General features: G+C 37.7%; 3 protein-coding genes and 1 long non-coding RNA gene across 7 annotated transcripts; all 4 read right to left on the bottom strand.

Moving 5' to 3' along the window:
- Positions 1 to 21,188: 21,188 nt before the first annotated feature.
- On the bottom strand, positions 21,189 to 24,359 carry LOC126702531 (thioredoxin-like fold domain-containing protein MRL7L, chloroplastic). Its single transcript, XM_050401252.1, has 6 exons — positions 24,123 to 24,359; positions 23,676 to 23,889; positions 23,037 to 23,578; positions 21,846 to 21,927; positions 21,645 to 21,756; positions 21,189 to 21,561 (listed from the first exon to the last, which is right to left on the bottom strand). Exons 2-6 carry the CDS (start codon positions 23,868 to 23,870, stop codon positions 21,425 to 21,427), a joined length of 1,068 nt encoding a protein of 355 aa, XP_050257209.1. The 5' UTR covers positions 23,871 to 23,889; positions 24,123 to 24,359; the 3' UTR covers positions 21,189 to 21,424.
- Positions 24,360 to 26,050: 1,691 nt separating this feature from the next.
- LOC126702327 (poly(ADP-ribose) glycohydrolase 1) lies at positions 26,051 to 34,668 on the bottom strand. 2 transcript variants are annotated; one of them, XM_050400999.1, is made up of 12 exons: positions 34,280 to 34,668; positions 33,683 to 33,871; positions 33,025 to 33,093; positions 32,793 to 32,896; positions 31,823 to 32,027; positions 31,607 to 31,711; positions 31,286 to 31,404; positions 30,203 to 30,346; positions 28,798 to 28,942; positions 28,369 to 28,572; positions 27,048 to 27,110; positions 26,051 to 26,331 (listed from the first exon to the last, which is right to left on the bottom strand). In XM_050400999.1, the coding sequence occupies exons 1-12, from the start codon at positions 34,526 to 34,528 to the stop codon at positions 26,158 to 26,160; spliced, it is 1,770 nt and encodes a 589-aa protein (XP_050256956.1). In that variant the 5' UTR covers positions 34,529 to 34,668; the 3' UTR covers positions 26,051 to 26,157. The 2 variants fall into 2 exon arrangements, with proteins under 2 accessions (XP_050256956.1, XP_050256957.1); XM_050401000.1 differs by lacking the exon at positions 33,025 to 33,093 and having other exon boundaries at positions 34,280 to 34,667.
- A 1,192-nt stretch (positions 34,669 to 35,860) lies between these two features.
- Positions 35,861 to 43,844, bottom strand: LOC126701475 (4-hydroxy-tetrahydrodipicolinate reductase 2, chloroplastic-like). Of its 3 annotated transcripts, none has more exons than XM_050399591.1 (9): positions 43,655 to 43,844; positions 43,148 to 43,385; positions 42,187 to 42,424; positions 41,192 to 41,325; positions 41,028 to 41,102; positions 38,388 to 38,489; positions 36,699 to 36,808; positions 36,504 to 36,591; positions 35,861 to 36,143 (listed from the first exon to the last, which is right to left on the bottom strand). In XM_050399591.1, exons 2-9 carry the CDS (start codon positions 43,337 to 43,339, stop codon positions 36,075 to 36,077), a joined length of 1,008 nt encoding a protein of 335 aa, XP_050255548.1. In that variant the 5' UTR covers positions 43,340 to 43,385; positions 43,655 to 43,844; the 3' UTR covers positions 35,861 to 36,074. The 3 variants fall into 3 exon arrangements, with proteins under 3 accessions (XP_050255548.1, XP_050255549.1, XP_050255550.1); XM_050399592.1 differs by having other exon boundaries at positions 43,148 to 43,342; XM_050399593.1 differs by lacking the exon at positions 43,655 to 43,844 and adding an exon at positions 42,966 to 43,067 and having other exon boundaries at positions 43,148 to 43,295.
- A 1,482-nt stretch (positions 43,845 to 45,326) lies between these two features.
- On the bottom strand, positions 45,327 to 48,608 carry LOC126702467 (uncharacterized). Its single transcript, XR_007647759.1, has 3 exons — positions 48,429 to 48,608; positions 45,719 to 45,787; positions 45,327 to 45,596 (listed from the first exon to the last, which is right to left on the bottom strand). It is a non-coding gene; the product is annotated as an uncharacterized LOC126702467 (long non-coding RNA).
- Positions 48,609 to 59,634: the final 11,026 nt, after the last annotated feature.

Below are 59,634 nucleotides of genomic sequence, written 5' to 3'. Positions count from 1 at the left end.
TTCATTTTAGTAAAATCACCTACAATATTTAACTTTAATAAATAAATAAAACTATAGCAAGACACACAAAAACAAAAATCACTATATTCATAATAAACAATATAATTTATAAGGCAAAAGGCTAAGTAAAGAAACAAAAAAATTAATATATATATATATATCCATACATACATAAATACATACATATATACATATATATATATATATATATATATATATATATATATATATAATATAACACAGTGAGAGTGGGATTTAAAAGAGAGAGAGAGAGAGAGAGAGAGAGAGAGAGAGAGAGAGAGTCGGACCTATCCATGCCGAGAGAGAGAGAGATCGGAAGGGACAGAGGGCACTAGCGATTGTCTATGGATTTTGTCGACTCGCTGATCGGCCCAATCTAGTACTGGCGAGGGATAAAGGGCAGCGGGCACAAGCTTTTTGTTCTCACTTCTCGCCGATCAGTTTCTTCTCACTTCTCACTTCTTTATTTTAGGATATATCACAAAATCAACGGTAATGATTTGTCCATTTGTCAAAATCTGTGAATTTTTTTTTTCACTGATGGCGTGTCCACGCCGTGTTGGAGCCGTGTCAGAGAAGCGAAAAAAATAAAATAAAAGACACCACTCAGACACCAGAATCCGATGAGTTTACTCGTATCAGTGTTCGACATATGTCGGACATCGATACTTTGTCAAAAATGGCTTGTCGGTGCAACCTAGCATGTAAGTCTAAGAAACAATTAATACTCACCAAGTAAATTAAAGGTGTTTGAGGGGCAAACAATGAAAGAAATAAAAAGAGAGGAATTAATAATTACTGCATGCAATATATCATGAACGTGTTCGTTGATGGTCATCTAACCATAATGTCATAATAATATTGCTCATATATATATGCATCTGATTAGAAGACCATCAAGGAACATATCCATGCCTGCACAACACACGTACGTTACCACTTCAACTTGAGAGCTTCAGCAAAAACATGTTCATTTTGTTTCAGATATGGCTATCTGCAGCTTTTTGTGTTGAATAGAACATCTACACTGTAGAGAAAAAGAGTATATCCTTGGGTATCATTCCCTTTAAAACGTATATACTTTGAGAATAAACCCTCTCTTCTTAGTTCTTATTGGTTGGTAGCAAAAATAAGGTTGGTATAGAGACTATAGACATGGGAATGTTGAATGGTGGTTGCCTTTGAACTTGAAAGTTGAAACCCCACGGCAAGAGAAAGAGAGTGTTGACTGAAAGATACGTTGCACGGGTCACGAAGCTAACATAGTACAGTACTGTTTAATTCCAGTTTCAGCAATGCCAAAGCCCAATGTCTCAAACCAAAGTCAGCCCAAGTTTCTACTGTATCCATTTTCCAACCACAACAAATACAATAAAACCATGCTACACAATTGTTTTCCCCACCTTTTCAACAATTGCTAAGATAGTTGTTTGAAAAGGAATGTATTATGTATATGCTTTTCTTTAAATTAAAATTAATATGAAAATAATTTATTTTGAATGCTTATTACTATCCAAAATATAATAATAATTGGTTTGAAATATGGCATTCTTTCTTATGTGTGGTGTTTTTTTTTTTTTTTTTTTTTTTTTTTTTTTTAACAAAATATAAATTCTACTATAGCCTAATCTAAGTATATAGGTGTAGAGACACGTTTTGCGTCAAACCGCAGTAGAGTTGGGTTCGCACATAAATGGGCCCATACAATATCATTTGTAGAGAGTGGGATCGAAAGGCTAAGTCGTGTTTACCCGGCGGTGGTTTTGATAAGGAGCTCATACATGGTTCAGGTGTATTCACCTCTGGAACCTCTCCTCTTTTCCCAGTGGGACTGGAGCCCCTTCTTTAGGTTACATATTTTTTCTTTTATACTAGCATGCATTCAATTTCCTTCGTCCACGTATAGGGTCGACATTTCCAAGACTGATACTTGTCCCATCTGTCCCAGACCTAAGTCGTTGGGAGTAGCTGATAAAGCTAAAAAGCATAGCTCTGTTAGGTGCAAAGTTCAGTCTGGGAAAGGCAGTAAGGGCAGCCTGTCCTAGATATTTCAGATTTTCTTTTAAGATTGTCCCTATGCCACTTTTGCCCCTTTTTCTTGGTGGAGCTTTGGACCAAGCCGAGGGCTGCACCGTCCTCGGCTGCCTCTCTGGGCCCATGTGTGCTTTACGCTAATGAGCTTGGACTACCATCTTCTTCGGACTGGGCCTTAAAGCTTCCATGAACAAATGGGCCTGGCCCATATATTGTTGGGCCCCACAATAGCCCCTAAAAACCCTGCTGTCCGACCTCTTGGTTGGAAAGGGGGGTTTTGGTAACTCCGAGCCTTCATTACGGCTCATTTAATTCGACCCTTCCCTGGCGTTGGCAATTCTCTAAATGCCCAGGAAACGCTCCAATCTACGAGATATCCTTCTTGATTTAGCCTTGATACATTCTGTCCGTTTGGCTACCCGAAGTAGGTCTTTAATGTTTTCCCTTCACAAGACCTCTCAAATTCAATGGCTGCTGATAACGTGGGGGAGCGGAACAGGCGCATTCTCGCTGGCAGATTTCCTTGAAGGTCTGAACACATTAATGCCATCCTTTTCGTCCCTTATTTAAAGAGGGTGGACATGAGTTGTTTCTTCCACATGTGAATCCCTTAATCCCCCAGAAAACTGAAGTCCTTAGATTCCTCCCAGAATTTACACTTACCCTCTGATTATACCTCGACTCGTAGTACGTTCGCCACAGTTATAGGTGATGAAGAAACCTTCTCCGTCCCAAAAATACCTTGTTCTGGCTAAGCTCGAGATGGCTCGATCGGGGCAAGGGTGGCGGAGACTCAAGATTTGTCTCGCCTACCTTTCAGCCAAAATCCGAAGCAGGAACTCGTCACGTTGCACCTTCGACGTGACTGAGCCGAGAACACACAGCATCATCACCACCCGCTCTCTCATGAGCATATCTAATGTGGTACCGGTGTGCTAGGAGTCAGGACTGGGGCAGGGACTAAATGCCCCTGCTTCTTCCTCTCTTTGTTCACTGGTGCCACCTTCTACTTTTCTTTCTTCTTCTTTCCACTACCAGCTCCATCCTGGGGCTTTTCCTTCTCTCTCTTTTGCTCCTTTCTATTTTCTTCATCTCTTCCCTCTTCTTCTCCTCCTTCTCTTACTCATGTCCTCCATCTTCCTCATTCATCTCCTCCATCTTCTGCTCATGTCCTCCATCTTCTTCTTCCTCGGCACTCTTCGGTGACAAGAGCTTGCTGAAGTGCTTCCATGTGTTCCAATTCTTCTTCCTTCTCCTTTATCTTTTTCTAAAAAGGTTCGTCTCCTGATACGAGTAGCATTGAGGCAGAGATTGGAAAAGCTTTGAAGGCGAGTTTAGAAGGCAGCTGATTATTTACTTATCTGTACTGCGGATGCTAGTGTTACTTTGACAGTTCATTTTTTGTATAGGCTTATTTAAGCCCTTCTTTGTACGTTGTAATAACTTTTCACAATAATAAGAGTTGTTGTTACCTTATTTCGTATGTTATGTTTTATGTTTTTACAAGTTTACCAACGCTGTTCGGCACCGTAATATAGCATTTGAATCAATGATCACTAAGGCTAAAATGTTTGTTAATAAAAAAGGTGTCACCATAACTTTAATAAAATTATTTAACATGGCAAAGCCGACCAGTGAGGAACGAAACTCACCTTGGAATTAGCCAGGATGAAGACCAAGTGTTCGATATATTGTAGGAAATAACTATCCGAGGACATTTCACTCGCCAAATGGACAGTTTCCTTAGGTTAGTGAAAGTTGGGTCGTTTCGCCACCTTCTTAACACACTGGCTTTAACCTTTTATAGTACTTGAGCCGAGAACCTTCCCCATTCGAGTAGTTGATTTCCCAAAAAGCTTGAGTCCGAGGACTTCGTAACGCCTGGGTTCTGTCTAAGACTTAGATTTGTTCTTGATGGAACACAAATTCGTCAGTGAGTGAGCAGATGGAATCACTCGTGGAATGTGAAGGTTTGCTCGACGAGGGACACCGGTGTGGCGCCTGCCACAAAGTCTCCGATGCCAAAGTTAGGATCACAATTAAACACAATAAAGGAATAAAAGATAGTTTCAGAGTATTTTTGCATGTATCTTCTTCTGTTGGTTGTGTGAAAGTTTTATACCTGAGGCCTTAAGGGCTAGCCGTTGAGGCTGTTAATGCTTTCTTTTGTAATGCACCTGGTCAGTAATGAGACTTTTAAGAGGCCCTCCAACGGTCTTCTTGGTCGATTTGGTAACTGCTCGGATCATTGATTGATCGCATTGAATAACTCTCTGCCTTCGTCAGTGATGATGGCTTCCTTCGTTGTTTCTGATTACCTCGTCATGGATGATTCTCCCTTCAGTAATGTTATCTTCGTCAGCGGGATGTAGAGTCGTCATTCCCGTCAGTTGCCCCCCAGGTTCTGGGGTCGTCGGTGACCCGTCATGACGATCACAGAAGATGAAAAGTTTTTCTTGTGACTCTTGGGGTTCTGTTCCGCCTTTAATGCTTAGTGGCGACGCTACACGCAATCATGGCCACGTGGCGCTTGATAGTCTGTGGAATTAATGGCATGACCATTGGGTTTCCCGCTGGTTTTTCAATCGTTTTTGGCCCACATTTAAAACTTCTCCTTTTCAACTTTTCGTTTATTTCTCAGAGAGCAAAAGCAAACCAATTTTTTAGTGATACTCTGAATATTTTGAGACTTCCTTTCTTCTCCGATTTGCCTTGCGCTGCGCTTCTGCCGTTCCGCCATTGGAGGTACGTTCTTCTTTTCCTTTTTCTTTCTTCTTTTTCTTCTTTTACTGTATAATTTCTGATTTGCTATTCCCTTTTCGCTTCTATTCTGGTGTTGGCTTTTGTTTTTCTTTTGGGGTTTCAGTTTCGTACCTTGTTTTCCTTTCGATTTCTGTATTTTCCATGGTTGATAGCTTAGAGGTTAGGATAGCTTGCCCTTCGATCTCCTTCCTTTTTGCGCGTCTAGGGGGGTCTTTGGGTACTTACCCTTTTTTAGAAAATTTTGTGTACGAAGGCAATAGTCTGAGCGTCGTTTTGAGTGAATTGTTGCCGTTGCTCCGTCAATCGCTAAATTGATTTGAGGGTTTAGGAGGGAGAAGATTAATGTCTGAGGTTAGGTCTAGTGACCTCGAGACTGGGCTATCGTCCAGTGGTGGCCCGGCTGAAGGAGATATAGCCGTCTCTGGTTCTCGAGAGGTTAGGGCTTTTTATGCCCTTAGGGAGATTTGTGGTCTGGATGACGAGACCGTGAATTGATTTAAGGATAGATTTCAATTTCCGTCTAGGGTTCGTGTTCGTCGTCCTAGGGAAGAAGATAGGGCTTGTCACTTCTTTCCAGGCGAAATATGCTTTTACGAGTCAGCCTTCACCTGTGGGCTTAGGTTCCCCGTCCACCCGTTCCTGATGGAACTTTTAGATCATTTTGGTATAGCCCCTGGACAGCTCATGCCAAACTCGTGGAGGATCGTCATCAACTGTATGCAAATATGGTTGGCCTCCAACGGGGATATGATCAGGATAGGTGAGCTCGCCTACCTGTATCGTTTGAAAGAGTCTAAAGAGTGGGGGTATTACGAATTAGTCCCTTGGGAGAGAAAGATTAGGATCGTCAAGGGATTGCCCTCGTCATTCAGGTATTGGAAGTCGCGCTTTTTCTTTGTGTCTGGGGACGACTTCGAGACCCAATCTAGCAGTGATTGGGGTGATATCCCGAGGTTGCTCCGTCGGTGGGGAACCCCGACCTTAGGTGCGTCAGTATTTCTCCCCGTTGTTTCAATCTTGCCAATTTTGAAGCTCTGGTCTTGCTGACTTCTTTGTTTCTTTGTTTGGTATAGTTAAAAGACGGCCTGGGCTGAAGAGACGATATAAGGAACGAATAGAGACCGCCATCGGGTACGCTGAGACGATTGAGAGCTGGGACGAACTGGTTGACCCTTGATCTCTTGCGTTTTACAACCTTGGTCCTGACCCATCTCCTTTCGTTCTTCGTCAGCTTGGCATTGAAGGCAAAAAGAGTAAGTTTTAACTTCGTCAATGCTGATTCCCCTTATGTATAACTTCGTCAATGCTGATTCCCCTTATGTATACTTAAGCAATTTTTTGACATACTTTCTTCTTGCAGAGATGACGACAAAATTCAACAAGGACATGTATGCAAAGATGAGGTCAAAGAAGGACGAACCCCTGTCCAATCTGGGAAAGAAGACTGTGCGAGTCACCGGGAAGGGTCCTGCCTCCATCCCGCTCAGCATCGTTCCTTCCATAGCTTCTGAGACGACGAGGACTGCCTCCCCGACCGTTTCAATAGAAGAGATTCCTACTCCCGGCTCCAAAAGGCCGCGTGTGTCTGGCAAAGGGAAGGAGAAGACGGGTACTCGTTCATCCACAATATGGGATGACGAGTCTCTGGCCGTAGAAAGAGCTCACGAGGTCGTTACTTCATCGGACTTGAAGGCTCTTTCTGACCTATCCTTAAACGATGTGGCCTCTCGTCACGTCCACAAACTTGTCCAGGTGTGGGGTTCTTCTCTCTTTATCATCATTTTTTTTTTTTTTTTTTTTAGATGACTTCATAATTCCCTCCAGGTGTTGGGAGAGAGTCTCCATATCACTGCTGAGTATCTCACTCAAGGGGCCAAGGTGGCGTCTTTGGCAACTCGGATGGAGGCTTTGGAGAAGGAGAACTCTGACCTGAGGACGAACCTGATCACTTCCATGGACGAGGCAACGACGTTGAAGGAGAAGGTCAAGGTGTTGGAGGACGACCTCAGAGTTGAGCGCGGGTTGACTCTCGAGAAGGACGAGCAGCTTCTGGCAGCCAAGGAGAAACTGGTGACCATCGCTGCTCGATCTGTGGAGGCTTTCCAGACCACTGACGAGTACAACACCGTGCTCTTCAGTTAGTATTTTAAAGGTTTTGAGCTTCTCCGGAGGTACATGATCAAGCATCCTTTTGGAGTCAACCTGGAGAGCCTGGATTTGGAGGAAGTGGACAAGGAGATGGCTCTGGAGGAGGCGGCTTCGTCTTCTGCTCCTGGTGATGATGCTCCCGATGATGCTCCCGAGCCTGTTGCTGACGTGCCGGCCAGTGAAGGCACAGCTGATGCTTGACTCTTCATACTTAGAAGAATTTTTTGTTTTGTTGTGGGTACCCGTCTTGTTTTGGGCCTTTCTTTATGTAAATTTAATTTCAAAACAATTTACTTTATTTTGAAAACAATGATATTGGCCCAGTGTTTATGGGCTGGAATGAAGCGTACTTACTTTTCTTCTTGATGTTCTGGCTGGTTTACATCCGTCCGTACTTTTTGTGCTTTGTTAATTAGTTGTTGATTTAATGCACTGTGCTCTTCCGTGAACTGACTTCTGCCATTTGACTTACGTCCGTCCAGGCGGACTCTTGTCACTTGGTCTTTTAACCTCATTATTAGGGTCGTCAGTAACTTACATCCGTCAAGGCGGAATCTTATTACTTAGTCTTTTAACCATAGTATTATGGTCGTCGGTAACTTACATCCGTCAAGGCGGAATCTTGTTACTTAGTCTTTTAACCATAGTATTATGGTCGTCGGTAACTTACATCCGTCAAGGCGGAATCTTGTTACTTAGTCTTTTAACCATAGTATTATGGTCGTCGGTAACTTACATCCGTCAAGGCGGAATCTTGTTACTTAGTCTTTTAACCATAGTATTATGGTCGTCGGTAACTTACATCCGTCAAGACGGAATCTTGTTACTTAGTCTTTTAACCATAGTATTATGGTCATCGGTAACTTACATCCGTCAAGGCGGAATCTTGTTACTTAGTGATTTATAGGCCTCATGGTCGACCTGTACTGCCTGCGCAAAAACATTGAAGGAATAATACTTTTATTAACTTCAGTAACGAGTGCATTCGTGTGTTACATTTACTCATGGTATTTCTTTAAATGCTCAATGTTCCAAGGACGAAGGAGCTTTCGTCCGTCCATAGTTTCCAGATGGTAACTCCCTTGCCTAGAGTAGTGAACGACGCGATATGGCCCTTCCCATGTAGGGCCCAGCTTCCCTTGAGTAGGGTCTTTAGTAGCTATAGTGACTTTGCGAAGGACGAGGTCCCCTATGGCCAGACGCCTGAGTTTGACCCTCTTATTGTAATACTCGGCCATTTTCTTTTGATACTTTGTCATTCTACTGGACGCGTTGTCTCTTACTTCATCCAAGCAATCCAGGTTGAACCGCAGTCCCTCGTCATTGAGTCCCTCTCTGAAAGCTCCTCGCCTGATGCTTGTTACTCCAACTTCTACTGGGATCACTGCTTCTGAGCCGTAGGTAAGCCTGAAGGGTGTCTCTCCTGTCGGGGTTCTGGCTGTAGTCCTGTATGCCCACAAGACACTAGGCAGTTCTTCTGGCCAGGCACCTTTTGCTTCGTCCAGCTTGGTTTTGATTATCTTGAGCAACGTCTTGTTTGTTACTTCCGTTTGTCCATTTGCCTGGGGGTGTCCCGGGGATGAGAACTGATTCTTGATCCCGAGGTCCGAGCAGAACTCTCTGAAGCCTTGACTGTCGAACTGCTTCCCATTATCAGATATGATCGTCAAAGGGATCCCGAACCTGCAGATAATGTTTTTCCACACGAAGCTCCGGATCTGAGCCTCAGTGATGGTTGCTAGGGCCTCTGCTTCAACCCATTTTGTGAAATAGTCAATAGCAACTAGAAGGAATTTTACCTGACCTTTACCTTGGGGCAGAGGACCGACGATGTCGATTCCCCATTGCGCGAATGGCCATGGGGAGGATATGGTCGTCATCTTCTCTGCTGGAAGCCGTTGTACATTCCCGTACCGCTGGCATCTGTCGCATTTTCTGACGAGGTCAGCAGCATCCCCCTGCATGGTTGGCCAAAAGTACCCCGCTCTTATCACCTTGTTTACTAGGGATCTGGGGCCGGCATGGTCGCCACAGACTCCTCCGTGTACTTCTTCTAGGATGTATTTGGCCTCGTCCTCGTCGACGCACTTCAGGTAAGGCATAGAGAAGCCTCTCTTGTACAAGACGTCATTTAGGATCGTGAACCTGGCCGCTCTCTTTTTGACCTTTCTGGCTTCGTCAGTATTCTGAGGTAAGTGTCCGTCTCGGAGGAAGGATATTAAGGGCGTCATCCAGGTGTTTGTGCTCTGGGTGGTGAGCACTGCCACCTCTTCAATACTTGGGTATTTCTGAATTTCTATTGCCACGTCTGTGCTCGTCATTCCTGCTTCTGACGACGCTAGTTTCGACACTTCGTCAGCTTCAATATTCTGGTTTCTTGGTATCTGGACGAAATCCACTGTGTCGAACTCCTGAGTTAATTGCCTCGTCAGTTTAAGGTATTTCTGCATCCTTTCCTCCTTTGCCTCGTACTCTCCACTGATCTGTCCGATTACCAGCTTTGAATCACTCTGGACCAGCAAATTTTTGGCACCAAGAGCTTTTCCAAGCCTCAAGCCCGTCAATATTCCTTCATATTCGGCTTCATTATTGGTGGCTGGGAATTCCAGTTGAACTCCATATTTCATCACTTCTCCGTCGGGGGTAGTTATGACGACCCCTACTCCCCCCTCTTTTGGGCCGACGAACCATCTGTCTGTATTGTCCATTTATCAACTTCGTCTGTAGTTCCTTCTTCGTCTGGAAGAGTGAATTCAACGATGAAGTCAGCCAGAGCTTGTGCCTTGATGGCTGCTCTTGGATGGTACTCGATGTCAAATTGGCTGAGTTTGATTGCCCATTGGACCATTCTCCCTGCTGCTTCTGGTCTGTTCATTGATTTCTTAATTGGTTGATCCGTCATCACAAAGATAGGATTTGACTGGAAATACGGCCTGAGCTTGCGCGAGGCTACTATAAGCGCGAACGCAATCTTTTCAATCCTTGGGTATCTGAACTCAGCTCCTTGAAAGGCCTGACTGACGTAGTACACCGGGAGTTGCTTTTTGCCTTCTTCTCTAATCAAGGCTGCGCTGACTGCCGAGGCTGACACCGCCAGGTACAAGTATAGGTTCTCCCCTCCTTTAGACGGGCTCAGGAGAGGTGGACTGCTCAGATATCGCTTCAGCTCTTGGAACGCTGCTTCGCATTCGTCGGTCCAAACGAAAGCTTGCTTGAGGGTTTTGAAAAAGGGCAGGCATTTGTCTGTGGCCCTAGAGACGAACCTATTTAGAGTTGCTATCCTTCCTGTAAGTTTTTGTACATCCTTGACGGTCTTGGGTGGGGCCATGTCAATGATAGCTTGTACTTTTTCTGGATTGGCTTCTATTCCTCTCTGGGACACCATGAATCCCAAGAATTTTCCCGAGGCTACCCCAAAAACACATTTGTTTGGATTCAACTTCATCTGGTGTTTTCTCAGGGTTGCGAAAGTCTCCTCCAGGTCGTCCAGATGTGCAAGCTCTTCCTTACTCTTGACGAGCATATCGTCTACGTATACCTCCATGTTTCTGCCAATTTGTTGGTGGAACATTTTGTTTACCATCCTCTGATATGTAGCTCCAGCATTTTTCAACCCAAAAGGCATCACCTTGTAACAATAGAGTCCCTGGCTGGTGATGAAGGCGGTCTTCTCCTGGTCTTCTTCAGCCATCTTTATCTGGTTGTACCCTGAGAAGGCGTCCATGAACGTTAACAACTTGTGTCCAGCGGTAGAGTCCACGAGCTGGTCTATCCTTGGTAGAGGGAAGCTGTCCTTTGGGCATGCTTTATTCAGGTCAGTGAAGTCTACACACATTCTCCACTTTCCATTTGGTTTCTTTACCAGGACGACGTTGGCGAGCCATTCTGGGTAGTATACCTCCCGGATGAACCCAGCCGTCAAGAGTTTGGTTACCTCTTCTGCTACTGCCTGATCTCGCTCTGGAGCGAAAGTTCTTCGTCGTTGCTGAACGGGCTTCCTGTTGGCGTCCACATTCAGTCTATGCTGGATGATCTCTGGAGATATGCCTGGCATGTCCTCGTGACTCCATGCAAAGACATCAAGATTCCCTTTAAGGAACTTTATGAGTCTCGCTCTCATCTCAGGGCTTAGCGTCGTCCCTATCCTGGTTGTCCTGTCCGCATTTCCTTCTACCAACTCCACTGCTTCCAGGATCTCCACTCCGTCTTCCTCTTTTTCTTCTATCGTCCACGTGTGGTTCTCCTTTCTTGCCAGTACGGCCTGGTAGCACTCCCTTGCCAGGACCTGATCACCCTTCACTTCACCTACACCATCGTCTGTTGGGAATTTCACCTTCAAACAGTAAGTGGACGTTGCCGCCTTCCACTTGTTTAGGGTAGGCCTCCCAATGATGACATCGTAGGACGAGGGGCAATCTACAACCAGGAAATCTACTTGTTTGGTCAGCTGCAACGGATAGGTCCCTGCTGTCACCGTCAGAGTCACTATACCCCTGGGGTAGACCCTGTCTCCACTGAAATTGACAAGCGGAGAGTCAAAAGGACGGAGCCTTTTTGGATCTAATTTCAACTGCTGGAAGGCTGGGAGGTAGATGATATCCGCTGAGCTTCCGTTATCAACAAGGATCCTTCTGGTATTGAACCCTTCTATATTCAGCACTATGACCAGGGGATCGTTGTGAGGCTGCTTCACTCCCCTGGCGTCTCCTTCATTAAAGGACATATCTTGGTATGTTCGTCGGTACTTGGACGGAGGAATGGCGTGGACGCTGTTTACCTGTCTGTGGTATGCTTTTCTAAGTGATCTGAATGACCCTCCTGAGAATGGTCCTCCCGTGATCGTGTTTATCTCCCCGATCACTTTGCGTGGAGGTTGGGACGTATGGTCGTCATCCCGAGTGAAGGATTCATTTTGGGTCCTGTTGTCGTCTCTGAACTTGCTATATTCTCCTTTCTTTACATATTTCTGCAACTTTCCTTTCCGTATTAACTCCTCTATTTGTTCCTTCAGGTCTCTGCAATCTTCTATGTTGTGGCCGTGGTCTCTGTGGAACCGGCAATACTTGTTCTTGTCACGTACGTTGGGGGACGAGTGTAATGGCCTGGGCCATTTGAGATAATGCTCGTCCTTGATCTGCGTGAAAATCTTGTCAACAGGCATAACCAAAGGAGTAAATTTTACCTGACGAGGATTTTTTTCATCTCTCCTTCTATTCCCGTCACTGTTCCGACGTTCTGGTCTGTCTCTCTTTTGCCCTCTGCGGTCGTCTTCCCTCTTGGACTTGTCTCCTAGCCTCTCGGTATCTTTTATGGCAGCTAGAGCGTCTTCCGCATTCATGTATTTTTGGGCCTTCAGGAGCATCTCAGCCATTGTCTTCGGGGGGTTTTTGGCAAGAGAGGCTACAAGGTCTCTGGATTTCAACCCTGCCTTGAAGGTCGTCAGTTGCACCTTGTCATCAGCTTCGTCCACCTCCAGAGTTTCCCGGGTGAATCGCTTGACATATGACCTCAGAGTCTCCTTCTCTCCCTGTCTTATGGTGAGTAAGTAATCTACTGGTCTCCTTGGGCGTTGTCCCCCTATGAAGTGACGCAGGAAAGCACTACTTAGCTGATCGAAGTTGTCTATGGACGAGTTTGGCAACTTAGTAAACCACTCTCTTGCAGCTCCTTTGAGAGTCGTAGGGAAGGAACGGCATAATATCTCGTCAGGTGGTTGTTGAAGGCCCAGAGTCGTCTTAAAGGTATTAAGATGATCTTGAGGGTCCTTGAGTCCGTCGAATGGTTCTAATTGAGGCAGGCGAAACTTTGACGGCACGGGGCAATCAAGTACCGCTGCAGTGAAGGGCGAATCTGTAGCCCTTACCATCTTGTCTACACTCCGGTCTGTCTTTTCCTTGATAGCGCTCCTTAGTTCGTCCATCTCTTTCCTCATTTCCCGAAGAAGATCTGAGTTCTGTTCGTCCGGAGTAGTTGGTCTCCGGGGGGTTTCCCTCTGTTGGCTATCCCCCTCTCCCTCCGTGTTACCCTTGGACCGGTTTTCTTCCTGTTGAGCTTGTTGAACCTGCTGGAGCCGCAGCTTCATTTCCTGGTTCTGCCTGGTGAGTTCCTCAATGGTGGCTGCCAGGGCTTGAACTTGCTGGGCCAAGGCCGTTGAATCTGGGTTGGATTCCATCTGGATATGGTGAATTGATGGAAACTACGTTTTCGAATGTAAATCTGAAAACTCGTTCCCACAGACGGCGCCAAACTGATGGAACACAAATCCGTCAGTGAGTGAGCAGATGGAATCACTCGTGGAATGTGAAGGTTTGCTCGACGAGGGACACCGGTGTGGCGCCTGCCACAAAGTCTCCGATGCCAAAGTTAGGATCACAATTAAACACAATAAAGGAATAAAAGATAGTTTCAGAGTATTTTTGCATGTATCTTCTTCTGTTGGTTGTGTGAAAGTTTTATACCTGAGGCCTTAAGGGCTAGCCGTTGAGGCTGTTAATGCTTTCTTTTGTAACGCACCTGGTCAGTAATGAGACTTTTAAGAGGCCCTCCAACGGTCTTCTTGGTCGATTTGGTAACTGCTCGGATCATTGATTGATCGCATTGAATAACTCTCTGCCTTCGTCAGTGATGATGGCTTCCTTCGTTGTTTCTGATTACCTCGTCATGGATGATTCTCCTGTCAGTAATATTATCTTCGTCAGCGGGATGTAGAGTCGTCATTCCCATCAGTTCTCATTACTTGGTTTCCCCATATGCCTGAATCCGAGGACCATGCAAGCCCTAGGTTCTGTCCAAAACTTAGGTTTTTTCTTCTTCCTCTTTTTTTTTTTTTTATTGCTTGGTTTTCCCCTAGGCTTGAGTCCGAGGACCACGCAAGCCCTAGGTTCTGTCCAAGACTTTTTGAGTTCAATTCCTCCCTTTCCTCAGGTATTTCACGAGGTGCCGAGCAGCAAGTTGTCCTCGGCAACGATTATTCCTCGGTGTGGGCCATTGCCCTTGGGCCCCCATGCAGAACAGGCCTGGCCCACGAATTTACCTGGCCCTCAACTTAAAGGGTATTTACGTAGTTTTTGGTTACGTGGTACTTTCTGGCATCCCAATGTTCGAGGTGCGCCTTCCAGAGACTCCTTTAACCTCCTGGTTGCAGGTGGCGTTGGAGATTGAGCCTAAGCCATCTTGTCTGTAGCGTCCCTTGGGACGCTGCATGAATTAAATGCCACCACCTTTATCTCTTTAAATAAATAAGAGGGAGAAAGTAAATTACTTCATCTTCGCACCTATTCTTTAGTTTTCTACCAAATCGCAGCTCCTATACTCAGTGCTGTCCTCCCTTAGCACAATATGTTTGAGGCGAGGGTAGGGAAGAAGGAAATCTCTCAGCCACGGAAGCGCCGTGCCCTTATGAGACTAAAAATGGTGAAGTATGGGCACAGGAAGCATAAGTTCAAGAGAGTGCTCCATTTCAATCGAGGGGAAAGAATGTCTCTCCCTCTTTTAGTCAAAATCCGAAGCAGGTTCTGTTCATGCCAGAACTTTGGTGTGTCAGAAGAAAGATTCTCCGCCATCAGCGCCTCTGCCTTGTGGCGGGCGAATATTTAGAGAAAGCCCTTCAACTTCCAACTCCCTGCACCTTTCCTTCAGCGGTGTCAGGCTCAAGTTGGGTCTCTTTTGCTGTTTGAGTTGTGGGCAAGTGAAAACATTGAGGAAGAACAAGGTCTTGGAGCTGTAGCCAACCTCTCCTCTGATCTACTTCCCCGGCTTTTACTTTATTCTCTTGTATTTTCCTTTCTTTTTGATTGTGTAGTGAGTTTTGACACAAACCGATTCTAGTTTTTCATTGTACACTGTACTATCTCTTTGCTTTAGTAAAAAATGGTGATTTCTTTACTTGTTTTGAATGCTGTTCCTTTGATAAAACTACTTTGTGAGTTGGTGTGCTCCATATGTGTGTTTCTCCTCGGCAGTATTTAAAGCAAGAACTCTTGAAACACAACCCAACTAATTCTAATCTATCGACACTATCAGGTAGAATAATAATAACTCATAGTAAGTTAAACTTAGGAAACTAACCGAGATAACGGTTGAATGTTCCGTAGTAAACACGAGAATATTGTATGAGGACGACAAATTCTAAATAGTTCATCCGAGGGAGTGACCGAGCATTGCATGACTTCGGTTATGCTTTTGGAAACACGTTACTCCATTCCATGCTGGTCCCTTTAGTGTTGCGGGTCCGAGGGCAAACTAGAGAATCCACGTAACACAGTTTTTCCTTTTAAGCAGTTGGTTTCCCCAGTGGCTTGGGTCCGAGGACCATACAAGGCCTTGGTTCTGTCCAAAGCTTGTATTGTCTTTTTAAGTAGTTGGTTTCCCCAGAGGCTTGGGTCCGAGGACCATACAAGGCCTTGGTTCTGTCCAAAACTTGTATCGTCTTTTTAAGTAGTTGGTTTCCCCAGAGGCTTGGGTCCGAGGACCATACAAGGCCTTGGTTCTGTCCAAAACTTGTATCGTCTTTTTAAGTAGTTGGTTTCCCCAGAGGCTTGGGTCCGAGGACCATACAAGGCCTTGGTTCTGTCCAAAACTTGTATTCCCTTTTTAAGTAGTTGGTTTCCCCAGAGGCTTGGGTCCGAGGACCATACAAGGCCTTGGTTCTGTCCAAAACTTGTATCGTCTTTTTAAGTAGTTGGTTTCCCCAGAGGCTTGGGTCCGAGGACCATACAAGGCCTTGGTTCTGTCCAAAACTTGTATCGTCTTTTTAAGTAGTTGGTTTCCCCAGAGGCTTGGGTCCGAGGACCATACAAGGCCTTGGTTCTGTCCAAAACTGGTATTCCCTTTTTAAGTAGTTGGTTTCCCCAGAGGCTTGGGTCCGAGGACCATACAAGGCCTTGGTTCTGTCCAAAACTTGTATCGTCTTTTTAAGTAGTTGGTTTCCCCAGAGGCTTGGGTCCGAGGACCATACAAGGCCTTGGTTCTGTCCAAAACTTGTATCGTCTTTTTAAGTAGTTGGTTTCCCCAGAGGCTTGGGTTCGAGGACCATACAAGGCCTTGGTTCTATCCAAAACTTGTATCGTCTTTTTAAGTAGTTGGTTTCCCCAGAGGCTTGGGTCCGAGGACCATACAAGGCCTTGGTTCTGTCCAAAACTTGTATTGTCTTTTTAAGTAGTTGGTTTCCCCAGAGGCTTGGGTCCGAGGACCATACAAGGCCTTGGTTCTGTCCAAAACTTGTATCGTCTTTTTAAGTAGTTGGTTTCCCCAGAGGCTTGGGTCCGAGGACCATACAAGGCCTTGGTTCTGTCCAAAACTTGTATCGTCTTTTTAAGTAGTTGGTTTCCCCAGAGGCTTGGGTCCGAGGACCATACAAGGCCTTGGTTCTGTCCAAAACTTGTATCGTCTTTTTAAGTAGTTGGTTTCCCCAGAGGCTTGGGTCTGAGGACCATACAAGGCCTTGGTTCTGTCCAAAACTTGTATCGTCTTTTTAAGTAGTTGGTTTCCCCAGAGGCTTGGGTCCGAGGACCATACAAGGCCTTGGTTCTGTCCAAAACTTGTATCGTCTTTTTAAGTAGTTGGTTTCCCCAGAGGCTTGGGTCTGAGGACCATACAAGGCCTTGGTTCTGTCCAAAACTTGTATCGTCTTTTTAAGTAGTTGGTTTCCCCAGAGGCTTGGGTCCGAGGACCATACAAGGCCTTGGTTCTGTCCAAAACTTGTATTGTCTTTTTAAGTAGTTGGTTTCCCCAGAGGCTTGGGTCCGAGGACCATACAAGGCCTTGGTTCTGTCCAAAACTTGTATCGTCTTTTTAAGTAGTTGGTTTCCCCAGAGGCTTGGGTCCGAGGACCATACAAGGCCTTGGTTCTGTCCAAAACTTGTATCGTCGTTTTAAGTAGTTGGTTTCCCCAGAGGCTTGGGTCCGAGGACCATACAAGGCCTTGGTTCTGTCCAAAACTTGTATCGTCTTTTTAAGTAGTTGGTTTCCCCAGAGGCTTGGGTCCGAGGACCATACAAGGTCTTGGTTCTGTCCAAAACTTGTATCGTCTTTTTAAGTAGTTGGTTTCCCCAGAGGCTTGGGTCCGAGGACCATACAAGGCCTTGGTTCTGTCCAAAACTTGTATTGTCTTTTTAAGTAGTTGGTTTCCCCAGAGGCTTGGGTCCGAGGACCATACAAGGCCTTGGTTCTGTCCAAAACTTGTATCCTTCTTTATTTATTTATCTTCCAAAGGTTTAGCTCCTCGAATAAGGTGGGGGAAGCTAGTCTGATATTTGAAGCCCCTAGACTTGCTCATGCCATCGACACTGTGAGACGTAGCCCCTAATGGGGACTTATGTTGGAATAGCAACACTGTGCCGCCGGTCATAAAGGCATCCTCATAGACCCCTGTTCGACAGGAGCTCATACATGGTTCAGGTGTATTCACCTCTGGAACCTCTCCTCTTTTCCCAGTGGGACTGGAGCCCCTTCTCTAGGTTACATATTTTTTCTTTTATACTAGCATGCATTCAATTTCCTTCGTCCACGTGTAGGGTTGACATTTCCAAGACTGATACTTGTCCCATCTGTCCCAGACCTAAGTCGTTGGGAGTAGCTGATAAAGCTAAAAAGCATAGCTCTGTTAGGTGCAAAGTTTAGTCTGGGAAAGGCAGTAAGGGCAGCTTGTCCTAGATATTTCAGATTTTCTTTTAAGATTGTCCCTATGCCACTTTTGCCCCTTTTTCTTGGTGGAGCTTTGGACCAAGCCGAGGGCTGCACCGTCCTCGGCTGCCTCTCTGGGCCCATGTGTGCTTTACGCTAATGAGCTTGGACTACCATCTTCTTCGGACTGGGCCTTAAAGCTTCCATGAACAAATGGGCCTGGCCCATATATTGTTGGGCCCCACAATAGGTGTATGAAACTCTCACTTAAAGTTTTGAACATCGGCCCTTACTCTCCACACCTTACAAATATTTATATTTGTGGATTGACTATCGCATCAAGGGTGCGCAGTAGTTCATGTGTAGTTGTTTTAACAATAATTGAAACAAATTTAATAACACATGCAATCAATAATATAATTATTTCTCTTAATCTAGTCATAATAATTAAACATTAATGTATTCACTAAAGTAATAATATATGCATATTTTTAATTATATTAATATTAACAATTTTTATTTCCTAACTCATTTTGATGACATATGATAGGGTAAATATATTTTTATTTCACGTATTAGTTATTATTCGGGGTGCATTAATAATTTATATAAATTTTGGTTATTTTTCTAAGATCTATATCTATTAGAAATAATTTGTTTGGAATATGACATTCTACACATGTAAATTTAATAACACAAAATTAAAAATATAAAATAATGATTGTACACTTAATTTAGTGAAAATAATTAAATATTTATCGATTCACTTGAACAGTAGGTTTATCTTTTAGTTATATTGATTTTAAGAATTTGCAATTCCTTTCTTTCTAATGGCACGACATGTTTTTTTCCCACCAATTAATAGAAGCAAGTAACATGGATGAGAATAATAATATCTTATCTAAACATATACGTACTTTCTTTCAATAACGCTATATCATTTTTTTCACAATATCTTTTTACAAATGCATATTTTCTTTCCAATGGTAAACTGTGAGTGGTAAAAAAAAAAAAAAAAAGTGATTGTTGGTATTCAGGATAAAAAAAAAAAAAAAGGGAAAGTGATTGTTGGTTCATGTAAAAAGTTGTGTACGTCCACCAATCACAGTGAACAACTTGAGCATTTGTCAAATATGTTTTGATGAGCATATTGTCCTTAACTACTTTTACAGCTTTACCCACTTTAGATACCACATGTTCACACTAGCTTCGTTACAAATTTTGAACCTAGGTACGTTTGACTAGTACAAAATCTAATGCTGCCAAATGAAGGAAAACAATTGACACACAGTTGCCTAATATCTTGTTTGCACTTGTTAAGGTTAATTTATTATGCTAAGTTTTGGTACTATTCGGCAAATTCTTAGGGTCACAGCCTTGAGGTTTTAATCAAAGCTACAGAATCACTAAATAAAATAAGATAGAAGAATGAAAAACATGAGAATATTTATGCCTTTTCTAATAAGACCAAAAATAGTTGAGGCTTCACGGTTGTTATCATCTAATGGTACAAACTAAAATATCCAATCAAAACAAAGATGCCAAGCATACAAGATTAACAAATAATTTCATTCACCTGGAAAGAAAAAAGTATAGTGGATAAAACCAAGAAAAAGTGACAACATATAAACATGTGAATCTCAACTAAGAATCATACTTTGGAAAAACTACTAGGCAAGAAAAGGTTCAAACATGGCTAAAAACTACCTCTTCTTGTGCTTAGTTGTGCTGCAGGTGATGCCTCATGCCTTTGTTAATGGTGCTGGAGATTTGAAGAGTGCTAGGCTATGCAGCCAGTGCTCGAAATGTGACACAAGTGAATGCCCTCCAAGTGAAGCTTACCCTCACATGACAGCATTTGATGACACTCTTATTGCCGGTGCTTTGCAATCTGATTATGTGGATTTGAATGATAGAGGTGTTTACTCAGTTCCAAATATTAAAGGTGGCGAGTCAACAACATACAATGCTTATTATGGTTGGCAATCTACTTCTGGTTCAGCTTCCGGCTATCATAGGTAGTTATAATCTTTTGTATTGTATTAATATAGGTTATACTTAATACTTATAGGAGAACATGAAAAGGAAAATGATTAAAAAATTTTTAAAAGACAAATTAGAAAAAAGATAAATTGAAGATAGAATGAAATGACATGTCATTCTGACAGTGCCTTAGTGTCCAAGGTCCAAAGGGCTACATCTCCCATGTTGATTATTTTACATTAAAGCCTGATTAGTCTTGATTTTCAATCAATGAGCAAGAAGAAAAATGGAACTATTGGATTTTGTGGCTTGCCCCAGCTGCGTGTCCTTTAATTTGGACCCTTCGTCACCCGTTGCCAAAGGAGGCAAGCTAGCTCCCTATGCTGGTTGCCCCTTTCCCCTTTTCTCTCTTCCAAGTGGTTGGACCGTATGCACTGTGCTTCACTCCGCAAGCAAGGTCTCCAGTTCTAAGTCCAGGATAGCCCATTTGCGCCAAGTCGTCTTTATTGATTATTCTAACATCTAAACAGCAATGCCTTCAAAGACTCCTCCTTACACTAGCAAGAGGGACAGTACAATTAGATCAACTAGTCATTGGCACTATCTGTGGTGCTTGATGTTTGCTGTTTAAACCCCAACTCCCCCTACCCTACTATTTACCGTTAAAAAATATACATGTTGTCATTGGCTCATTGGCTTAGAAGCTGACTCTGTTATAATAGTTCTCATTCATTCTCCTGAACATTTTGAGAAAAATAGTGAAAATCTACCTTTTAGACTAATTAAAAAAGACTAATCATCATGAGCCTGTATCAAAAGGTTGAGATTTTCCAGAGTTGCACAACATTATAGATTGGCAAATGTTGAAGTTATCAATTTTACTACAAATATCTTATAAACAGACTTGTCATGACAATGAATGTGATTTATGGTCCAAAATTGACCGTATCTCATTACATGGACAAGACAATATTAACAAAACATAGACTGTGTCCTTTATCTATGACAGGTTTGGCAATTATATGGATAAATGCTCTGGGCGTCAAAGCTATCTCACAGTGGACAGGCAAGGCAAAGTGAGCCTTCGCTCATTGAGCTCATTGGAGAGCTTGGCTGAGGCCGACTGGAAATCCATCAACCCACCAACCAAGTTCAACCACCGTGAATTCCGATTCTGGCTCTCACGTAGTACAGGACAATGTCTAACTGTGTTTGGAGGCAAGACAAGTAAACGAACTGTGGGTGTAGCTGAGTGCAAGATGGATGGCTCAAACCCCTATCAGCTCTTTGCATTCCGCTTCCATTATCACAAAGCCTTTTGTTGTTGTGGACTTCACAACGAGTAATTTCTTGGTTATCGAAAGTCAGTACCAATTTCAATCACAATACATATCATAAAATGTTATAATGATAGAAGAAAATTGATATAATTTTTATCATTGCGATGTACCTTAGCATTCATGCCTGAAAATAAAGTATCAGACCCTTGAAATTTCATGAATGGCTTCAATTTTCGCACATTTTAACTACAATCAACCATCCAGCTTCTATCGGAAAACACAAAATTATTTCTATATACTCATTCTTGTCAATACGCTGAAATGAGAAATCAGACATTACCTTGGTTCTTACCAAGCACAAGATGTAGCAAACTAGCAATTCAATAAAAGTATGATACAATATTTCTTCTTTATAAGTTTTTATAAACAAATAACACGTTATTCATCGTATCAACTACCTGCATACCAGTAAATGTAAACTATACATCTCATTTTCAATTCTTCATACAAAGGTACATCAAGAAATGTGTAAGTGGAACAACCCCATCAAAAATATTTCTTCAGCAAAGCTATCAGCACACTTGACCATTGATGGGAGCAGATGGGACTGCTGCTTGGCTATCTCCAAGGCCATTTAAACAGGGTGGCTTGGCTGCCCCATAATAAAAGAATGCCATTATTTTTGAAAATTCATCTGCAGTTCGAATTTCTGAAGAACAAGCATATAAAGAATTAGAATCATATATCAGGGATGCAAGAAATTGAAGGTTATCATTCAATTTTAGAAATCACCTCTCTCACGGTATAAAATCTTCCCTGCCTTTGTGAAGATAATCTCAGGGAAAACAGACACTTGTAATGCAGAGACCAAGCCATCCTCAACAACAGCATCAAGCGCAACACACTATTGATATAACAATTACAAATATTAGAAACAATTATCTTGATTATAGGAATGGATGTTGACTGAAGCAATTTATTGGCTTTACTCACTCTTGGTGACGGTAGTCCACAATTCCATATGATCTGGACGGCTTTATCCAATTCGTCCCGTATTTTTTCATTTTCCTTTGGTCTGAGAAAAATAAAAGTAGCATTATAGCTTGCAAAAGTAACACAAATGCTGGTATTAAAATACAGTTTCAGATATTATTTTAAAAGAGTATGACAGCTTCAGACACATCACCCACAGTAATTAATCAAAATGTTCCAATAGTCCTCCAAAATCTTTGATATTTATCTCAAGAACAATGACAGCTCACTTAACTCTTCTTCTTTCCTCTTTTTCTTTTTTGATAACTAACTCACTCAGTTCTTCTTTTAAATCCAATTATAATGATCACTGAAATTGATCATAGAAACTTAAGCAATCAATCTGCCATTGAAAAAAATACTAAGCAACGAAGAAATATAAAAGACTAATTTGAAAAGATTGATCTATTCAAACACCCGACGATCAATTGATCTGATACAAGTTCAGCATTTGGTATACCAGCTTAACAGCAAATGTTGATAGACATCACAAAAATTAAAGCATTTAATACTCCACCACTAACCTTATGCTCCACATAGAAAATGTCAAAGCATGAACACTCACAAAAGGAAACTTACAAGGAAAAACAAATTCAATTCTTTAAAGGTACATCCAATACTAGAAAGTTGTTGACAAATCGATAAAAAGTTAAAAAGTAGACCCAGAGATTTCAAGTGACAGGGGAATGAAGGGAGGTTTCTGTGAAAAATACATGGAGGGTGAAATATTGGGAAGATATAACACTGGAAGTAAAAATCCATGAGAAACCTTCAAACATGGCTCTAGTAGGGGTATTAGATAGTATTATTTCATGCCAAATGATTTTACAGCATAAGAAACTATAAGGCATCAATTTCATCTACATCCTTTTTTTTTTTTCAAAAATTTGACAAGATTCTAAAGACATCATTTTGGCTGTGAAATCTCAAAAGTCAATGGTGTGAAATGAATAATATGACTATTCCTGTGGGTAAAATATACCCTTCAAAAACCAAGTTAAGAAAGATACTTTACACTTGATAAATAAAACACTGAAACTTTTACTCAAATCAATCCTGCGTATCCTCAACAGGAAGTTGAAAAACATAATAATTTAAAGTTGGTAAGGTAATATAGGAAAAGAAACATAACAGAAAAATAAAATTACTGACCTTTTATAGCGATGATGCACAAGAATGATTAGAGGACTGATGTCCTTGAACACAGTCTCTTCCCATTCTACAGATCGTATGTCTTTGATAGGACGTATATAATTATCATCTTTCCAGACTATTTCATTGTCACTATCATAATTATCATCATCATCTTTCTTGTTGTTCTTGATAGTAATCTTGTCAAAGAACTGACCCAAGCTGAATCCCCACCCATCAGAATCTTCAGGCCACTCAGGATCATCCTCATCCACGACAAGTGGGTACTCAGCCATAAGCTTCTGCATCTTCTTCCTCTTTTCTACAGGGTCAACCTCCTCCTCAACATCTGGTGTCCTATCAATCACTTCTCTAATCTTCCTCCTCCATTCACGTCTCTCTTCAGCATCCATAAGATGAGGATCATCCACCTTCCCTGAAGGAGGTTCATCCTCTTCATCACTGTCACTAGATGCCTCCCCTCGCTCTCTCTTTCCGTCATTAGACTTGAGTTTTCCTACACTTTTAGATGCTCGTAATCTACTCGTTCTGATCCTGCCACTCTGTGTTTGGACAACAATTGATTCCATGTAAAAATATGTTAACAAAATTTCAAACGTACAATAAAGTTTAGATTTTAAACATGACTTGAAAACACACCGGCAAAGGAGACTTCAGAAAGTTCGATGAGGGACTAAAAAGCTCCACTCTTGAGGAAGACAAGTAACTGTTGGATCGTTTTTCTTCAGTTTCAGGACTCATACCAGCCAGTGAATTGGGAAGTCTGAACATGTTCTCTTTAAGAGGTGAGAATGAATATGACAATGGTAGCCTTATGGCATGCTGTAGTGCCATTTCTACACACAACTGGTTCCTAATTAGCATAATAGTTTAGAGTGAGTAACTAGCAGAAACAAACATATGAGAATGACCCAAAGCAGAAATAAGAGTTCAAAAGTTGTTTGCAATTCAAAGGAGTATCGAAAGTTTTGAAAAAAATAAAAGGGCGGGGGGATTCCATTCATTTCGACATTAAATCAAACACTTGAGCAGCATATAAATAAATCTTAAAACAAGCGTACACTGTTATTGTTTTGAGTAACTTACCTTGGTATCCCTTTTTTTTGTTTTCCTGGAACTGAAGCTCAAGTTAGTTACGGTTAGTTTTTTACAGGTAAAAGCCCTTAGCTATAGCTACACCCCTCCCCTCAGAAGCAGAGAAGTGAGAACAGAGGTTTAAGGTTTTTGCGTGTGACACGCTGAGGTGAGGCAGCTCGCAGCTCGCAGCTCATATGATATGATAGTTATATTATTTAGAGTCATTTTAGACCATGTGGATAAGGATAGCGGATAGGCCATTTATGTAACCGGACAAAGTGTTCGTACAGAAAACATTCAAATTCCTACTTAAAAAATTAATATGGTTATATATTTGGAAAATTTAACTATTGGGCTGCATGCATATCAAATTTAATTTAAATCAAATTTTAACTATTATTCAATTCATAAATATATTTTTATGTATAATTTAAGACTACAAAAACTTGAAATTCAAACATTTATATATAGAGAAATTGAAAGAATTTTTCTCTAAATTAATTTGAAGAAAAACTTTATCATTTGATCCATCTAACCCACCTATCTCACCACTGTTCATTTATTGAATCACTTGGCTTCCCATAATTTACTAAGTTATTCAAATTTTATCATGTTATTAATATTTTAAAAAAACATTTAATTAAATTTTTTTTTTGATAAGTGAAACATTTAATTAAATATTATAAAACTAAGAACAATACCTTTTTATTTCAATTGATTCTTTATTTGCAACTCTTTTTCCCAAAAAGTCTCTTTAATTTTTTCTCTTTGTTACATTAACTTGGCACTAATGCTCAGTGTTTAATTTTGAGAGCCATATGCCACCCAGATGGAAAATTATATTATAATATTTCAAAAAAATCATCTCATATGAATAGAATATCACACCATAAATTTAATTAGTGAAACATACTATTCATATAAAATGAAGCCAAGGGCCTTGTAAACTAAATTAACACCTCCCTATGCAAAAAATGTTAAGAGGTTTAGGGAAAAAAGTTTCAAACTATGGAATTAGCAACATATTAACTATAATAATAATAATAATAATAATAAAGGGATGACATCATTATTATACTCTTGGAGCATTTTCATTAAATAAGAAGGAAAAAAGTACACGTAGCCGATTCTAGATATACCTCCTAAAATACGCAGAAAAAAGTACACGTAGCCGATTCTAGATATACCTCCTAAAATACGCAGAAAATTCTTAGGTACTCCTAGAGCTCAAAGTAATGGTACTCCCTCCTCTCACATTCATGATTGACTTACTATGAATTTAATGAGTAAACTCTATCATAATTGTAAGAGAAGGTAGCGTCATTCTCCGTGTTCTAAGAGTACCTAAGAATTACTCCTAAAATACAATACAAAAAGTAAATCAGAATTTCTTTCACTGCTAAATTATCTAGTAAGAGGAGATAGCAACATATTCCGTGCTTCGAGAGTAAGAATTACTCCTAAAATACAATACAAAAGGTAGATCAGAATTTCTTTCACTGCAGAATTATCTATAGTCATACATCTAGATGTAGCCAAAAGATGAATTGGGTGGACTCATAATATTGGATCAGCTAGCCGTAGTCCTAGTTCTCTTCGTGCATGTACTAAACCTGTTACTATTTATTACATGGGTAAACAAGGGCATGTCCATACTGCTCGGGTAGAACATTGCATCTCCTCAAACATGAATCTCGAGCCTCATTAAATTTCTTATATGGACTTACCATGAACACCATGTTAATTTTTACCATTAACACTTGCTACTTCAACAATTGTGAAAATTTGAGAGGAAAATTTGTCTCTAGACTAGCTGGTTTTTTTAAGCCCCCCAATAAATACATAAACATAAACAGATACAAAGAGAGATGGAAATATAGGAAGGGACTTCAATAATAACTCAGGAGACCAAGCAAAAACTACAAGATTGCATTCGCTTTTTTTTTTTTTTTTTAGAGAATATTTATTTTTTACAGAAATAGGTCAAAGAACATGCTAAATGGAAAAGTGAAGGATGCATAAGCAATTCAATGGTCCAGAAGTGTTAAGGCATATTCGGCAAGTCCAACATCTCAGTATCATGGCCAAATAGAGATGGAAGTAGCCAAGTAAAGAATCCAACGTCTGTTTGTCCCTTATATTTCTGGTACGAGTATTCCACCAACATATTCCACAGGTCTCCAACAGTCCATTTTTGGGACAAAATCCACCGAGTCACCTGCCCCCAATGCCAAATGAAACAGACTCGTTAGTAAGTCTCGGAACCTGGAATAATGCACGGTAAAGTTGAAGGCTAAATTGGTAGCTCTTAGATGATAGAAGACTTCGGTCAAGCCAAAAGGTAATATATTCTTTGATAAAAGCTAGACATAAAACACCAAATGCAGCACATAAAAATTAATAGCAAGACCACCACTATTTTTGGCTATTACTGGAACTGAGCATAAAAGATACTGATCATCTTATCCAAAAGATCACAATTTGTAAGTGTAGATATAATTGTTGGCAGTGACAACAGTGAGAAATTCACAAGATATAATGCACATTTTCAAAACTGTTTAATAACTTAAAATATAGAGTGAAAAGGTTGAACATTAAGTGGCTAAGAAGTCTGAAGGACACTTGAATTATGCAAGATACGTCATCTGTGACATGACTATTTACTGCTAAACTTGTGACCAGAACATTTTCTGAGAATGCACAATAATATAGAAATGGAAAGCATATTGATTTTAATTGATTTAGTTCCTTTACACTCTAACAGTAAAATATTAATAGTATTGATTTTTTTATAAGTAAAGCAATATAATTAAACTTTTACTGATAGTAGTGTAAAGCTGTAAAAGTGTAATAGTATTGATGACACAGATGCCCTAACACATATCCCAAAAATCATTGATGGAGAACTTTTAACAAATAAAGGACAGTAAATACCTGATCTAGGTTCTGCAATTCATCCAAACCAAATGTATAGTATGAAATGAAAGGTCTTAGAGCCTGAAAGATATGAACCAAGATTATAAGAAAGATCAGTATCTGTGAGAAAAAGAATCTCCATTTATTATCACTAAAACCAATCATTATCAATTTCAGTTCCCACACAGATGTCTCTCCTTGAGCACTATTGTGCATGGGAAAGCTGAAGATTTCTCACATTAAAATACGGTTTTTGGTCTAATAACAGCTGTGAAAGAGGCTTGTGTGCAAGAAATGAGGACCTCTGCTAGAGTGAACTATTAAAATCCATGTTTTGCCCATTCAATATATGTGATTATTTGAGAGAAGCAAATTATAGCTCAAAAGGAGAGAGAGAGAGAGAGACAAACAAATCTATACAACTATCTAAGTTCCATGCTTTGCCTATGGCACTAAAACAGAGATCTAAGTTCGACTTCCTTCTCTATCAGATCCCTTGCATGCAGATTTCATTCCTTGATTTTCAACTAATCACATTATAATATCCAATCCAAAATCTGCCCTGGGACCTAAAATGAGTTCTTTGACATTTAGAACAGACCCTAAGCTCTTCTGTTTGATCTACTAGATGGGTTTCTGAATGAATGTATCTTTTCATTTTTTGCAGAAGAGTATTATGAAAAAAAAAAAAAAGAGGGGGGTGGGGTGGAAGGGGAGAGGAGATGCCATTTGGTATAAAGGCAATTAGCCTTTGATAGGACATTTCTAAAACCATCACTTCCTCACACATCAGACCTTGTCTCAAATCCCCTCTCAGTTTCAAAATATAGCAATTTCACCTACTCCCTTTTTTCCCCTGATTATGTAAAAAATTTATTTGAAAGAGGTGTACAACTAATCTGCTTAAAAATATGCAAAAGAAGAGTTTAAATAATTTCATCCTGATTTTTATGGTGCCCTCAAAAATGATACAACGATGCTTATGATGTGAATCAGCATAAATGGAACAGCCCATAGCCACAAATTAATGGGAATTATAAACTTTAAGATTGGGTGAAGCTGTTTGTCAGGGATCCAAACTGTTAATGAAAATACAGGGGGTGACGATTACAAGAATGAACCTATATGAAGCAAATAATTAACATGTTTTATAAGAAACAAGAGAGAAAGCACATTTGTCACTAAGAGGAAATACATTAAGGTGTATTTTGTCAAAAAGAATGTAACATGGGTTTATTTCTATTCCATCAGATGCTATATATAACCATCCTTGAAAAAGAAAAACAAAAGGATCACCTATTTGTTCCTCTTTTTTTTTTATAACTCAAGTTAAAATTACCTGAGAAGCAGCAAGCCACTGAATTATGGTCTTAAGCTCCGGATCTCCTCCAAAAGCACCACAGCCCCAATTCCCAGTCACAATCCCAATATTGTTATCTTCATGGCCCAGACTCTCACAACCCTTCTCCTCATAATTACTGATCACTTGATTTACAGATTTTTCTTCAGTTGTTTCATCAGAAGTTGAGGCATTATCATGTGACTGTTGAAAAGCAGAAAACCAATAATCAAGCAAGCAAATTGATAGCAGATGCAACAACCAATTCTAACATGCACGAATGAGTTCAAACCACACTAAGCTAATAATAACTTTAAATGCTTTCAGATCAACAACAAAAGTTAGCAATGAGAATACCACAGAAACTTGCAGAAGTGACTTAATAACAAAATCCAACCACTAGAAAAGAAGTCATAGAGGAACTCGCACCAAAAGATTACTCCTGGACCTGCCAATGGGGTCTTCTATGTTTTGATCAAGCTGAGCTCTAGAACATCCATTCTCTGGAAACAGTCTCTTGTATTGCTGATATTTAGATGGAGCAAAAAAGCCACAGAATGCCTTGTTTATCTCCCTTCCAAAACAAATAAATTGGAATAATAACATTTTCTGATAAAGAAAATATATACAAAGAGGAAAAAATGTAAGAGAACTCCTATGCTATGAGATTGCATATAAACATTAATCTATTATAAAGGGAAACCATCCCACTAATGTCAAGAGTAATGATCCATATACCAACAACGCATTAATCTAACGGGTTGGGTTGGGTATAGAAAAATGCGTTTGTGGTCTGTAAAATGTTAATGATTGACCCTTACAGTGGATAAGCACCGTGAAAGCAGTGCCTTTCAATTATCGAGACTGTGGGGTTTCCCTGATAGAGAATGAAACTGAAGGTAAAGAGTGAAAACTCTTTGGCTTCTGGTTCTACTTACTTGGGGCCCTGTTCTGAATTAAAATTGAATCGAGGCAACAAAAAAAAAAAAAAACATTGGCTACACGTATCCCTCTGAAGCTATTCAACTTCATTTATGTCCACAGAATCTGTTAAAACAAATGTTCACTGATGTCACCCATGTCCCTTAAAACTATCTAGTCCTTGCAGCGTTGCCAAGCAGAACCATGTCTCTTCATAGTTCATATGTGCATCTAGTAATTCTCAATGCCAACAGTCAATCCATCTCATCCAAATAATTTTTCATTCTATCGTCAACTGGCATTACTCAAGTCTTTTTTCTTGCCTAGCAGGCTAGCACTTAGTAATCATCATCTTTTTTTTTTTATAAGCTTTAGTAATCATCATCTTGTTTCAATTATTTGTCATCTTACAAGCTCAGTGAAGCTAGACTCAAATGTGTGTCGCAAAACTATCCAGTAATTATCAAATTTTATACATTACTCTCAGAAAACATCTCTCTTCCTTCTCTCCTAAATTTAAATAAACTCTCTCTTTCTTGGCTAATGCTTTGTTTAATAGGTCTCTTTCTTTCCTAGTACTCGCCACATTGAACTCCAAATTTAAGTATTGTCATTTTACAAGCCCAAAATCCTAGCAGCAAAACAAGATTGTAAAACAAATTTCATGGGAATGACAGGTATGAAAATACCCCCCCCCCCCCCAATAAAAAAATAATAACCCTAAAAGCGTGCCCCTAAAAGGAGTAAAAAAGCTGAGCTGACTCAGCTGAGTAGTGTGGTGGTCCACTTGGCTCAAACAGACATGATGGTAGACATGATTAAGATTTCACATCATTGTTCTCCAAATAAACCTATTTTGCATTCCCAAGAATTATGTTTGTTCCAGTGGTGCTAGAAGCAAGAATTATCATACCTTAGGAGGCACTCTTGTTTGTACTGTCTCATCCTTGGACTGCATAATGCATCTATAGCAATGATCCTGGTTTTACGTCTTCCAAAACAGTCTACATCTTTTTTATCCACATAATCACCAGTAAAATGGAATGAGGAAGCATATCTACACCACATATGGATGATATTTGAATTAGTTTTCCATTGCAGCACAAGTTAATTACAATAAACATAAACTTTAGATCTCTTTTTATAAGTCAAAACTTGGACTTCCATAGCATCAATATAAGTAACCACACAAACATGGAATTTTAATATGACACTGACATCATGGGAAAATATTTGCACAAATAATTCATGACATGTCTGGAGGAGGCATTATAAAGGGTTTCATTTACTATTTTTGATAAGTAAATGAAAGGGTTTCATTTACTGAAGTCACTTTTAACATATTTGGCTCAAGAAGCACTTTTTCACAATAGAAGCCTGGTCTATGGAGTAAATAGCATTCTGAAGAACTAAGGAAAATATTCATGGGTTTTCTTAATTTAATTTAAAATTTTCCTGAAAATGAGCACCTCATTAATGTTTTTTCATTCTTTCTTTTTGGGGGAGGTACTTTTCCACTGAACACTATCTCAATTTTAAACAAGCAATTCAAAGAGAGAGAGAGAGAGGCAAATAAGTCACCCTAAAGATAAAAATAAAATCAATAAAAAGGCCTCAAACCCGTTGTTATGATTATTTCATCATCTCATTTACACTATCCTTGTAGTTAAGCATGCCCATTCATAATAAGTAAATTCATTAAATAAGATAAGACTAAAAGGGGCATAACCCAGATATTCACCATGACTACTGGTTTTTCTAGACCATATGGAATACCATGTGCAAGGAACATAGACTTCATACAAGTTTTAAACAAATCACGATACACAATTTCCTATAAACCAATTTCTATTCATCAATAATCATATACATCACATTGACATAAACTATTCTCCATAAGAAATATAAAGATTAGACAAAGCAAAAGGAAATAGATAAAATACCATTGTTCCTATTAAATCAAACTTATGATTTACATTCCCTAAGTAATACTCACCCAGTATAACTTGAAAACCTTTCAGCACCAATAATTTCTATGGCCTCATTATCTGCCATGGAAGGCAAGAAAAGCATACCAGCAATTAATTCAGGATTGATCATGAAACGGATTTCTTCCTACATAAGATGATAAAAACAAAAATAATCTACATTTTGCAATAAATTCATGGCCTGCATGACATACATATGCTGTAGGAACACATATCAGGAATGATAAATCTAAGCATATGAAATTAAAATGCCTGATAAAGTACAAACAATAAGACCCCCCCCCCCCACAACAAAAAAAGGCATATTCTTTTAATATTGTAAGGCATACCTGTACACAACCCCTATGTAGAGCACCACCTCCAATAAACTTATTTGCAAAATCCACTTCAAGAGCTTCACTGGATTGATCTTCTATCAAGCCTGAATTTTGGACCTACAAGGATATGGAAACAACGCAGGGTAATCTGTGCTTATCTTAAATCAACAAAATTAGATTAAATAGATCTTCTAAATAAGATTGTTTATTACATCTGTTTATCATTACCTCAAAACAGCATAAAGGAATGACAGAATTGCTCCAAAATTCAGCCTTGAGATAGGAAATGCATTGAGGAAGATGTTCCAAAGGAAGTACTTTCCGTTCAAATGAGACGAAGCCAATAGGCATATGTGAAAATGTCCTTTCAAAATAGTGTATGATGCACCGTATCTTATTTTCTTGTTTTTCATTGTAATTGTCATATAGACTCCTGGAGATCCATGAATTTCAAACATATTGAATTCAGCATGACAAGATATAAGTAAGCCTTCAGATAAAAAAAATATAAATTCTAATAAATGATAAAACAACTTGAAGAATATAAATCAATTGTAAATAGAATAAAATAATAAACCCATACAATTACATGGACTAAAAAGTGTATAGCTTTGTCATTTTCTACACCGATCCTTTCTATCAACATTCAACACGTGCTAAAGAAAATCAAGAATATTTGGGTGATATAGGTTATACCATCCACATGTATGTTAATTCCTACCAGACATTCAGATGCAAAGGAAATTCAAACCCTCTACTGCAGCAACCTTCTACAGCATATGGTGTTCTTCTTGGAGCAATAAAACAAGTATTTGGGATTTAAATAGCACATGGTTAGTGTTATACTCTTCAATGTCACCTCAAAACTTTTATGCATATCAGTAAAAATGGTATCCATAGACAGCCACTTGTTAGCCAAACTTAACAATGCTGCTGTTAAATTTTATATTATCTAGACCAATCAGAATTTCTAACCTATTGAATAAAATTTTCTACTTATCTAGACCAATAAGAATGGCATTATCAACTATGATACATAAAAATGCTCTTCCTCATCCATAATATTATATCTATGAAAGGGATCAGATATATACAAGTAGAAAACTGAAACATATTGTCACAAGGATGATTCATATCCTATAATTTCTTGAACAAGACTGATAAAAGATTTCACAAAAGAAAGGTCAAGCTCACATACGCAAACAATTGATCGAAGTTGATTGTTGGAAGATGTTCAACACCTCTATTAGTGACTGGGAACAGACAAAACAAAGAGCATCCAAGAAGAGCACCAATCAATTCCTGGAAATCAAGAAATGTATTAATTTCATAGTTCTATCATAAAGAGAAAATAGTAACAAAAAAATGGTTGAATTTATATAATATTTAATTAAAAAAGTACAATAAATCAGCTAAGTGCCCCCACTGACTTTAAAGAGAAATTCATGCCCATTTGGAAATTCAGAATTCTTTTGGGGTATTTTGCATGAGGGCTGCCCCTGAAGTCCTTCAAGAATATCTAAATCAGCCATTTGAGTCAAATTTGTAATTTCAAAAAAATAAATCAATAAATAAAGAATTGCATACTTTCATGAAATGAAAGTACTGATCCTGATTCCTATAGTAGATCACCCACTCCAATAACTGCTAGGTATGTGAAAGCCATATAATTGGTCACTTGAAGTTATCATACATATATAATCGATGGGACATCCAGTTTAGTTCTCCTGTGTCAATACTAAAATATGGGCTTGAAATATTTATATACACACGCATTCATCGGTCTCTATCATATAAGAGATAAAAAATAAAAAACACAAGAATCATTATGCAGCAGCAGACATTCATATATCACATTCCATTTTCTCCATCTTTAAACTGCAAATGTTACTGACTCTTACCACTTCCTTCTTTCTATTTCATTCATATTACCATGTAATGACAACAAACAATTCAGAAATACAGTAATTACAACAACTTATTAATTACAAGATTACAAGAATCGGCACCCATCTAGTAAATACATGGGTTGTATGAGCTTTGGGTTCTTCTATTCTATCATCTGGTAAGCTAAAATAACATGGATACCTGGCTGAGAAACACAATGCCCGGTTCTTGCGAACGCAATAAACGAAGACCAGTGTTGACCCCATTGATATGAGCAATATCTGCAGTTTGATAGTGAGTTTGTAACAAAGAGGGAAAGCGTAGGAGCAAATCAGCCAACGCTGGGACAACCTCTTCAAACCATTTTTTTGATTCCTCCCGGGACATCAACTGCACTTACACACAAAAACCAACTCATGATTTTGATTTGAAAAAATTTACTTCTGCCATGAAAGGTGTTTGAATATCATCAACAACAGAAAACCCACTTCCAATTCGATGAAAAAAAAATTAACTTGAAGTGAAAAGTGTTTGAATATCATCAAACAACACAAAACCCATTTACAGATTGATGAAAAAAACATAGCATGGCACCAATTTGAAAAGTGTTTGAATATCATCCATCAACTACACAAACCCACTAAAATTCTGATGAAAAAACATTAACCTGAAGTTGAAAAGTGTTTGAATATCGTGAAGCACACAAAACCCAGTTACAATTTGATACATAAAATAACATTCAACTTTTCAGGTGTTGGAATATTTGCATGTGAAAGTGAAAAAAAGAATAGAATTTACCTCGTCGAAGAAGAGGGCGTAGCCTTGTGGGAAAGAAGGAGCGAAGTGGTGGTTGGAGAGGGAGAGAGAGTGTCTGAGATCGGAAATGGCGAGGAATAGGAGCTCACCGGAGTCGACACGGCTGTGAAGGGGTCCTCTTGCCATGGCTTTCAGTGCTTCGACCACCTGTGACGGCCAGAACAGAGTCGAAGACCGCATCACTAGTGGCAAATACGGTAGTATCGAGTTCAAGTCTTCTCTGCTCTCCATTCTATCACTCTGTCTTATGAGAAAAGTGCTATAATTTGTAAAGTAAGTATTGGAAATGTGAATGTTGGAGTCAGAGAAAGAGAATTCCAGAAGAAAGAGAAAGACGTGGGAACGTTTAGCGTTGCTTAAGCAAAACTTGTTTGGTTGCTCATTTTTCTTTTTAGTATAAAACAAACAAACAGTAGTTTGTCTATGTAACAGGAGTAGACAAAAAGACACATCATCATGTTTGAAATGAGTTCCAGAGTAGTCTAACTTAACCGGCAAAAATCTCTTTGTTTTGTGATCGAATAAGAGATATAAGGTTTAAATTGTAATTATCAAAAGTTGATTAGTGTTTTAATCTGATAATAAGAACACTTTATTATGAAATGAACGTCATAAGTTAAAATTCCATCGTATCAATCAATCCTTTAAATCACGAATAAGTTCTTTTAAAACCACAACTTTTGTACCCTAATTTTTATTACAATTTTAATGTAATAAGATTATCGTATAAACCTATTAGTTTTGTATAAAAATTGTGGCACAAAAAAGTTGCAAATTTTCTTTTTGATTTAATGCCCTCAAGAATCCCATGTTGCCCATCTCCTTCATTTTCTCTCCATTTTTTTTTTTTTATCTCACTACTGTCAAACGAAAAGTAGATTTGTTTGTGAAGTCAGAAAAAATGCTGTTACCAATATTTTTTCTATCAAACATCTATTCACCAGAAGTAGGTTTTAAGAAAACCAATTGCATCTTTCCTTTTTCTAACAATAGTAGATGAATGGATTTGTAAGTTCTAATTCAAAGAAAATAATACTACAACATACGACTTTTCATTTAGGTCTATTTTTATTAGACATTCACTACTGTCGTTGTAATGGGCAGAGTGATGTGAATTGTGCGGGTGCCGGACCATGCTTGGGCTAACAACTAGAGTGCTTTTGGTTGGGTGAATAGTGATAATAGAGAAAGATGAGATGAGGATTGATATGCATCTAATTTTCCTTTTTTCAAAAATATAATATATATTATTTTCTTCCTAAGCCCACCATTTTTATTCTTCCTTAAATAAGAGAAAGATAATAGAAAAAAAATCTTACATAAGTGATTTGACAATTTTATGATTTAATTTATTGAAAACAATTCAATACAAAATATAATGGTACTTTAATACACGATTCTTCTTCTTCTTCTTCTTCTTCTTTTACCCCACTTTTTATACCTCCTATCAAACACCTATAATAGATGACATTAATCTTTTTTTACATGTTCTCTTATTTCACTTTTCAATCCTTCCTGCCAAATAAAACCTTAATTAGGTATTTGAATCTTTGCGTGCAATCATTGTGTTCAATAGACGTTCATATCTGAACATTTTAGTATATCCCACCAATCCAAACTATCATTCACACAATTAATCGCATAGTTCTAAAATAAAACAAGAAAATGGTTAGGCCCAAATCTATGAATCCAAAATTGCCACCCCCATGCTACTTAACCAAAATCCCAATAATCTTTAGCTAAGTTAAATACTAATACAAATCTGAATGATCCAACTTCATCGCATGTTACCCTCCCGCAAGACATCAATCATATTGTATATCAGCTTGTCTGCCTTTGATTGAACCTGCAATTACACAATATTTGCACAATCAAACAGTGAAAATGAGAGCACAGTTGAACGGACTCTGGAGAAACACAACAATCATAATCAGAGATTCATTAATATTCTTCTTACCACTAAACATGTTTTTATATAATTTTGAGAAAAGTAATTATTTTCTAAAAAGGATATTCATATTATCTTTGATCAATGAAGATATTGCCTAAAAAAAAGCAAAAGAGGTAAAGTAAAGGTACAGCAGTTATAACTTCTATTAAAGTTAGATTACATCAGGGTCTACATCAATATAAAACATTATAACAGGACATAAATATTTTCTTTAAAAAAATTGTAATAGAAATAAAGAGAGGAATGAATTAGCACCTTCTTAGCAAGGAATATTACAGCATCAACGGTGCCCTCTGCATATATTGATCTACCACAAACATTATGTTGAAACTCAAAGGAAACTCTGCAGGAAAAAGAATTAAACAAATCACTCAAAGCATATTAGCTGAAACAGTAAAAGAGTACAAGCCAGAAAACAATAGAGATAAAACTGAGGATGTTTATTGTTACGTTTGATCAGGTGATGTCAGATGATACATATGAAATGCATGACCAGACAAATGCTCCTCTGGAACTCCCACCATCTCAAGTTGTCGCTGGGGATCCCGTATCATTTGTATCTGACAAAATGTTTTAAACAGAACTGAGAGGAGGATTAAACTCAGAAAACATTTTGGATAAACACTGTTTTTCCACAAAGAGTCTGTTTAGATACCGCTAATTACTGAAAACTGAAAACACCGTAGCAAAATGATTTTTAAATGAGTAAATAGTACCGTGGAACCCAATTTTTTTTAAAAAAAAAAATTGCAGAAATCCGTATTTGTGGGTCCCATGCACTAGGAAACGCGCAAAACTTGCTTCCCAAACGTACGCAAAGTAAGTTCAATCAGAAACAATCAGTCAGTCAGAAATAACACTCCAATTGGACAGATTTTGTACCAAATTGGAAAATTAAGCTTTAAAATCAGAATGTTCTAAATTTTATGAATAGAGAAGCTTAAGCCAACAAGCTAACAAAAAATAATTTAGATATCTGCCACCCAGGCTCTTCTATTGAAAAGAACAGTTTTCCTCTAAACTGGTTTCAACTTTCAAGGAATCTCCTCCAGCCCATTACAAGGCCACATAGATGATTATCCATGTATACTAAATAACATGACCCTTTAAGTCATTTAAATGAATCATATGATTATTAAATAGGTCATCTGACTAAGAAAACATGTGTGAATAGTCATTTGAATTGCCATGTAGTGGGTTGGAAAAAAATTTGTCCCTAAAAAATTGGACAGGGGTGCTGTAAGATTTTATACATGTCTTCTGATCAACATAACAGCAAAGACCATTCTCTCTCCCACTCAACATGCATCATGTGTCAAACAAATAGTGCCAAAACTAGCTAAATAGAATTCCTATCCAAAATGCCAGTGCAGTTTATAGTTTCCAATACATACACAAAAGAGAGTACAGAACAAAAAGAACAAAGATAAAGAAGGGGGGGGGGGGGGGTGTGGGGGGGGGGGGGGGGGGGGGGGGGTGTTGTGATTGTTAGAATTTTAGTTAAATGATTAAATTCATCATTTTCTAATAGCTTAAGCTTTTAGGACAATCGGTAATTTAACATGGTATCAATGCAGGAGATCTTGAATTTGATCCCTAGCTTTACTCTACCTCCTATTTAAAATATAACTACATGACCACTTGATACTTGTTAGCTGTCATCATAAAAAAAGTATTGAGATGATAAAATGGTGAGACGAGGCTAAAGCAACAAGGAAACTGCCCACATATTTCCCATAAAGCTTTAAACCAATATTGTGGAATGAACCTTGGGAGCTATAAAAGCGGAATTGGGGCACCTGGATTCAAGGCAGTCTAACTGAATTCTGGTACATTCCTCCAGACTTAAAAATTTGTTTATTTCAGGTCAATAAAAAATTAACATGCAATAAGCAAATGCTTCCAAGAACCAAAACAAAATAGGCTAATTTAAAAATGTACTTATGCATATGCATGTTCTAGAACCACCTGTACAATTACTTATAAAAAAAAAGAACCACCTGTAAAATTGATGCTGAATAAGAAACTTATGACCTAGCACTAGCATATTCATCCACTAATTCATAAGAATTATTTTGGAAAAGGAAAATTAATCAGATACTATATAAAAAGAATACTCTACATATTCTTTTAACTTACTTGGTCCACATTAAAAGACACCCCCAATTTCTGGAAGCAAGAAATAACAGCTTTAGCAGTTCCAGATGTGTCCACTTTGCTTGTTTGATGGGATTCCATCACCTAAAATTTGAAATTAATACATCAAACACGACTGAGAATATATCAAAGTAACTCAAACTCTTCCATAAGTTTAAATTGTTTTAAAAGGATATACAATGGGTAAAGAGAGCTAAATTGTGAGACTTCTTGGTACATGTAAAGAGTGTAGTGATTAAGATACTGAGATAAGATTTATTACAAATGAATATCAGGCCAGCAATGCTAAGGAGCTCTAGCTCAAATGGCACCTCCTCCCATTTTAAGAGCAAGATAGAGGGTGAGGTTACCTCATGGGTTCAAAACCCATTGATTGTCTGTGTAACTTATCAATTAAAAAAATAAAAATAAAAAATCAGGCCAAGAACGAAGTAAAGATGTAGAAATTGAAAAATAACTATTTTTTTTTTATAAGTACCTTAAAAGTATATTGAATAAACACGGCCCCGTACATAGGAAATGTACTAAAAGGCAAAAACATCAAGAAATCAAAGTACAATGCTCAAGCAACCCAGAAAGGGAAATACAAGAAAGAGAAGGTAAAACCAAACACCATTCGAGAAGAGTAGAAAAGAAAAAAGACTTAAACTCAAGAATGGACCGTTCACGATTCTCAAAGCTTCTCGAATTCCGTTCCCGCCAGATACACCACATCAAACAGTGCGGCACAATCCTCCAAACAACTATATTACGATGCCGCCTGAAATTAATCCTCCTATTCTACATTTAGCTTCCTTATATTGAACATGTCACGAATATTTATTCACTTTGGAAGCTTTTGAGGAACGAATTGTTATGATCCTGATAGAATCCTGAAATTGGATTCTTGTTATTGAAGTGAACAAGTTTCCACTCTTTTTTTAAATTAAAAAAAGAATCAAAATTATCTTATTTTATGGACCTATATTGCAGTCATAAGCTGAGCATTTTTCTAATTGCTAGGCTTAAAGCCAAATTTAGATAACCAAAAGCATTGAAGACTACTCATTCATTACAATTATAATTAAGTGTCCAAATTATGTTTGCAAGCATATTTAATTGCAAAACATACAATCTGACACCTTTCCAGCCTATTTTTCCATTTGCTTCAACATTTGAAAAATCTGATTATCTCATGTTTTTATCAAGTGCAACAAAAAAAAATAACTCACCAAAAATAAAATGAATACACAATTACTGCCCAGGAATAAGAATTGACGCTCAAGTTAAAAGAACCATTCAATCAGTGCTGAAAAGGACTCAGAAAAAAATGATGTGAAGAAAGGCACCATGACTTTAGGTGAAAATAAAATATGGCCTATATAGACTAAAATGACAGTGGTAATTTGTACAACTAACCCTGCAAAAGGGAGTGAAGTAACAACCAGTTAAGCATTCATCAACATCTGACACATTATAAGTTTATAACATGTTTACGAAAAGATTTAGGCAGATTTTAACTTTATTCAGCAGGCACAGGCCAAACCAGTTCTAGGAACCTAGGCTAATCCTATCCACATTGCTTACTGGCCTATATAGAGTAAAAAGACACTAGTGATTTGTACAACTAACCCTGCGAAAGGGTTTGGAGCTATAACCAGATAGGCATACACGTTTACAAGATTTTAACTTTATTTAATAGGCTCAGGCCCAAACCTGGCCTAAGAACCTAGTCTACTCCTATCAAAATTGCTTACTATCAAGTGTCATGCAAAGTCTTTTTGGCTCCCTGCTCTATCTAGGAAGACAATTGTCTGGAAAACTTCTGCATGAGGTACTCTTGTTGTGACGCATGATGAGTCATCTAGATCCTTATTTCACTCCCTCTGTGCATTCTGTTGTATAGTTATTTGAATGCAGCCACTATTTATTCTTTTTCTTTTCTTTCTTTTCAGTGCAGAACCCAAAGTCCAACCATCAAGTGTCACCTAATTAGATTTAAAAAGCTACTAATGAAGTTCAAAGTCTCCATTTTACATCTCCAGTCTTTTTTCTAAGACAATTTTGTTTTATTATCAACAAATATTATTCTTTTTGCATAAAAGAAAACACAATATAAATGATTAAAGAACTTTGAAGACTAAGAGGCCAAAACCCTAAGGCAAACCAAGCAACAAGAAGGTCAACTTGATTTTCATACAATTTGCATGCATGCCAAGATTAAAACATCAAACTAAAAAATAGGTTAAAATAGCTACCTTTAGTCCCTCCTAGTTGTACATAAGACTCCTGTGTTTGAGGAGTCTATGAGAGGCGATTGGTAAGCAGCCTTACCCTAAATTTTGGAGAGGCAGATTCCCAAACTCAAACCAACAAATAAATCTCAAGTCTAGTGGTTTGGTAAAGGCTATTTTGAATTCATCATATAAGGGGCAACTGCAGCACCATTATTGTTTTGTACTTATTTTTTATAAGGACTATAATTTTGTACTTAATAGTATGGCTTAGTTGAGTAGAATATTCTTTTGAATGATAGCTTGAAATAACCATTAACAAATAAGAAATCAAAATCAAGGAATTAAAACTACTTGAGCCTCCATCTTCACCCCCAAGAAAAATCCCAAGATTGAGAGAGAACGAAACCTGTAGGGAGTAACCTGAGAAGGCCCCAGGAAATTGCTCTGCCATAATTTCCATGGCTGCAAGAAATGCAACAACCTGACCAAACCAACAATCTATAAGAACAAGAACAAAAAATTCCCAAAGTGTTAAACTAGACCCAATTAAGTGTAGTGAACTCTGGTCACCTGTTTACCCATTTGTGGGGAAATTACTGCATAAACTTTAGAGTCTTCTACTATCTTATATAACCGGTCCCTGTCTCCACCAGTAGTTCCCATCACAAAGGGTACTCCAACTTTACAATATAGCTCTGCATTATCTACACATCCACAACACAAAATTTAAAGAAACTAAACAAACTCAAAAGATACATAGAAGCATTAGAGTGTAAGTATCAATACTGTAAAGTTGTATATGATATTAAATACTTAATTAATTAATTAAAAATACAAGATTCCTAAAAATTATAAATGAAGACTCAAATGATCCATGAACTCAACTAAAGAACTACAAGAAACCCTGTCACTCATCTTGCACCATTCAAACAAGGAATGCACAAAAAATAGACTTAATTTCAATCAAATATCTCTGCACAATGTGTTGCTATTCCAGTCCCTCCACGTAACCCGCATAACACAACGGGGAATCACAAACCACAGGAAATCATTGCTTTGCCTACCATACATCCCTTTCTGATAAGAAAAGAAATATATCACCTTGAACGGCATCATCCACTACACCCGCAAACAAAATCAGATAATAGTGCTTCAAAAAAATTAATAAAATAATTAAGATTTCTTTGAAAATATATCAGTCAAGTAATGCACACTTTGCACCATAGGTATGGATTAAGCACTCTTATTTTGAGTCAAATTTCCTTAGAATAAGGATAGAACATAAATACAATTTACATTCAATACAACAACATAAAGCAACAGATGGTATAAGGTAAAGGAGACATGTTTAGGACAGCTCCTTCGCCTCAAAATTTTACTATATAGCAGAAATTGTTTAAATTTTCCATGCGTGATAATATAGAATTCATATTGGAGACAAAGAAAAATGGTGATTAAGATAGTAAATCAAGCCTCCCTTTACCACACATGCACACAAAAACACTAGATTCCAACTTATGGTTCCTTTTTCTCAGCCTTCAAATTGTATGTTCCATAAAAATTACCATTTACTGCAGACGGCACGGTGTAGTCCACAACAACTAAATTTGGATGTTCATCAAAGACAGATGCAAGAACATTTTCTCTATCATCAGGACCATGTATGAGAATATCCTTCCCACACACCTGCACAGTTTTTCCATTCTCCACTGCAGAGCCAAATGATAGAGGAACAATATTAAGTCCTGCAGAATCTGCTGCTTTGATAACAGCTTTCCCCATTTTCCCTGAACAACCATTTACCTGAAATAAATGTTGTAACACGAATCTCAACCATGAGATACTAATACTAGGCTTTTAAAACTCATAAAATCCAAAAATGTACAACTACCCCCATCACAGTAGGTTTTGAAGATAAACCAATTTTAAGCCTCTTCAATAATCTTTTTTGTCTTCTAACAATTAATAGTGAAACGGGGGAGGGGGGGATTTGAACCCTTGTTCTTCTAATAAAGGAGAATAGGCTATGCCACTGAGCCTTGTAGCTTAGTGACAAGCCTCTTCACTAACCTTTTAAGTATTTGATGGCAATATGACTACTTAGCATCTCAAATTTTGCAATCATCTAGGTCATCTCAGTAAATCAGATAGAAGTTGGGAAACTAATTACTATGTTAATGTGGCCTAAAACAAAACAAACCAATATATATATATATATATATATATATATATATATATATATATATATTTAGACTATGCTTAGCACAGTAAGATAAGTCAAGTATTAGGGTGGTTGCATTTTTTTTAATAATGTAAGGAACCTTTCTAAAGAAGAGCCTTGTACCTGGCAACTAACCCCACCCACCAGAACCAATTGCTGTGCTATCTAGGGCTAAGCAGTTTATGCTCATGCCCAGGAGCAGTGGTTGCAAATTAAAACTTATAACTGCAAGCAAAGATAAAAAAGTAATACAGCAGCACAATTTGAATATTAAATATGGATAGCATTGTAAATGTAAAGAGTACCATGATGGGAATGTCGAGGTTGTGATTCGAAGATGATGACACTGTATTGTGAAGATGTTGAATTGTTGTGGGTGACTTGGAAGACATTGAGATGAAAGATGACTTGCGATGAAAGGTCCTGTTGTTGGGTCTAATACCACTGGAGAAAACCGCAAAGTGTTGCTGATGGTTCACTTTAAGCAAGGACACCATTCTCTGCACAGGGCCGGCCCTTCCCTTAGGCGAGTTAGGCAATTGCCTAAGGCCCCCAAGTGGAAGGGGGCCCCAAAATTTTAGAAAAGAACCAACCGTGTAGTAGTTTCAAATGAATTACAAAAATAATCTAGCACATCCTTTTAACCAAAAAAACAAAAATTTTGGTAAATCCTATTAAACATTGGTTCTAAACAAAATCATTGACCAAGAATCAACCAGATAAACTACAAATCCGGTCTAAGAGATTAACCACAAAACAATCACAAATCAAATCAAAACAAATAAATCCACTCAAAACCCTAAAAATTTTACCTTTCTCTCTAGTCTCTGCTCTCCGCCTCTCTCTAGTCTCCAGTCTCCACTGTTCAGTCTCCAGCTGGACTGCCTCAGCCTCTCTCTGATTCTCTGCTCTCCGCCTCTCTCAAGTCTCAACTGCTCACCTCACCGTATCAGGTTCTGAGGTTCAGGAATCAGATATAAAATTATAAATATTTGGGGCCAGGGCACAGGGCACTCCATTTTATTTGTTAAGAACTTAAGATAACTTTGTTGATTTGGGCCCTCCCTGGCTGGTTTTGTAACTTTGTTTATCACTTATCAGTTTATCATCATGGCTGCCTGGACTGGGCGTTAAGTTTGGGCCTTCAAGTTTTTTTTTTTTTTAAGCCTGCATTTTTTTTTTTTTTGGGTTATAGATAGGATTTGTTTTTTTTTTTTTTTTTTGGTGGGTCTTATTAATAAGTCTTGTGTTAGTGTTATGGCTGTGCTTAAATTTTTGTTATGCTTGTACTTAATTGATTGAAATTGCTAAAAACTTGTTATTGTTCAGTGAAACTACAACAATATGCATGTGTTCATAGGCTTTTCTATTTTTTGGATAAGGGTTAATTTTGAATATTTATTATAATTTGGGATTACTTTATTTTCCAATCATAAAAAAAATCTAGGGGTGTGATGAAAAAATTAAAAATATCACAAAATCTAGCAGGTGAAATAATTTTTTCATCACATCCTTAGATTTTTTTTTTTTTTTTTGTGATTGGAAAATAAAGTAATCTCAAATTATAATAAATGCTCAAAATTAACCCTTACCTAAAAAATAGAAAAGCCTCTGAGCACGCGCGTGAGCTCGTGCTCAAAGGCTAGTATTCCGTAATTATTATCCTTTTTTGCCAATTTTGTTTATGTATTAATCAACGTGTTATTAATTGGAAGATGATGCTATAATTTAGTATTAACCTATAGGGGAAGGAAAAAAAGATCCATTGAATAAATCTTATAAATAGTGCATATAATGAAAATGCATAATGAAATTGTAACAATAAAACTACTTACAAAATACATGTGGTGACCAACGAAATATTTAACCAAAAAAAAAAATGTTATATGTGTAATATCAGTCATTCACAAATGTGTAATATTAATGGACAAACATGTAAACTTCGACTGGGTATAAATAGAAAATTATAACATTAAAACCAAAAAATAAAAAAGAGCCTCATCACACGTGCTCCTATATATCATCCAAATTTTGTGTTGCTTCTAATGTGAATGTTAATAGATAAATTTTGAAAACCTTAATATAATTAGAATTTGAAAGTGTAGAAGATTGTTCAAACTGGGTTTGTGATTGAAAAATATAAAGCAACAGTTCAATATTGTCATGTACTTCATTTTTAGATTTCTCTGTTAAAGTGGCCAACTTCCTAACAAAAATTACCCTGTAACATATGGAGAATCCTGAAGAATGAGGGGTCCTAGTTAACTTGTTAAAGAACATCGGTAGCATAAAATCTTGTTTTTTATTTTATTTTTTTATTAAAAAAAAATCACCCACCATACATATGCAGAAGTCAAAATTTCCAAAATAAACATGCAAAGGTAAACAGAAGCATAGATATAAGATTAGGAATTGACAAATAAATAATTTCCCTCTTCATTTGAAAAATAAAATAAAATAAAAATGAAAGAAGGGAACACCATAGGTACATTGTAATTACACATTCAAAAAATAATTCAATTATTTGATTGTTGCTTTCCATGATTCAAATGTAATTACACATTCAAAATTAAGTGGCTCAAATGTGAAACATGAGTAAGAAAAGGAAATGTAAAAGTTTGGTAACTTCTTCATAAAATCTTGGGGTTCATGCAATCTTAACACTTTCGTTTGGCTAAAATCTAAAATCCTAGATTGGCATCAGTCGTCGATCTATCAAGGTCACTTTATAGTGCTTTCAGTTGAAACACATATCTGCAAACCACAATGTGAATGGAATAAGGATGTTACTCTCTTTCTCAAGAGTTTTTGGTCCAAACAAAGTAAAAGAAAATTTTTGACAGAAAATTTGAATAGATTGAACCGTGCAAACATACCTTTTAGTACATGTTTCCCAATAGTGATAATGCCCATTCATCCTCATCCACCAATTTGAAACCAAAATCCTTTCATTCAAAATGGCATGCAAAACGTATTAGATCAAATTAGACTCCATAAAATTATTTCATAAAAGTAGAAGGAACAAAAGCAAATATCATAGGAAATAGGAATGAGATCAAACTTGCCAGCACTCTTGAAAGTATAAGAGATTTCGCAAATTGGCGGAGGAAATGACAGACTCTTGAATCAACATCATTAACAATTTAAATGATGAAATTAAAATGGAGATGGTAATGAGAGTTAAAAAAAAAGTAATAATAAATAAATAAATAAAAACGTGAAAACGTGAAACATGGGAAATAGAGAAGTTTGAATAATAGACTCTCTTTTTTTTAATAAAGGTAATTGATTTTAACATAACCTGACTATCATTTACTTTTGTCTCTACTTAAACATAGGCTGTAGGGGTATTTTGGAACAAAAAAAAATCCAGTCCAAACAGGTGTAGCCCCTTAAATAGTATTATAGATAAATAAATAAATAAAACAAACACACGTTTGTTTGTGAATATATCTGCCATTATAATTGATAAAAATAAAAAATAAAAAACACACACATCTGCCGTTAACGCGTTATATTAGAAAATGCCATGTCAGCTTTTTAATATAACAAAATTTATTAATGAATTTTAACAAAATTAAAAAACAAAAAACAAAATTAATAATAATAAAACCCATCAATTCATATCTAATTCATTTTGAACAAGAACACACAAGAACACAATCACAAATTTAAACAACAACACAAACCTAGAACCAAACACAAAAAACACAAACACAAATTTAAACATTAACACAAGATCATAAACACAAACACAAAGAACACAATAACAAACATAAACCAATTAAAAAGAGTAATTAAAATTTTTTCTTTTTTTTTCTTTTCATTATTTTCGGAAGAACAAAGTAACATGTTCTTCATGTTCTTCGAGGTTGCCCAGAAAATTAAAATAATCAAAATCCCTTTCCTCCACCGAATCCTCCAACAAATCAAACCCATAAACCCGGAAAAATAATAAAATCCACATGAAAAAAACAAACCCAGATAAAATTGATAAATTAAACATGAACACATTATATATTTGAACAAGAACACAAACCCAGCAAATTTAAAACCAAAAAAATTAAATTCAAACCCAGTAAAAATGAAATCTGAGCCTCCAAATCTCACATCCCAACAAACCCAAGCAACCACCAACAAATTGGCAAAACCCAACCCACCACCACTCCACTGACCACCCACACCACCAACAGATCTGAACAAAACCACCCAGTGACAACTTTCTCATCAATACATCGATACCTGGGCTTCAAAGTTGTGCAAACTACGTTAGAGCCGAACCCACTAGTCACTAGATTCAATCAATCGATCAGTAAATCACACCTCTATCTCCTCTATCATCCTTCGCCCCCCCCTCTCTCTCTCTCTTTCTGAAACCAAAGCCCGAAGAGCAACGAAGACCAAGATTGTCCGTCGATTTGTATGTGGGACATGTTTGTTAATCTGGATTTGCTGTGTTTGTGGCTGTTTGGTGGTGGTGGTGGTGGTGGGTAATAGGCAGTGGTGGAGGCGAGTTAGTGGCGATAATGGATTGGCTGGGTTTTGCTTGTGATTGCTGGGTGGGTTTGAATCGGTGGTTTTGGGTTTAAATCGGCCAGCTGCTTTAAGTTTCGGTGGTTGCTGGGTTGGTTTCTTTAAGTTTCAGTGGTTGTTATTGGGGGTTTGTTTGAGTTTCGGTTGCTGGGGTTTTGTTCACGGTGGTGGTGGATGATTTTGTTCGAGGAGTTTTGGGTGCTGCTCAACTTTAATTTTGGGTTGAGTTTTGGAATTGAATCAGAGGTTGAATACATTCACCACTGCTGCCTTACAAGTTGCCGATCTCACCGCCGTCGACCTTACATGCCGCCAACTCACCACTGGTCTCGCTCCTCACCGATCTGAGTTTCTGGGTTGTGGGTTGATTTCGTGGGTTTATGGTGTGGTTCTTTGGTTGATTTTGGATTGTGGGTTGTGGATGGCGTTGTGGTTCTTTGGTTTTGATTTTGGATTGTGATGGTGTTGATGGTGAGTTTTAGGTGGTGATCTTGTTTTATGGGTCTCAGGAGTTAATGCTTTTTTTTTTTTTTTTTTTTTAATTGTGTTCTTTGTGTTTGTGATATTGCGTTAATGTTTGTGTTTTGTTCTAGGTTTGTTCTTCATGTTCTTGTGTTGATGTTTAAATTTGTGATTGTGTTCTTGTTTAAAATGAATTAGATCTGAATTGATGTATTTTATTGTTTTTAATTTTGTTTTTTGTTTTTTAATTTTGTTAAAATTCATTAATAAATTTTGTTATATTAAAAAGCTGACATGGCATTTTCTAAATGCTAATTAAATTTTTTTATTATTTTTTAATTGACCACGTTAGTATCAGTTTGCCACCTAAGCAATTTCCGTTGGTGGCTTAACGAAAAGGACCAAAGTAGAACGCGTTAATTTGAATCAGGGACTAAAAGTGGAAAAATTAAAATGTAGGGACTAAAATGGAAAAACGTCAAAATGTAGGGACTAAAAGTGCATTTACGCCAATAGAAAAGGTAAGCAAAATATAAAAACTATTTGCTTCATAATCTCAAATAAATAAATAAATAACCAAAAATCACACACCATAATCGGGTGAAGCCTCATGAGCCACAATTTCACCTAAGATGATCATCTGAGTTGAGAGGAAGAGATTTTCATAGTCTTTGGCTCGGTAGTACAATCTTCGATTTCCTTTCTTGACGTGGCTTTCGCTTGCTCCTCTCCTATCAACCTAGGCGATGTATAAAAGGAAATAAAAGGAAGAAAAACAGAGCACCACGTAAAAAAGAAGAAAATAAAAATGGTGAGAGAAGAAAGACGAACTGAGATCAGGTGCACTGTCATAGGTAATTTTTTTTACATTTTTTACTCTTTTTTTAAAAAAACTTTTTAACTCTCCTTTAATATATTTTATTTAATGGTTGAGATTGAAAATTGTTTTTTCAACTTTTAATCTCAGCCATTAATTACAATTACATCAGGGTATCGCACTTGAATCTGAAAAACACAAAAAGACCTACACATACACATACACATACACATACACATATATAAGCACACATACAAATACAAATACACATACATAAGCACGCATAAACACTTATACATATACATAAACATACATAAATATAAGCACGCATAAACACATACACTTACAAATACATAAGCACACATACACATACACATACATAAGCACACATACACACATATAATAAAAACATACACATACATATACAAATACACATAAACATATATACATATACACTTAAATATACATATACATAAATATAAACATACATCCACATAAACACGTATAAACTCACATAAACGAAAATATACACACACATAAACTTAAATATAAACATAAACACACATAAAGACTCGATTTAGCACACCAAAATAACTAATGAAATTGTTTGAGGATTGGTGTTAGTTCACAATTTTTTCCCATCTATATGAGGGTTTAATTTTTCTCAGTCTGTATGTGTGTTTATGTCTATGTATGTTTATGTTTATGTGTGCGTGTGTGTTTATATTTGTTTGTTTTTGTTTATGTTTGTTTATGCGTGCTTATGTGTATGTGTGTTTATGTTTGTTTGTTTTTGTGTATGTTTGTTTGTGTTTGTGTTCATGTATGTTTATGTGTATGTGTGTTTATGTTTATAAATATAAACATACATAAATATACACACATACATAAATATGCATAAACATAAATGAACATAAACATAAACACACATGCACATGCACATACACATAAACATACACATACACACACATAAACATACACATACACATACACACATACACATACATACACATACATAAACATAAATGAACATAAATATAAACACACATGCACATATACATAAACATACACATACACATACACACATACACATACACATACACATACACATACATACTCATACACATACACATACATAAACACACATGCACATACACATACTTTTTTAGTTCTCGCCTTAGGCCCCAAAATGTCTAGGGCCGCCCCTGTCTCTGCAAGTATAGGCCAAGGTTTGGTAAGCTTTTTTTTTGAGAAACAGGGTTAAGACCCAACTGGCTAAGGTTTTCATGTCTCATTGAATCCTAGTATCCTAGGATAAAGATAAAAGTTATATCCTAGAGCATTCACTAAAAAATGTGAAAATTACTATATTGTCGTTTTAGCACCAAAACCACACCCAAAAAAAAAAAAAAAATCATCTTTATCAAAGTTGCCAAACCTAAAACTTTTGACAACTGAGTTACAGTAAAGTGTCATCTCTAAAATTAAAAAAAAAAAAAAAAAAATATATATATATATATATATATATTTTAATGTGTTGATGGTTGAGGTTGATGTTTATTATGTTGGATATTTTATTTTATTGTGTTATTTATATTATTTTAATATATTAAATGTTAAAATGAGGTGTCAAAATAGATAAAGTAGTGTTTTAAGTTACTAAAAGCTATATTTTTTAGCAACCTAATTGTGAATGCTCTCTTAAATTACTCAGCAAATATTTAAAATCAAATAAAAATTAATATCTAATTTAACTCTAATACTATTAATCTACTCTATTTTAAAAACTTTATGGCTATAATAATGTGCATTTTTACTTTTTACCCGAAAATGGTGGAACATGGTTTCATTGACAAATTTCAATTGAAATGGATGAAAATTAATTGTTGAGTTCATTGTTTTTTTTTTTAAAAATATTGTTTAAACACAAAGTAATTTTTTCAAGGGCCAAGAAAAAAAAAATAGCTATCATAAATTAACGTATTAACCTACCTTCAACAACAAAAACCTAAGAACAGCAGTACGGACTCTTACAATTTTATTGGTTAAGTTTTTTCTTTTTTGCTGAATAATTGGTTAAGTTATAAGTGGGGCATGATAGGCTATTGATGAATTGAGCTATTGGTCAAAGTTGAGTCAAGGAAAATTTCATACTGCATAACAAAAGTTAAGTTTTAAAAGTTATGAACCTGTGGTTGTGTCTATTAATCTTATTTTTGCCACAAATTTCTACACTCATAATTTTTTTTACAACTCTTATTAGTTATTGAAATAATTTATCTTTGATTAAAATTTATTACCAATATTTTACTATACGTAAGCTTTGTCACATGAGTTTCAAGAATGTAATAGAATTTATCAATATGCATTGTCAATACAAACTTTAAGGTAGTTAAAATCCATGACCGATTGTTAATTAAAATTCTAAATACTTAGTTATAATACTTTAACCATCCAATATTAACTTTTATACTCCTAACATTTTGTTGGAGTTTACGCTTTACATGCATTTGAGAGGTAATATTTACTTACTAATGTAATTATTATTGTCCATTTCAAAATCAAGGGATATCTCTCTTTCTTTACACTTTAGTTTTGAGGATTGACATTTGAAAAATTTTAGGGAGAGGGAATCATCCATTTATATTTTATATAGTTATAAAGTACCAAAACTAATGAAGTCACAACTAATTAACCCTATAAGGCAACTAAGCTGAATGCACTCAAATTTTGACTCTTTTATATCTTTAGGGCAAATTAAATAGTAAAGAGTGTGGTATGATGGTTCATTGGTTTAATCGTTATATCATTGGTTCAACTGTTGGATTAATAATTTTTTTTTTTTTTTTTTTGAAAAGTGAATAGCCTTTCATTCAAATAACATCAAGGAGTCATTGTACACAACTTCCCTGGCAGGTTGAGGACAGTCCTCAATCCATACCAATTCATCAGAGACATTCCTAGCAAAGCGAGCTAAACAATTGTAAGAAACATAGACTTGCAGCGGAATATAAATAATTGGTTTTTCGGCATACCTCTCTCGGACTAAACCGACGATCACACGGGAGCCTTGAGATTGTTCTACGTTGTCTAGAGCCAACCTCCACGTAGACCAGCTATCCAAACACGTTTTGAATTCCAGTTTTTTTTGCAACCCACGAGCCAAAAACGTTTCTCCGACGGTGTTGCACACTACTAGAGTGATGCAAACATAACCCACAACCTAAGAACCTCACAACACTCTAAAAACACTATGAGAAATGTGGAATTCGTTTCTATACAATGGGTACCACTCTTGGTGTTTATATACACATCATTCCATTAATACTGAGTGGAATAATGGGCCTAGTGAGGTAGAGTAATGGTCTAAACCATTACTCCATAACTCCTAGATGTTACAATCTAAAGTATACAGAAGGACGTGCCCACTTTGGGTGTCCATCCATATTCTCTTCAGTTTCTAACATCTCCCACTCATCCACTGTGGGCATGGCTCTATTATCCATCTCTCAATGTGTTTCTCAGTGTGTTCATACTGGCAAATAGGTTGTGCGACCATCGAGCACACTCGAAAAAACAAATTTGGGAGCCCTATACTAAATCTTATACCAAGACCAGCATAGCAACATCCCTAAAGTGTCTCGTTATGCCCTAGACATATATTAACACATCGAATCAAGCATCTCTAACCCTTCTTGAGTTTAATACTCAGACTTATGCTTGATCCAACATAACTATCTAGATGTACTCACGATTATTTCGCTACCTTAAGCGCTATAACCTGTCGACAGTGAGTACAAATATAAGGATGTGTTACAAAAATAGTCTTCCCTTTGCACTCATGTCCTTTAACTTTGGTCCAATCGCTTTCCCAGCAATGTCCCTTTAGACCGAATCCAACATGGACATAGGTAACATGCCAAAGTAGCAGACATCAAAACCTCAGCTTCATGACATAGTCAAAAGTAACAAGGGCATAAAAAGGATCTTAATGAAAGGTTCATAGGACTCACACGGTGAAGAAGCAGGGATTTATTCTCTCACCTCCACTTTTGGTCGAGCAAGCACATGTAGTATGAAATACATGCTACGGTGGAGTTCTCTTAAGTAAGAGTGTATGTCTTAACTCAATACACCGTACAAATCTTAGTCTAGTCGCTACTCAAGCGCCTAACTCGAGTCCTTTATTCGCTTGCCACATTAGGCATCAAATAAGTTCTCGCATCTGGCTAACCACAGGTTACATGGATCATGGGCTATCCATGTACGATCTAATCAAGATAAATATATTATAGACCTCATCTTAGTCCCAACTAAGGCTACAGCTGTTTGTGTCAACCATCTATATATGCTACATAAGCATTGAATGACACAATGTCTCATCTTTACTCACTACTCAAGTGCCAGAGGCGATCGCTCGTGTGAGTGAGCCGACCTAAACCTGCCGACATACCTTTCATACCACAGAACTCATCATATGGTATATGTGTGTGCAAATATACATATTATTAACTAAATAACATCATATGTATTTAAAACAAAATATCCCAAAAGAGTACAATAAATGGTAACTAAAAACAACATATCATCATATTCTACGTAGCCCTAAACTCCTAACATGAGCCTGGAAGACATACCTTCCTATAGGCTTTGTAAGAGGATCAACAATCATGAGGCTTGTAGAAATGTGTTTTAGAACCACTTCATTGTGAGCAACCATATCTCTGATGTAGTGATATCGTATGTCAATGTGTTTGGTTCTACCATGATACTTAGAATCTTTAGCATAGGCAAGTGCTGTCATGCTATCACAATGTACTGTAACGGGATCCGAGGCATCCTTAACAACCTCAAGATTCTGAAAGAACCTCCTCAACCAAACTGCTTCCTGAACAGCTGCTGAACATGCTACATACTCTGCTTCCATAGTTGATAATGCTATATAGGGTTGTTTCTTGCTACTCCAAGTGATGGCGCCATTATTCAGCAAGAAAGCATATCCAGATGTGGATTTGCATTCATCTAGGTCACTACCCTAATCAGCATCACTATAACCAATCATACGCAAATCTGAGCCCTGATAACAAATGATGTAGTCTGTTGTCCCTTTTAGATACCTTAATATCCTCTTGACAGCTTTCCAATGAGCAAGTCCTGGATTAGACTGAAATCTGCTGACTAATCCAACAGCATAACATATATCAGGCCGAGTACACATCATTGCATACATCAAGCTTCCAACTGCATTAGCATAAGGAACACGAGCCATCTTTTCTTTTTCATCTTTAGTCTTAGGGCACATGTCCAGGCTTAAGCTCTCATTTTTGGCAACTGGAGTATCTATGGGTTTGCAATTATGCATTTGGAAACGCTCAAGAACTTTCTTAATGTAGGTTTGTTGTGATAAACCTAAAAGTTTCTTTGAGCGATCCCTAAGGATTTTAACCCCTAGAATATAATCTGCCTCACCCATGTCCTTCATCTCGAAGTTAGAGGACAACCACCCTTTTGTGGCGATAATCATCTCCATGTCATTACCGGCCAGCAATATGTCATCGACATACAATGACAAAATAATGAAACTTCCCTTGGATCGTTTTACGTAGACAAAATGATCTTCTTTGATCATTGTAAACCCATTCGTTAGAACGGCTCGATGAAATCTCAGATACCACTGTCTAGATGACTGCTTCAAACCATATATGAATCGTTTAAGTTTGCACACTTTTTGCTCTTGACCTTTGGTCACAAAGCCAATAGGTTGATCCATATAGATTTCTTCATCTAGTTCTCCATTGAGAAAGGCTGTCTTAACGTCCATTTGATATAATTCCAAATTCAAGTTTGCAACAATGGCCAGAATGAGTCGAACAGAGGCAAACCTCACAACCGGAGAAAAAGTTTCCTCGTAGTCAACACCCTCCTTTTGAGTGTATCCTTTTGCCACTAATTGAGCTTTATACCTTTCTATTGACCCATCCGCCTTGCGTTTGATTTTAAGAACCCATTTGTTCCCAATTGCTTTACGCCCTGACGGTAGGTCTACCAGATCCCAGACCTGATTAGTCCTCATAGACTCTATTTCATCATTCATTGCTTTCATCCACTTATCACTAACAGAAGATGAGAGAGCCTCTTGCACAGTTTTTGGCTCATCATCATCTTGTGAAGCAATCATGAAAGCTTCCCCCTCAATCTCAAAACGACGACGAGGAATATTTCCACGGTTGCTTCTACGTGTCTGAGGTTGTTGTGGATCAACTTCTAGTGGTGTGCTCCCACTAGGTTGTGAGTTGCTCCCACTATCTCTAGGAGTTTCAGGAATTTCTTCATTGTCCTCTACTAGTCTACTTGGGGCGCCTACCTCTTGATCCATCATTTCATAAAGAGTCAAGTTCTTTTCAACCTCACCTATGTTAGGGAATTCACTTTCAATGAAATCAACATCACGTGACTCCAATTCAGTTACACTTCCATCAAGTTGTTCACCTATCAACACATAGCCTTTGGAATGCTCAGAATATGTTATAAAGATACACTTCTTTCCTCTAGGCCCTAACTTCCCATATTTATGAGAAGTATTGTGAACATAACCTGTTGAACCCCATGGCCGCAAATTATTCAAATTAGGTTTCTTGCCGGTCCATAGTTCATAAGGTGTGGAAGATACTGATTTAGAGGGCACTCGGTTAAGTATATAGGTTGCAGTCAAAAGTGCATCCCCCCAATACGAAATCGGTAAGTTTGCTTGCGCCATCATTGACCTAACCATCTCTTATAGTGTTCGATTTCTCCTTTCCGCCACACCATTTTGTTACGGTGTATAAGGCATGGTTAACTGCCTTGCAATTCCCTTTTCATCACAGAGCTCCTTAAATTGCTCAGATAGATACTCACGCCCACAATCAGTTCTAAGAGCCTTAATGCTCTTGTCTAATTGATTCTCAACCAATCTCATGTATCGTCTAAAGCGATCTAAAGCCTCAGACTTATGAGAAATCAAATAGACATGACCGTAACGTGTATAGTCATCTATAAATGTGATGAAGTAGAAACCACCATGTCTTGCCCTTACATTCATTGGACCACATATATCAGAGTGGATTAGTTGCAATGGAAAAGATGCCCTTGTGGCTTTTCCAAATGGTTTTCTTTTTGACTTTCCCACAAGACAATGTTCACATATGGACAAAGTGACCTTAGCGAGATTGCCCATAAGGCCTTCTCTAGCTAACCTAGTCATCCTCTCTTGCCTTATATGACCAAGCCTAGCATGCCATATACTTGAATTATTAGAAGCATTTTCAGATGAAGTCAAAAAAACTGAACTATCATTATTATAATATTCAATGTCCAAAATTAAAAAACCATTTAAAATAAAACCACGGCCATAATAAACTGTTCCCAAATGCAATAAAACAGAATTATTCTAAAAAATAAACCAGAAACCAAGTCTTAACAAAGTAACTACGGAAAGTAAGTTCCTCCGGATCTCTGGAGCATACAACACATCATGGAGCAACAGAGTGCGACCACCTCGCAATTCTAGCTTGTAGGTACCAATTCCAAGTACCTCCACGCTAGCTCCGTTTCCCACCTTGATGTCTCTACTGCCAACAAGAATCCGACGGTACTCCACAAATCCCACTCTATCTCTTGCTACATGTTCTGTTGCCGCTGAGTCTACAGTCCACATAGGAGCAGAATTAGCAACAAGGACATGACTAGTTACAAAAACATGATGAGATGTAAGATTAGGTGTTACCTTTTTTGGCTTAGCGCATTCACGAGCAAAATATCCTTTCTTTTCGCAATTATAACAAGTCAACTTAGACTTGTCCTTCTTTGCGCGCTTTCCTCTAGTATTGCGCTTGACAAACTTAGCCTTCTTAGGCGGTGGCCCATTAGGTCTCTCTTGTCCAGGAGCGTAATCAGGTTGCTTGCGTTTAGGCCTAGATGCCTTACTCGAGCTAGTCTCAGCCATGTGCACAGAACTGAACGGCTTGGCTGCTTCAAGGCGCTCAGCTTCAAGTTCCAAGTGACGAGCCACATCATCAAATGTTTTGATGTTCTCATTATGTGTCAAGTTTTGACACATCGTCTCCCATGAACTTGGTAGTGAACGAATCACTGTCTGGACTTGTTGTTCGTCAGTAAGATTGTTTCCAGCTGATTTGAGCTCTCGAATCGTGGAGGACATCGACCTAAGATGCTGCTTCATCGTATGTTCAGAGCGCATCTTATATGAATCAAATTTCATTGTTAAGCCACGCAGTCTAGTGGCTGATGTCCCTCCATATCTTAGCTTTAGAGCTTTCCACATGTCTTGTGCAGTTGTATATTGCTCAAATTCACCAATCAAGTCATTGTGCATGCTGCTTAGCATTGTAAAGCTCGCACACAAATCCTTCTTACGCCAACTTTCATAGGCAGCAAGATCACGTTGGTGTTGCTCAGTGCTTCCCTCATCCGGTTTACTCAACGAATGAGTTAGAGTCTCTAGGACTTCTTGCTCATTCAGCACATACTGGATTTTACGGTTCCAAATATTATAATTTTCACCATCCAGTTTCTCTCCTTTATTGAGATCAGCAACTATACCTTTGGAAGCCATTTCACTACAAAATTTCACAAATGAGACATTACACACATATTTCAAAAATTTTGACGTTCGATCTAAAATAAACTTAGATAATCAACACATGTCACAAGATCGAAAATTCGCTAAGCTTCTTAATCATCTCTTGCGCCACTAGTGTCCATTACTAAGCTTAATTTTAATCTATTCGTGCAAAATTATGTATGGGAGATAACGCAACTCAACCATACTCCCACTATTCTATATTTCATATTTACAAAAAATATGTATTAAAAAAAATTCACCAATTTTATCAATTAACTATTAAGCCAAATATGCTATCACAATTTAAACTCATGAGAATAATTCATATAGGCATTCCATTATTTCACTAAGAAATAATTATTTCTTTATTGCGTTAAATATTATATTTAACGTTGTGTAAATATATATATATATATATATTTTTAATACCATATTTCACAATAATAATGGAATTAAATAATTTACAAAATTAAATAAATTCCATATCATTTAAGCATATACCTTTCATGTTTAACGAGAAATAAATACTAAATTGAGCAGTGCGTTTCACTTAAAGAAACTCAATTATAAATAGGCTTAATACGCATAAAAAATCTCACAAAGAGACAAGATCCTAAAAGTGGCGGATGGGCTTACTTTACAGTGCTGCTAGCAGAGCAAAAAAAAACATAATAATAATAAAATAATAATAATAATACAAATAGGTGTTTAAGAAGTAAGTAATTGTGGGATCACCTCCTTCTTCTTCTTCTTTTTTTATTATTATTTGCTATCACTAAAGCCCTTTAGGTAAGTGAAAGACACGTGCAGGTTGTCTTCAACCTTTCTTCTTTTCAACTTCTTTCAGCATAAACGTGTTTTAGACCGAAACTCTAAAGTTTTATAACTTCTTCATTTCAAGTCCATTTATAACATACCATATACCGATTTAAAGCTTATAATACATAGATTCATAATATGAAATCATATTTTGCAAATAGGTACCATATAAGAGCAGTTTTGTCCTTAAAATTTCGGTGTTCTAAGTTTTGTTAAACTATATCTCATGGCACACTTAGAGATTTGCTACGAAATTTAAGGTAGACATTAATACATGTAATATAAACCACATATATTAATTTCAACGCACGAAATACTCAGAATCAAAACTTGCCATTGAAGGCCATGTGAGGTGCATAGAAATTCATAACATATCACAGAAGCATAAACCACATTAAGAACTAATCGTATATGTCTTTGACATCGAGAACAACCTATAAACGCTCTGATACCAATGTAAGAAACATAGACTTGCAGCGGAATATAAATAATTGGTTTTTCGGCATACCTCTCTCGGACTAAACAGATGATCACACAGGAGCCTTGAGATTGTTCTACGTTGTCTAGAGCCAGCCTCCACGTAGACCAGCTATCCAAACACGTTTTGAATTCCAGTTTTTTTTGCAACCCACGAGCCAAAAACGTTTCTCCGACGGTGTTGCACACTACTAGAGTGATGCAAACATAACCCACAACCTAAGAACCTCACAACACTCTAAAAACACTATGAGAAATGTGGAATTCGTTTCTATACAATGGGCACCACTCTTGGTGTTTATATACACATCATTCCATTAATACTGAGTTGAATAATGGGCTTAGTGGGGGTAGAGTAATGGTCTAAACCATTACTCCATAACTCCTAGATGTTACAATCTGAAGTATACAGAAGGACATGCCCACTTTGGGTGTCCATCCATATTCTCTTCAGTTTCTAACAACAATGGGCGGCAGTATTTGCACTACGCTTTACACAGCTAACTGAAAACCACCTCAGGCCCCTCACCAGGCAATGGATGTCTTCAATTACCGTACCTAGTCTGGAGGTGTCCATACAATTCGATGCTATGGCTCTCATAACGTTCACATTGTCCCCTTCAATTACCAAATCCGTGAAACCTGCATCTATGGCGAATCCAAAAGCTTTTCGGCAAGCAACTATCTCAGCTTCCTCACTATCTTGAACAACCGGTCCCATAGCAGACAAGGCAGCCATGACTTCTCTGCTTTCATTTCGAATAATTGCTCCCACTCCTGACCGCCCCATGTCTGTGTAAATTGCCGCATCGAAATTCAGCTTGTACTGTGTTGATTGAGGTGGCTGCCAACCCGTTATCTACTGCTGTACATTCAGCATCAGGAGCAACTGTTCCTGTGCTTGGTGATACTTTGCTAGAAAATCCTCTGCCCTTCTAAGAACTTGCCGAGGATCTTTCAATTTCCCCCCATGTATCACTGAATTCCGTTGGTTCCAGATAAACCAGGCCAGAACTAAGAATAATTCAAACTCTTTTATGGACAACCTCTTCAGTAAGTCA

The sequence above is a fragment of the Quercus robur genome, chromosome 10, assembly GCF_932294415.1.
Source record: "Quercus robur chromosome 10, dhQueRobu3.1, whole genome shotgun sequence".
Classification (NCBI taxonomy): domain Eukaryota; kingdom Viridiplantae; phylum Streptophyta; class Magnoliopsida; order Fagales; family Fagaceae; genus Quercus; species Quercus robur.
Note: the sequence above shows the minus strand (reverse complement) of the source record. Positions and strands in the feature narration are given on the sequence as shown.

Excerpts from the sequence above, each read along its gene's own strand:
- LOC126702531 (XM_050401252.1), bottom strand. The coding sequence starts at position 23,870 with ATGGCACTACAGCATGCCATAAGGCTACCATTGTCATATTCATTCTCA. Across the intron at positions 23,579-23,675 it reads TTCTGAAGTCTCCTTTGCCG|AGTGGCAGGATCAGAACGAG; the intron begins GTGTGTTTTCAA and ends GTCCAAACACAG. Across the intron at positions 21,757-21,845 it reads GTGGACTACCGTCACCAAGA|TGTGTTGCGCTTGATGCTGT; the intron begins GTGAGTAAAGCC and ends TTATATCAATAG.
- LOC126702327 (XM_050400999.1), bottom strand. The coding sequence starts at position 34,528 with ATGGAGAGCAGAGAAGACTTGAACTCGATACTACCGTATTTGCCACTA. Across the intron at positions 32,028-32,792 it reads AACTTCGATCAATTGTTTGC|GAGTCTATATGACAATTACA; the intron begins GTATGTGAGCTT and ends ATGGATCTCCAG. Across the intron at positions 28,573-28,797 it reads GGTCCAGGAGTAATCTTTTG|TCACATGATAATGCCTCAAC; the intron begins GTGCGAGTTCCT and ends GCTTTTCAACAG.
- LOC126701475 (XM_050399591.1), bottom strand. The coding sequence starts at position 43,339 with ATGGTGTCCTTGCTTAAAGTGAACCATCAGCAACACTTTGCGGTTTTC. Across the intron at positions 36,592-36,698 it reads CTGACATCACCTGATCAAAC|AGTTTCCTTTGAGTTTCAAC; the intron begins GTAACAATAAAC and ends TTTTTCCTGCAG. Across the intron at positions 36,144-36,503 it reads TAATATTCCTTGCTAAGAAG|GTTCAATCAAAGGCAGACAA; the intron begins GTGCTAATTCAT and ends GTGTAATTGCAG.